The 71,900-nt window shown below is 40.6% G+C and overlaps 4 protein-coding genes across 4 annotated transcripts; 1 reads left to right on the top strand and 3 right to left on the bottom strand.

Annotated features, from left to right (window-relative positions):
• Positions 1–15,741: 15,741 nt before the first annotated feature.
• Positions 15,742–17,998, bottom strand: gdf3 (growth differentiation factor 3). The gene is made up of 2 exons (XM_061089274.1): positions 17,701–17,998; positions 15,742–16,595 (listed from the first exon to the last, which is right to left on the bottom strand). The coding sequence occupies exons 1-2, from the start codon at positions 17,996–17,998 to the stop codon at positions 15,742–15,744; spliced, it is 1,152 nt and encodes a 383-aa protein (XP_060945257.1).
• Positions 17,999–21,128: 3,130 nt separating this feature from the next.
• trappc10 (trafficking protein particle complex subunit 10) lies at positions 21,129–40,771 on the bottom strand. Its single transcript, XM_061088641.1, has 23 exons — positions 40,618–40,771; positions 37,280–37,361; positions 36,566–36,701; positions 33,418–33,617; positions 33,117–33,312; positions 32,803–32,914; positions 32,401–32,648; positions 32,042–32,188; positions 31,686–31,800; positions 30,441–30,517; positions 30,131–30,222; positions 29,368–29,508; positions 28,949–29,058; positions 28,181–28,698; positions 27,921–28,062; positions 26,815–26,973; positions 26,009–26,238; positions 25,638–25,738; positions 25,298–25,421; positions 24,630–24,794; positions 24,305–24,485; positions 23,507–23,701; positions 21,129–22,878 (listed from the first exon to the last, which is right to left on the bottom strand). The coding sequence occupies exons 1-23, from the start codon at positions 40,676–40,678 to the stop codon at positions 22,631–22,633; spliced, it is 3,780 nt and encodes a 1,259-aa protein (XP_060944624.1). The 5' UTR covers positions 40,679–40,771; the 3' UTR covers positions 21,129–22,630.
• A 2,901-nt stretch (positions 40,772–43,672) lies between these two features.
• cnga4 (cyclic nucleotide gated channel subunit alpha 4) lies at positions 43,673–47,269 on the bottom strand. The gene is made up of 7 exons (XM_061088796.1): positions 47,124–47,269; positions 46,524–46,625; positions 46,333–46,439; positions 45,573–46,156; positions 45,221–45,466; positions 44,979–45,144; positions 43,673–44,475 (listed from the first exon to the last, which is right to left on the bottom strand). Exons 1-7 carry the CDS (start codon positions 47,267–47,269, stop codon positions 43,673–43,675), a joined length of 2,154 nt encoding a protein of 717 aa, XP_060944779.1.
• A 2,447-nt stretch (positions 47,270–49,716) lies between these two features.
• fhip1b (FHF complex subunit HOOK interacting protein 1B) lies at positions 49,717–70,723 on the top strand. Its single transcript, XM_061088794.1, has 12 exons — positions 49,717–50,009; positions 53,956–54,417; positions 56,095–56,499; positions 56,881–57,111; positions 59,084–59,329; positions 60,612–60,779; positions 61,510–61,589; positions 61,703–61,872; positions 62,586–63,980; positions 64,454–64,632; positions 65,172–65,334; positions 65,745–70,723. The coding sequence occupies exons 2-12, from the start codon at positions 54,289–54,291 to the stop codon at positions 66,047–66,049; spliced, it is 3,471 nt and encodes a 1,156-aa protein (XP_060944777.1). The 5' UTR covers positions 49,717–50,009; positions 53,956–54,288; the 3' UTR covers positions 66,050–70,723.
• The last annotated feature ends 1,177 nt before the right edge of the window (positions 70,724–71,900 follow it).

Genomic DNA, 71,900 nt, shown 5'->3' with positions numbered 1-71,900 from the left:
ACAAACATGATTGACTGACATGACTTTTCTGGTATGACTTTCAGGTAATGGTAATATCAGCGGTGACAGGAGATATTTCAGTGAGTTGAGGAGAACAGAGGGTATTTCTGGACTTTGGAACGAAGTGTAGAGGTGGTTTGAAGGTTAGCGGATTAGAGGAGGAAATAGGTTGACAGCGGTGGTGGGATAGGAGGATAGGGGAAAAGTAAGCAGGAAGAAGAGGGAAAAGATTTAGTTGGGGTGAAAGAAACAGATGGAGCAGAGAGAAGAGGATTTGAGGTGAGATGGGAAGGAGGGAGAGATGATTCAACTCAGCGAGGAGTGCAATGAAGAGGAGAGTAAAAAAAGCTGAATATTTGTTCTTTTATATATTTCTATGACCTTCTCATCTTGACCTTGTTTGTCCTGAGATTTTTTTTTTTACTTTAGTCCTTGGCTCTAATGACACTAGACACAAAAATAAATACCATTTGTTCAGACCAAATTTTTACTGACTTCTTCCAGGGTTAATGGGATATAAACAGTCTCCTCATCATACACTTTGAGTAAAGAGGAAGGACATCCACTCCTCTTTTACAAAAATATAGCAAATGCCATCTTGCTCATTTGATTTCAGAGTCTGTGCAGTAGTGATCGAACATCAGCGAGATAATAACCCAAAAGGACACACACCATCTTTGAAGCAGATATATTTGACATGCACTTTGACCTTTTTTATTTTACCCGTGTCCCTTGTGCTAACATGTTGGAAGCGGCGTTTATGGCCTTTACTTTGGCCAGCCACCAGGGGCCCAATTTGGGGGCCCTGTGTCCATCATCATCATTTCCAGATTACAACTGTCCCTTCAAGTAGATCGCAAAGGCCAAACCGAATTGAGGTGGTCTGGTCACCTGTTCGAGTCCCAAGCTTGTCCCACTCTTCGTCACTGGCATACAAAGAATCTTGGGACAGGTTGGATCAACAAGGATTCACCCATTCATTAATCAGGAATGGAAGGATGCATTTGTCAGCCTTGTTTGAAGGAGACTTTGAAATGGGACAACCTGGTCGCGATACTTTGACGCAATCACTCTTCAAATGCAGCCTATGAGGGATGTTTCAGCAAATACGACCAGATAACAGACTTGGAGAATAAACTACGGTGAACATGAAGATGTGACTGAAACACTGAAGATTCAAAAACAGCAGCAGGTAAATACATCAGGAGCAAAGGGGGACACTATAATGTTCCTCCATTCCTTCATGGAAAAACTGAAATATCATCATGTTATCATCAGGTTTTCTACATAGTTTTCATTTGGTTATGATTTAATGGCTCTTCTTTTCATTATCATTTTGTTGCACCTTCCTCTTCTGTGATGTTTTAATGGCATCTGACTGGAGATTTAGTCGCTCCATCTGCTTATCTTAACGAACCAACTCCTGAATTTACAATAGCAGTGTAGTGGATGAAAAAAAGCAAATTTACTTTTTGCATTTTCTTTTTCAGGTTTTCTCAAAATGTGTTTTCAAGTTTGAGATGCATTCAAGAGAAAACCCAATTTTCTTAATTTCATCTGTTCCCTCCTCATCCTTGTTATCTAATCACTTCCCCTCTTCGCTCCTCTTGTCTTCTTCTCAGCCTTGTTCTGGATTTCCTCTCCCTCTATTTTCCTCCCTCTTCTCTCTAATTCACATTTACCCTGCCTTTTCTCCTCTCCCCTCATCTCCTCTCCCCTCAGCATGTTTATTGATGACCTTCTATTCTCTGTGCCCGGGCAGACAGGAAACACAGACCCCTGCAAAGAGTGAACACTATCACAACCCCTCGGGCAAGTGACCAGGTGAGTGACTCTATGTGTGTGTGTGTGTGTGTGTGTGTGTGTGTGTGTGTGTGTGTGTGTGTGTGTGTGTGTGTGTGTGTGTGTGTGTGTGTGTGTGTGTGTGGTTACGGTGGTTGCACTGACGGAGGTAAAAAGGTAATAGGAAAAAATAGGAAAAAGAGGAAAAGAGGAAAAGAATCAATTTTTTCCAGAAGGATGAGGTTTTCTGTCTGTGTGTATGTGTGTGTGTGTGTGTATAGAGGAACAGTGGACTCCTGCTACCTCCAGCCCTGCAGGCCTCTCAGAATAAATGGATTTTCTTTTTCTATTCTCGGACGCACTGGACCTTATTTCCTTTTCATTCTCCTCTCTCTTTCAATCTGTCTCCATCTCTGTTCTCCCCGAGCTAGGAGAACATGCTCACAGATGCTCCAGCCCTCACTCTCTGCTCTGTTATCTCACAGAGCACCATTAATAGTCTTTAATTGAATCTAATAATACTGCTCGGGTTACAGTAGACTATGAAATGGAGCTGGAACAAAAGCAAAGATCACTCCAACCCAAAACCGAAGCTCAAATAAATCAAATTAACAACAAAAGGAAAGACACAGAATATTAACAATCTGGCAAAATAATAAGATATCTGTATAAATAATATCAAATAATCATTATCATGTTGTCTAGGACACAGTATATTAGGGCCTGATACTAAATCCACCTAACAAAAGAAAGGTGTTGTTATCATCAGCTTAACCACATATTTGATAACTTGACTGATAATACTGCATAAAGCATCAGTATTGTTGCCATGGTTACCAGCAGAATACATCTTCAACACTGCTTTAAACACAGTGATGAAACTGCGCAATGAAGATGACGTTTCACCTTTTTTTCATACATTCACTATCTATACTGCTTCTTATACCGGGTCGCAGGTGAAAGCTGAAATCATTGAATAGGTCACCACACAGAAAGACCCAGGCAGAGCTGGAACGGTTTTTCTGGCATGAAATAACCAATTGAAGCGAAATAAACATATTCATTTTAAAGGGCTCGATTTTGCAGCACTTTAGTTGACTGTAAGCAGTAAGTGGTGCTCTTTGTTGTTTAAATACTAGTCCTCCATCAAAATAATTATTGGTAACACAAAGCTGCTGAGCTTGCGTTTATGTAAGCTTTGTCCTTAAACATTCACACTTTTCCTCTGAGGCACAGCTGCTGCGGAAAATCCTGCCCCCGAATTTGACTCGTTCAATTCTAGTGTAGGCGTCTACAGGAGCTGTCCATCTGCTTTGGCTCTCAGAGGCTCTCAAAGCTGGAATCACATCTATAGTGAGATGGAGGCCGAGACTCTTGACACTGTCCAGAGACGGTCCATCTCCAGGAGATCTCCATGGTGATAACCGCATCATGTTACATCTTATAGCAGAGAGGGAAGCTGTGAAAGGAGGGGGAGGACTGGAGGGAGGCAGAGATTTGGTTTCTGCAACATGCACAAAAAGACATCAAATATGGAGTCAAGAAGCACAATCCTGCACACACACACATATATATATATTTGGGGTAGAAAACAACCCTACATGAGTTCAACATGAAAATGTGTTTACTTTGCATCTAACTGCGATGCAATTTAAAAGTAATGAATGGAACATTTTCCTGTTACATATTACAATAATTAAGTCATAACATGAAGTGAATAAAGTTTAATATTGTGAAGTAATAATTTTAAGATGAGGTGTGATTTTAAAAAGGGAGAGATATCTGATGATCAGCCCTTTGCAAATGAGGAGCATATTGTTAAGTTCTACTTTTGTTTAAGTTTCACAAATACCAATATACATCATATTTTGGCTCATTAGCAACACATTATCATGAGTATTAGGACTTTGAAAAGATTGTGCAAGTAACTTTGTCTATTCTGAAGGATATATGTAATATCACAACTTCATTCACACAATCATTACCTGTAATGATTGAAAGTCTTTTAATATTACAACTTTATCCTTAATTACCAATAAAGTCTCTCTATCATGCTCCTAATAATCTAGTTTATAAACATTATTTTCTTCAGTACAATGAAATTGAAAATGGATATTATTTAAAAGATTTAATGATGTTCTTTGAAGTGAAACTTCAGAAATAAGTGGAGCTATCTCATACTGTTACTGTGGGATTGAGGTTGTTGAATATTGCTGAAGGACCGTGTTCGACATTTATTCAGAGAAGCAGACTATGATGATGAAATTACGAAATGACCCTAAATGATGATTAAGGAAAGTACTGAATGCAAATTGTCAACGGGAACAGAAAGAAAAAGAAAAGTCAGTCAAATAAACGAAGAAGCAAATGATCCTGAAAGCCTGATTAGTGCATATCATTAGTCTCCTGCTAGGCCGGTATATCAAGGAGTTTCATTAATTTTAATGAGATTGTTTTTAATTATATGAGAACGACGCCTTCAGCAGATTTCAGTGGAGTATATCAGACTGGTTAAGAAGAATCAGTTAAATGTTTAGGTGTTATGGCCAAAGCTTCAGTTTATAGTGGAAAGGAAAGAAGACAAAGGACAACATGAAAAGAAACAGGTTGTTTGTTGTTGTTCCGTTTAATCGATCATGTTCCTTCCACAAATTAAGTAAACTAATTGCTGACTCACGAGTGGTCAGACACTGGGCTGAGAACAGAGAAGTGTACTCATGTGTGAATATATTCTAGTAATAGACGAACACTGGACAGCCCCCTGCATAAATGTGGTGCAGGGTGCTTCTGAACAACGGCTTTGTCAATAGTCCCTGGAGATAAAAAAAATGGTAAAAGACAAAATGCTTTCTCCTCCTCGGGGAGTGGACAGGTGATCATCGCCTGCTGCCATTTTTCACCGACCTACAAACCAGACGCACCTCGGGCCTTATGACATAGGGTTTTTTTCTGAGCGTCTATTTTCAATCTCCAAGGAGAAATTAATCACTTCTTGGTGTGTACGCCTACTCTGTGTGGGTGTGGGTTTGCGTGTGCGCGTGTCCTAATTCATAATAAGCTGTGTGCACACTTTAATGACAAAGATGTGTGTTCATGTATGTAAATGTGTGTGAGTGTGTGCGTATGTGCTTGCTTGCATGTGTGTGTGTGTGTGTGTTGGCCAAGTTAATATTCAGTTTGTGGAACAAATGCTAATTTAATCAATATGCTGTAAATCCGACTGGTTGCTGTTCTGAAAGTCCCAGTGGGGGAAGAAAACACCACACACACACACACACACACACACACACACACACACACACACACACACACACACACACACACACACACACTAACTCCTCTATCAGATCTATATATAGGTTTCCCCTTCTTCAGTACCTGTTGTATCTCTGGTGTAGTGTGTGATGATGTGAGCAGGTTTCCTGGCAGCAACTGCCCTCCGTCACCTCAGACTCCTACTCAAACTAAAGTCTTATTCAAGCAGTTTGTTCTCAAGAGGAGTTTGTGATTTTAATATTTAACTTGCTGATTGCTGATTTAATCCTGGAATTTTCTCGCATTGTTCCAGCAGTGATTCAGAGGCTCCAAAACATTTAAAATGAGGAATTGCATAATTGACATCCCAGATTTGAAGGACTCAATAAGTGTTTTAATGTGTTTTTGCCCACTGAATAAAAAATGCAGCTACATTTGAAAAATACAATGAAAATTTAGTTTTTCTGTTTAGTTTTTTTTTTTTGTATGTATCCTATATTTTTCCTACCATTTCAGACATCTACTAGTTTACATGGATGTCATTGGTTTCAATGGTTTTCATTGCTGTACATTGATGGGAATAATTGATAAGAAAACCAATTTCATTCATAATCAGTCTGTTTACTGTGATTGTCATCGTTTGCAAGTAATACCTAAATTTCCTCTTGATTTGAAAGGTGCATGACTCTATACCATTCAACACTGATAAAACTACGGCAGGCACGACGTTCATTGTGAAACATCATACAATCAATCTTCTAATCTATAGTTATTCCAGAATTCTGTCTGTATGTTTCTCACATAGGTCAAGAACTGTTCATCTTGTCCCTTTCACAGTGTATTGTTAAGTGCCCAAGAAATTGAAAATTTCGCATTTGATGCGATTTGGAGTAGTGATAAATTAAATATTAAACTTGTATATTAATAAATAAAGCAGACGACCAGCTCTATGTGGTGGCTGGGACTCATCAATGGAAGTGATGTTGTCGATCAAGGGTTCTGTGGACCTGGTCCCACAGCAGGTCTTTACTTGCCGCAGCTCAATTACTGCAAGTCACTTCTACAGTTCCAGACAGAAGGCTGCAACCAGCATCACAACAGGCCAAGTAAACAATGCTATAAAAATGCATGGAGGCCAATGGCTACCTGGAACGACAGGACTCCAGATAATGAGCTGCAGAAATGTAAAATTTACACAAATTGCAAATTAAGCAAATGGGCGTCAGAGCAGACTTTCCACTTCCTGCGCCTCACTGAACAGAAAATGTTCTTCATAAATATGGCACCTTAACCCGCAGAGGGTCATTGACCACACACTCTTGATGTGGCTTAATATCGGACACTGATGTTAGATGCTCATTAAAATCATATTTGTGTAAGAATTAATGGGAAAGCACTGAACTGTCCGACTGTGAAGCAGTGAGCACTTTTAATTATATACTCCAACTGCCAACTGCAAACCCTCACACACACATACACCTGGACACACACACACACACAGATGTAAGCTGAAGGGTCAGGGGTAATGGTGTCAACTCTCTGTGTGTGCGTGTGTGTGTGTGTGTCCAGGTGTGTGTGTCAGTGTGTGTGTGTGTGTTGGTGGAACCTGCTGTCACCTCATTACAGGACACCGCCAGCCACAACTCACGCTGACATCCAGGGGCCATTCACTGAGCATTTTATTTTACCACCAGGAGATCTCCTAAATGGCACCAAAAACTTCTCAGCTAAGAGTTTTTCCTCTTAAGTCCCATTCACAAAGCTGCTGGGAGCCACTCTAACTGAGGGATGGAGAGAACTAATAAAGACAGTGCAATAAAAAATATATGTTTCTTATCCTGTTATCCTGCTGTATCTGTTCTGTCTCTCAGTGAAACAGATACACAGTCTGCTGCACTCATCACTCCGGGGCATATACATGCATGTATTATACATTCAAATGTGCTCCATCATTAAAGCTGCCCTTGACCTTTTTAGCTGGAGTCCACCTAAGTTGAACTGAATGCGTAATCAGTTTGCAAATTAATCCAGAGGTGATTCCATAGAAATTATTTAAATTTAAATGTTAGAGCTTTTGATGTGATTGAACCAGATAAGAGATAAGAGGAGGATACAAGGATCACAACATCCCAAAGTGGTTTGATCAAATCCTGCACAAAACAACACCTCTCATGAGTCATACACAAAGCTTAGCTTCAACTTGCACCAACTGAAAGACTGAAGGTAGCGTGCCTTAACGCTCAGTCCACGAAGCCAGTTCAATCTTCTACTAAGTCCTCTACGGCTGATAATGTCTTCGCTCACTGAGCAGAAGGTCATTCACCCAGGACACAGTCTAATGAAAGTCTCCTTATGTTGTCCAAACGTGGTCCCAGGAAGAAAAGAATGTCCACATTAACTGAATAAAAGAAGAATCTTTCTTAAACAGAAACCTGTCTTGCTTAACTTAAAACTGTATACATTAATATAAAACAATAGATAGAAAGCAGAACATCCATCCTGAAATAGTGCATATTGTGTCTTCCACTATCTTCTACTTATACTTACTTATCTTCCACTATCTTCTCCGCGAGCAACAGTACCTCCTCGACCAATGGGATGAGCGTATTCTGTATCATTGTTCTCGTGTGTGAATATGCTGTCAGCTCATTGATCCCAGAGCAGGACATTGCCTGGGAACAAGTTTACCGTAAATGTTCATACAAAGCGCCCTGTTATTCATTCTCCATTGGCATTTTACTGAACATTTTTTAAATCTCACAGAGTAATACGGGACAAAGTGCGTCCCTTTTCAGCTTGGGTGATCAGGGTGATTTTGTTTCTAAATACGGGATGATTTTTGTTTTTCCAGGGACGGTTGGCAACCCTACTCACCCAGGACACAGTTGAATGAAAGTCTCCTTACGTTGTCCAAACGTGGTCCCAGGAAGAAAAGAACGTCCACATTCGGTCTTCAGACGATGAAGAAGAACAGCGGTGGGTCTCTCTCAGAGCCAGAGGTGCAGCCGTGCTTTCCTGGTCAAACAATGACCTTCAGAGGCCATACGTACATCGTTAGCACTACGCTAGCAGAGATGCTAACCCACGGCTACGCAGCAGCTCAAAGAGTCGTTCTTAGCTCCTTAAACACGAAGAGAAAAAACACTTACCAGCCTTAGGCTATTATGTAAATTAGTCAGGCTGATTTAGTGACATAACTTTTAATATCTGGCTTACTTTCTTAGCTGGTGGCTACGTTAGCACCAAGCTACCAGAGATGTTAGCCTATCTGATGGCTACACAGCAGATGGACAGAGTTGTGCTTAGAAACCAAAGAAACTCTAAAACTGTCGAAAACTTTGGTTAATTTAGTGTCAGAAACATTCATATTTAGCTTATTGTGTGACAGCTAGCTACTTAGCAGAACACAGCGAGCACACTACTCACACCTCCTCTTTCCATTAGTCCCGCCCCACAACCAATCAGCTTCTTATAAGTGGAGGGACTCTCTGAACGAACCAATCAGATAAAGGAAACATGCCGGTCTGATTGTCACATTTCCTGTATTTCTCATGTAGCAATGGTAGGATTTCTACTGTTATGTATATATCTGAACTCTGGCGATTTTATACTATTCTTACTATTCTACTATTTTCACTTTTACTGACTCTTTCATGTTCATAGTATTTTCACCTACTATGCATCCAACTGCAGAGTAGACGATCTTCTTCCTCACACAGTGTGGCCAGTGTACATGAATGGTCATGTGATGTCTGATCACAGGTTTGTTATGGAGATTTCTTCTGAAACTGAACTAAAACTGTGCAGACAAGCTGCAGAGAACCAGTGTGGATGAAGCTCCTCTCTCTAAAACACTACAAACTCAATGAGGCTACAAAGCTGTGAAAAAGTGCAGAGTCGTTAATCCTCTGTGGTTTCATCACCACGAGTGGTTCCCACACATAACACAGTCATTTGATTAATTGGTTATTATGGTAAAAAAAAAACGTAATTTGTGATGCTTTAAACAATATTAATTATCCCACACTCTTGTGGGGATTTTGGTGGCACAGTGACATCATCCCCAGTGTAACATCTGGCTGAGTGTGGTGACGATGGTTCCTACATGTTCCAACATGCAAACACGTGTACGCGTGTGACCGAAGGTGTAGGTTAGCATGTTAATGACAGAGCGGCTTGTGTTACCAGGCAGGATACACAGTGATTCCATTACCATTGATTAGGTGACAGAGTGTGTGGGCCAAATGTATGTCAGTGTGACATAGACTGTAAAAGGATTAGACACATGGAAGCCAAGAAGTGTGTGTGTGTGTGTGTGTGTGTGTGTGTGTGTGTGTGTGTGTGTGTGTGTGTGTGTGTGTGTGTGTGTGTGTGTGTGTGTGTGTGTGTGTGTGTGTGTGTGTGTGTGTGTGTGTGAGTGTGTTGACAGAACATTAGTCAGAGTGCTTGTCGTATTATACGGTGTATTACAGTACTCACTGTGGACCTGAGTGGAACGATGAGTGTGTATGTGTGTTTGGGATAAATTAAGTGCTTCAATGTCATCTTTGCCACTCATATGATCGTCTGCTCGTATTAAAACTTGCTCACAGTAAAATGTAGCTCTTCAGTAACATTGACTTTCCACTGCTGGAGGCCACAACGACTTTTACACATCAAATTCACTGTTCGGGTTTTGGATTTTGAGCATTTTAACTGTTCCCACTTGTTATTTATTCAAGCAACAACACCTGAGGCTGCAGATGATTCAAATGATGAGCAGATCTTTTCTGTCAACTTATGATGTTGTGTTTTGTGAATACTTGTTTGCTAATTGTAAAATACACATAAACTGACATATCAGCACCATTTTTCAGTATTTTTGTTTGTAAGCCACAAGCATTTTAACTACCTAAATGCATTATGTTTTTTGTGCAATTAAATAAACCCACATCAAATACTGTATTACACAGTATTAACCTTTCAGTTGATATTTGACAGAGCAACATTTGCTGAAAACAGATGCCTGTTGTGCTGCAGGAGTCAACTACACAATAAATCAAAAGAGCCTAAAAAGCTCTGAGGAGCTAAGGGAGGAAAGTCACTGTTGTTTTACTCATCAGTGATTCGCCATAAAAATACCTATTATTGCAGCTTTAAGTCTTTAAATATTTTATTACATATTTTTGATATATATATGGGGAGATAGTTATAGAGTAAAATTTGTGCTGTATGATGTGTAATAAGATGAATGTTTGGATGTTGAATGATTGTCCGTAATGCATTGGAGGCTGTGTTTTTACGCCATTTTTAAATAGTTTTTTGAAAGTAATATGTATTATTTTGAGATGATGACTTGAATCAGCCAAACCATCTTTGCAGGCAGTCTACCAGTTGGAATGAGCCGCTTGTTTGGCCTGTGGTGACTGGTTGCAGTTTTCTTTCTGAACCTGTACAAGTGACCTGCAGTAATTGAGCCGCAGTAAAGAGCTCCAGCAGCACTCAGTCCAGAACCCTGGAGCTGCACCACCGCTGCTGCACAAAGAGCTGCTCACCTGTTTATTTAAAGTTCAGTACGCAGAACCTAAACTGGAGGATTTAAAATGTGTTAATATTGAGAGGAATTCAACATTGCACCTCCTTGGCCCCTCAACAATACACATGCAGAGTGTGAAGCAGGTATGTGAGACACAGACAGACAGACTTCTGGCATTATTCGATGTATTATTAGATAGATATGAGGTTTGGTATGTTGAGTGTTTACCTAAACCTTAAAGTTGGAGCCTTACACAGACACATACACACAAATAGTCTACACACAGACTCACACATATCACTACTGATGGTCTCTGCAGTGGTCAGCTCAGACACACACACACACACAAACACACACACACACACACACACACACACACACACACACACACAGCAGCAGCAGCAGCAGGAAACAGGACTGGACTGAAGCCACATTGCCCCCTGCTGGTTGATAGAAGAACATTTCCTCCCTGTCAAGATTCAGATCCTTTGGTTAAATAACAGCAGCTCCACTCAATCCTCTGTTCCACTACATCCTCTACTCAAGTAAAATTAAACAAGCGTTTTAATTAAAATGTTGTCAGGTGTCATAGCAGCTCTGCTCATTGTGAAGAATGGATCTTTTGAGGCTGTTAAATTATGTAGAAAGAGAGGAACAGCATTATCTTGTAGATGAGCTAAGTCTGAATGCTTCTTCTAACCGTTTCCTATTTCTAAATGAATTTATGAAACTCACTTGTTTTTACTGTTTAAATCTGTGAAATACAAGTATAGGAAACTGTAGTCCAATACAAAATCTAATATTTCCCTCTGAAATTTAATTAAAATAAATTATCAAAAGAAAAATGAATGATAAATATCAACAGTAAAGTATAAAAAGTAAATTGTTGAGTTATTTCATATCATGTACTAGAGCATTTTGCTTGCAATCTTTCGCTAGTCTACACATCCTCTTCACGAGGCTACTGGATTTGCTTTTCTTGAAAAGAGTGTGTTCATGTAACCCGATCATTTTTCGATGTACATATGTTGATCAGTCCCATTCAGCACCAATAACATGACCGATGGTCCAGTACTGACGTTGGAGTTTCAGTTCAGATCAGGAACTCTTACGACAAAGTCACAAACATTATTGTCAAGAATATAAGTGTATGCTTTATCGTTGAATGGAGACGGATGGAGGGACTGGAGACAGAAATCCGGATGGACAGAATGTGCCACATCCATTCAGGAGGGCTGAGTCATGCGCAGCCTCTGGTACTGATTACTGGTATTGATTATTAATTTGACTGTTATTGAGCTCAAACTGCAGCTGAAGGAGAGGAGAGAGAGAGAGAGAGAGAGAGAGAGAGAGAGAGAGAGAGAGAGAGAGAGAGAGAGAGAGAGAGAGAGAGAGAGAGAGAGAGAGAAGCTATTATTCATTGTGTCAGATAACATCTACACTATGGTTATGGACCCAGTCAATGCATAGAGCAAAGCTACAACTCAACAAACGTGTGTGAGTATGTGTGAGTATGTGTGAGAATGTGTGTGTGTGTGTGTGTGTGTGTGTGTGTGTGTGTGTGTGTGTGTGTGTGTGTGTGTGTGTGTGTGTGTGTGTGTGAGTGTGTGTGCATACACTCATTTAGTCCACGTGTCGAACAAACATTTTTGTTTTAAGAAAAAATATAGAGATATCACCAGATCAACCTTGTTAAGTTTCATGGTTGTTCAGGCTAAATGTGAAGGGACTGCACCGAATTCATCTTGACGGGGAACATCTAACAGTTGTTTACTCAAAACCAAAAAATGTCAACCTCATGGTGGCGCTAGAAGTCGAGTCAAGGGACAGCAGAGACACCAGGATTCATCCCCAGGGGACCGTGGATAACTGTGCCAATCTCAGACTCGTAACTTTTTCCCCAAAACCAGCATCTTATAGGCTAACTCTGGTTTTCTGAGAGTGCTGCAGCCCAAGACCTGACTTACAGAAAACCACCAATGGAAACTTTAATACATTTACTGTGTCATAGTGAAGATTAATTTGGGAGGAGGGGGAGACTTTTACTTTTAGAGACAGGAGAGAAAACACCAGTGTGAGTGTGACTGTAGGAGATAAAGCTGGTGTCGTTGGCCCCAGAGGTTTAAGTGGAAACGACTTTGTCTTTGACAGCAAAGTTCTGTGGAAGAGCCTGAGGCCTCCTCCTCTTTTTACTGCCCCACTCCTTCGCTCGCTGCTTCATCTTCTGCTCCGGCTCAGTGTTAGGACGCATCAGACAGTCGACCTGTGGGACAGAGAAAACTGGCAGAGCTGTTCAGAGGAAGGGATTAAGAGAAAGATGTAAACAAATAAAAATAAAAACCTAATGAGAGAGGAAACACATCACTGCTTTCAGATCAAGGGTCTTTTAATAATTAGAGTTGTTTGAAGTTATTTTAATCTGTGACCAATATAGTTGTATTGGGCAGTTTTAAAAATAATACATATCATTAGATGAAAAAAAATATATATGATCAAATTAAAGTTATGATAATGTGAGTTATTTATAATTTATCACTTTAACTACATGTTGGATTTTCTGCTTAAATTCTGTTCAAACGTTTAATGCGTTATCAAAACAAATGAGAATCGTAACAAACTTGACCCAGACTTCACAATAAAAGAGGCAACTTTAACTTTTAAGATAACTTCAGGGCTCCTACGGTCATGTAAAACCTGGAAAAGTCATGAAATTGTTAAATGTTTATCAGGCCTGGAAAAGTGCTTGACAAAAATTAAATCCCTAAAGTTTTGGAGAAGTCATGGAAATTTGTTATATTCATATTGTCATGTCGTTCATTTATGCTGAGTTTTAAATAATTCATATGCTTTTAAAAGAAATACGCTCAAAATATAAGCAGGCATCATACTAATTGAAAAGTCCGGTGGGGGATCAGGCGGGATGATGCACTATGCCAGGGAAGTGTAGATTTAACCAATGCTGGCTACAAATTGAAGTACATATGGGTTACAACAGACAAAGACCTCAATCAAACTATTGCATCATTCATTTGTGTAACTTAAGGTATACTGTATGCTTTGAAATGTTCAGAGTTAGCTTAAATACTACATTTTGTCATTTTTTCATGTATACACCAAGATTTCACAAAATGTTTGGTCATATAAATTTGGTTTATTAAGCTATTGAAAAGTCATGGAAATCCATTGGTCAAAATGTGTATGAACCCTGTAACTTGAAATGTAGCTTAATTTACAGGTAGGTAATAAAAGGATATCTTCCTGAGTTAAAGTAAGAACATTTATGTCAGTATTTGAGTCATTTAAGACTGTTTGGAAGAAGATATGACCCTCAGAAGGGCGCAGACCTCTGTGAAGCTGGGGAGTAATTTCTGGGGGTAATCAAAGGAGTTGTTACCCCACCAATAATATAAACCGGCCAGTATAACCCCCCCCCCCCCCTCAAAAATGATACTTCACACTGAATAAATAATTAGTTATAAAAACCTGATTTGGTTTTCATTATTCAATTTAAATTGAAGCAGCAACAAACAATAACTTTTTTATACCCTAATTTTATGATACTTTGGCTGGTAGCTAGTTGGTGTTATCTATAAGTGTGAGGTATAAAGAGGTATTATTTCTATGAAATATCAAGCAATTATTCACTGATAAATTATTTTAGGAACTATGCAAAGTATTTGACCATGTCATTGAATCTCAATCCCCTCAATGTTCAACCCATTTTTCATCAAGAACCATGAATTATTCCCTGAGAAATGGGTGAATATGTCAAATTAATGCCTCTTACAATGTTATAGAAAGTGAAGCAAGTATTGATCTTCTCCGTTGTCTGTATCCATACCAAAATGTAATTCTTTCTTGGTCCATGTCTCACCCAAGTTTTATCGAAATCCGTTCTATATTTTATCACCAAAACGTCTGTGAACATTAAAGGAGCCGAAAAACGTCTCACTGTGGCTCCTCTTCTCTGCATCTTCACACCCCGAACTCTCGCCACGTCTCTCTCCCACTAATTACTACAACCTGTCAGCCTCTCCCGGTTGCTGTGGCGACCGGCCGTCGTCATGGCAACCCCAGTGGTCTGACTGGCTCTGTGAGGGAGGGGATGTAAGGGGGGGGGGGGGGGGGGTCTTATCATGCAGGAAGGTGAGATAAGAGAGTTAATTTCTTATAGAGCAGATAAAAAGAGGAGCTGGTCTCAGTCAGTGGAACATTTATATCACAGGGAAACGCTGGTGAAGCTCAAAAGGCAAAAACTTTATCCAACATACGAGTGAATCATCTTTCACAGCTGTGAATCTTTGTATCGACGTTTAAACTGTTGCAGGAGGAATTTAAATGGTTGCATTAAGAATTTAGGACAGCGAAAATGATTTATATTCACTTGAAATACGAATCCTTTTCCCTCGACTATACAAAGCTGTGATAGAAGTTAAATGACAGGACGGGAGTCACAAAACTGCTATTTGCTTTTCTTTCATTATGTCACTGTACATTTAATATCTTTGGGTTTTGGGACTGTTCAGACAAAATGCCGCATTAGATCTCTTTGGCAAGGCACTGTTTTCTATTACATTACAAACTAAATGAGTCAATAACATAATCCAGATAATCAAAACAACAAAAAGATGTCATTCTACAGTAAGATGTTTCCAGACATGCTCATCTCAATCTAACGCGATTGTTCATAGCAGAAGGGTTCTGGCCCCAAAATCTTGTCCCTCGCCTACAAATCCTGCACATTTACATGCAGAATATGTTCATAGAAACTATTAATTCCAATAAAGCTACATCTGCCCCAGCAGTTTATTAAAAAGAAAACATCACATTAAGAGTGTTTGTTTCCCTTTCGAGCGAAGCAGCTGTTTGTGTGTCAACCAGATACAAGAATAAATTCTGAAGCAAATCCTGTGTTGATTAATAAGAAAGTTCCACACAAATTAATGATGAAATTGTATGTTGTAATTTTATTGACACAATATTTTTTAAATCGTTCAAACCTTCCCTGAGAACAAACATATTAAATCTTACACTCTTTAAAACCAACTAGGACGTCACATGATACATTGAAGGCAGGATCTGAACAATCATCAAACTGATATAACAGAAAGAATTCAACATTAAAAACCTGCACAGGAAAACAACAGAAGAACGTTTCAATTTCAGGAGCCCAATCAGAAGTGTCTCGTTCATCGACAGCCACACTCGTCCACCACCATGTCCTGGTAGTGCCGCAGCACCACGTTGTCGTTGTTGTCGTAATAGAGCATGGAGATGGGCGAGAGGCGGATGGGCACGCAGCAGGGCTGAGGCGTGCCCTGCGGGTCCAGGGAGTGCACCAGCGTCTGCAGGATGGCGTGGTTGGTGCCGTTCAGGCTCTCGCTGAGCGGGAACGGACACTCGCCGTGGCAGTAGTTGGCCATGTAGCCCTGCGGAGCGATGATCCAGTCCTGCCAGCCCACGTCCTTGAAGTCGATGTAGAGGCGCCGGGCCTTGCACACGTTGCTGGGGGTCACCGGGAGGTGGATGGCGCTTCTCCGCTGCCTGGAGCGACACTGCTGGGGGTTGAGGGACACGGCGACCAGTGAGGCCTGGATCAGCGGCAGGATGAGGGCTGGTTCCAGTGGGAGCGAGTTGCCGGGGTGGAACGGGAGAAGATCCTGTGGCTCTGCGCTGAGGGGAAGCAGCTCCAACACCAAACCGTAGTTGCGACCCGGTTTGCGCCAGTTCTCTGCCAGCGAGGTGAGGTCCAGAGTGAGGGAGGTGGGTTCCGGCTGCAGCTGGACGGACTGGGACAGCAGGAGTCTGCGGTTGGCCTGCGGGTCGGCTCCTCTCAACGTGGCTCGCATGACTTTGTACAGAGACACGCCGAGGGCCCGGGGAGCCTGCAGGAGGTCAGCAGATCTGAAGGGTTTCCAGTGGAAGTTGACCTCCAGCTGAGCCAGAGACAGCAGCTCCACAGGCTGCAGGACGGACATGTTGAAATAAAGCTGCTTCTCCACACAGGCCTGACAGCTGCTGCTCCACCCTGACACCAGCCTGCCTGCAACACATCAGCCAGATCAGTCTTTACAAGAGCTGCCCTTTGTTTCAGGACTTTATTCAGGTTTTTACATGAATAACAATGAAGAGTTTGTCCAGTTTGACTGATTTATTATAACTTTTTCTGAATTTACTGTTTAAATGCACAGAACTTATTGATTAAAATATATTTCTTATTTAAGTCACTTACAAAACAAATTTACATTAAGTTAAGGTTTTGTGTGAGTTGGATTGTTTGATCTGCCTTATATAACATAAACAGTATTCTGTAACTCATTGTGTTCTCATTAGTTTTGAGGCTTGTCGGCCTCAAAGTGTGACGTTACTTTACTTTTGATTGGCTCTGCCTGAACACTATACGGCCAGTCACATGAACAGTTCAAAATGTGTCCTGGGTGGAGATGAAGATGGCTCATTTACCTAACTCTAATTTTGTATCGTGTACATCTTTTTGTTTGCACGAGCTGTTCCAAATGAATTGCCCCGAGTGGGATTAATACATTGTTTGAATTGAATTAGGTCATCATCACAGATTTTTAACTAACTCCTGTTTTCAAAGTAGAGAAAACAATGATTTTCTCTGTTGCCACCCATTTAACCTCTGAAATAGTCAATCCTGCCCCACTATCGATTCATTTAAACCTAATTTAAAGTCCTGCCTCTTAAATCCTGATTCTGTTTGATGATTCTGCCATTTTTATCTTGTTTACTTTTATCTTAACTTCTGTGTCTTGAACTTTATTTTCCTCTAGCTTTGTTTTGGATTCTATCATTGCTCTACTACACATTCCTTTTTATCCACACTTGATTATTTTAAAGCACTTTGGCTTAACTCCGGTTGATTTTTAATCTGAGCTGGGTAAAAAAACAATTCCAATAATCACATCAATATCACACGCACACACACAGTACCTCAGATTTGAAACGACACATTCTCAATCTCAGGAGCAAAAATCTTTCTTTAAACTTAGAGAAATAATAAGGGGACATTTATTGTGATGGGCTGATATAATGATGTTTATCTTAATATAATTGTTGGCCATATCTTCCAGCCCCTGACTAATCTGTGTCCCCATGAGAAAACTTTAAACCAGTAACTTTATTACCTTGGTCCTGCACATATCGGATGATGTTGCCGCGGACTCCGTACTCCGACACCGTGCAGGGCTCGCTCTCCTGGCTGCGGAGCTTCTCGGACCTGCGGAACATCCTCCACAGCGCGGAGGGGACGTGGCTCCGGGCCGGCGGCGGCTGCAGGTGGGTCCCCGCGGCCCGGGGGGGCCCGGAGAGCCCGAGGGAGCTGAGGAAGATCCGCTCCTGGCTCTTCATCTCCTCCACGTGTGAGAGATCCCACACATCCAGGAAACACAGCGCAAGCAGCAGAGGAGTCAGGTCAGGCCTCATGTCTGGTGTCACTGCTGCTGGTTCCTCACCTGCTCCAGATCATCCAGATCCACGCTCCACGTTTGTTTTTACGCGTGAAACCTCCCGGTGTGCAGCTGCATAGTTAAGTTAATGAGGAGGTGAGAGGGTGGCAGACAGGCGGAGATAAGGTGAGGGGGGCGGGGACCTGTGGAGATTGATATCAGAACTTCAAATATACTGTCTCAACCACAAAATCAGTGTCTGAAGTCTGAACTAAAAAAAAATAGATTCTTAGTAAAAACATAGCCTACTGTCTGAACTACAAACATATTGACTGAACAACAACAAAAATGTCTGAACAACAAACATACTGTCTGAACTACAAAACACTTTGAACTACCAACATACTGTCTGAACTACAAAATCAGTGTCTGAACCAAAAAAAAAGTCTAAGTACAAACATTCTGTCTGAATTACAAAAACAAATGTCTGAACAACAATCATACTGTCTGAATTACAAAAGTACTGTCTGAAGTACAAAAACACTGTCTGAACCTACAATTATTAAGTCTGAACTACAAAAGACTGTCTGAAATACAGTTATACAGTCTGAACTACAAAACACTTTGAACTACAAACATACTGTTTGCTGCCTGAATTCTCCTTTCACCAGCTTCGAGAAATGTTCTACAACAGGCAGACTGGGAGGATAAGTCGTTGCAGCCAGGTTATCAAAGTTCTGTGGAAGGTACGTTGATGCACGATGTTCAAACTTATTCTGCAGTAAAGATTTATTACGTCAAATCTAATCCTGGATGCATATGAACAGCAATGAATATGTTCAAGCTTATAGTTTTAGTGATCAGGTGATGTTTTAGACTGAAAATAAAAAATGTGAATCATATAAGTGCTGTATTCCACCATAAGCTTTGTAGCATTAGTTGTGTCAAATTATGTCAAACTAATTTTTTTGTCATGTTATTTTTTTGTCAGCTTTTGAAAATCACCTGTGCAAATACATAAATCGCTATATAAAGCGTCCATTTACTATTCAATGCTCACAGCTTTGTTTTTGGGGTGTTTTACACTACAAACACAAACACCACAACATGCTATAAAATCAGTGTCTGAACAAAAAAAGTCTAAGTACAAACATACTGTCTAAATTACAAAAACATATGTCTGAAGAACAAACATACTGTCTGAAGTACAAAAATACTGTCTGAGCCTACAATTATTAAGTCTGAACTACAAAAGACTGTCTGAAATACAGTTATACAGTCTGAACTACAAAACACTTTGAACTACAAACATACTGTTCGAACTATAAAATCAGTGTCTGAACAACAAACATACTGTCTGAATTACAAAAGTACTGTCTGAAGTACAAAAATACTGTCTGAACCTACAATTATTAAGTCTGTACTACAAAATACTGTCTGAACTACAATACACACTGTCAGAACGAAGTATTACTGACAGTGATACCCTAACCTCGATGTGTGTGTGTGTGGCGTCTCAGCAGTGCGATGAAAACCTCGGTTTAGAGGAGCTCTTATAACCCTGTATGTACTCCTGTAGTGAGGTTACGACACCATCTAGTGTCCATCGGAGGTACTTCTTTAGCAGCGTGTCTACTGTGTTTCATAAATAATACATCTTTTCAAAGTCCTTGTGAATAAAGTAGCATGTTCCAACATGTTTTTAATCTGTGAACGACGACAGCAGCCTCAGTGTGGATGAGTTTGTGTGAGCAGTTTCAAAGAAAGAGTAAGAAAAAAACACAACCTTTATCCTTTTAATGATGTTATGACCTCAGGTTTTTTTCTTCCATCCTACCTGGGAGATCATGAACTTAAACATTAAGAGGAAATGCTTTGAGATCATATTAGGGATGGCTGCCACTTTCCATCAGCACACAGGAACAGATCGATCGTGGTGCAACAGTACCAATCACTGACCCAGCTCGGCCTCTTTAACGTCCAACAGTATTAATCTTTATGAGACGTCCTTGTTTGATCTTGTTGCTGTTTAATGATGTGTACAGTTTGCATGGTGGGTGCCGCTCTGTTGTTTGTTTCATGGGTCGTGGTTTGTGGGCGTGAATGTGAACGTGCAGGGTTGGGAAACTGAATTTCTCCTTCCAGGACAAACTGGAATAGCAACTGTGAGTCAGACCTCAGAGCTCACTAATGCTCCATGGGCTGGGCTGAGGAATCTTTGACCATCCTCAAACATTATATCTGTACACCATTAGGAGAATAGAGCCTATCTCATTCCACACATACTCTCTTCTCTCTCTCAGCACTTCCAAAGGTCGGGTTATAGATAAAGGGCCAACTAGCAGTACATAGTAGCCTCTACACTCATGGACTTCCATATCTAACTCAGATTCCCCAGACAGAGAGGCACCAAACTCCAACTCTTTTTTGTATTTCACCAGGAATGTATATTTAGACTTAACTATCCAATAGGATGTGAACACCTACATGTAACAGAGTGATAGAGACTCTAGCCACTCATTGATGTGCTTTTGGAATGGGTGACGCAAAGTGAGTGAGGGGATGCCATGGGAAACATCTTCAGACTTGGGGGTGACAATTGCTCCTGTTACTCCGTTACATTTGTATATTGTTGCACCTTCTGTTCTCCTTGATGCATCAAGTCTACATTAAAACCTTTTGCATAAGACATCAGCAGCTGCCTGAGTTCTCCTTTCACCAGCTCCCAGAAATGTTCTATAACAGGCTGACTGGGAGGAAAAGTCGGTGCAGCCAGGTTATCAAAGTTCTGTGGAAGGTGCATTGATGCACGCTATTCAAACTTATTCTGCAGTAAAGATTTATTACGTCAAATCTAATCCTGGATGCATATGAACAGCCATGAATATGTTCAAGCTTATAATTTTAGTGATCAGCTGATGTTTTAGACTGAAAATAAAAAATGTGAATCGTATAAGCGCTGTATTCAACCATAAGCTTTGTAGAATTAGTTGTGTCAAATTATGTCAAACTAATTGTTTTTTGTCATGTTATTATTGTCCCAGCTTTTGAAAATCACCTGCGCAAATACATAAATCGCTATATAAAGCGTCCAAAGCGTTACTATTCAATGCTCACAGCTTTGTTTTTGGGGTTTTACACTACAAACACAAACACCACACATTCAGTCAGTTCCAAGATTTGTTTTAATATAGTCGGCAATCAAAGATGATCTTGATTTGAATCATTATTTACAGATCAGTATGTACAGTGGTCAAACCGAGAGCACAAGGCTGTAGTTACACTGTGTGTGTGTGTAGGAGGTGGGGACAGAAGTAGCTGACATTCATCCTTTCAAATAAATGAATGAATAAATCTAAAAAACAAAAACTTATGTCACTCATTCATTCGACGGCTAACGGTATGTGTGCATAGCTCAGACAAGGATTTGGCGACGCACACACACACACAAACAAACAAACGCACAAACACCACTCACACAGAATAAATATACACACACAGTATATAAACAATCCACTGATAGTTAAGACAACTGATAGACAATAATGTGCACGATGATTCTTATCTCATCTTATCTCATCTGATCTGAGCCCACCAACACACACTCATACAGACACACACAGACCTTCACACATACACTAAACTACAGCTGAACATATACTCACACACACACAACACACTGTTAGATTCCGCTCGAGCCTCTCAGGTCGTCACTGGGTTTATATTTGAGATTTCATTTCTGTGCTGATGTTTTCATCCGATTCTGACTAACTACGATTTTGCTTTAAATAAATAGATATAAAGTTATTAATCTCATTTCATCGAGCTGCACCCAGAGCTGTGATGTGATTATTAGAGGGAGGAAGTGAGATCCCATCACAAGTAGTCACAGGAAACTCATCCAGGACACATTTTTAATTCCAGGTGTGAACAAACAAATTTAGAGTTGACCACTTGTGATCTTTATCATATTTCATGTGCAGGGAAAATTACTGTAGGCTAATCTGGCTGATATTATGAATTAAATTGTTCTTCACTATACACCAGTGGGTATGTTTCCTGTGAGTACTGTGGATATGTTGTCTCCTCAGGTTTGTTAACCTGCCTGGTTTTGACTGGTATCATGTCTGAATTGAAAGCCAGCAGCTTAATTAGGTGACTTCTCAAATATGAAAGCGGTGACAGGCTGACAGGCTCAGCGACAGCACGTACAGCTGGAAACACTCAGTCAAAGTTACAGCACTTGAACAGCTGATCGAGGGCACACACATCTAGGGCTTTGGTGCATCATGGGACAATCAGGAGTGTTATTCTTCAGTTTGAAGGAGCACAGAAGTCGCCGATCTGATCGATCAGTCCATATATATATTTATATCTTTATAACTATAAATCCATCCAATGACCTATGTACAAAGTATGGCAAAGAAAATCTTCATTTTAAGTTATCAGCAGATGTCATTGGCTCTCCACTGTCTTGTCCATTATGTCTCCAGTGTTGTGAATGGTTCATGCTTGGGGGAGGGCAGGAGTCCGTACCGGCAAACCTGCAGAGGTCTCCGGCATGGACTCATGGACCAGATATTCCCCAGAGCAAAAGCTCAGCAGAGTCCATCCAGGGCCTCGGCTCAGTCCTGTAAGAGGAGGACGGGGAGTCTTCTCGCCACCAGGGTCATGTGGCGTTGACCTCCATGATGTGGTCGTCGCTGGAGGGCAGCACCAGGACCTGCCGTGCGTGGCTGTGGTTGAAGGCCTGTCCGGGGCCGAAGGGCTCCAGCCGTGGCATGGCCACGCCTTTCTGCTGCTGGTCGGCACTGCCCACAGAATGGACGCTGCCCCGGCTCCGGATGCTCGCTGTGTCTCCCTGGTCGTCCAGCGTCTTGTCCAGCAGGGACAGACTATCGTTCTCCACGCAGCTGTCTGAGGAGGGAAACAAATAAACTATTCAGCGTCCAAAGGATGAGAAAAAGAATCGACAAAAAGTCCAGAGAACATAATTTTCTTGATTAAAGTTCTATATTTGGTTGTCTGTTTTCTTTTTAATTAGTGATATTAATGATAAATTAAATGAAAAAACTGTAAAATATACCGAGCAACGTTTTTAAAATGTTACCAAATTATTTTTGTTAAGGCAATATATACTCCTTTTATTGGGCCTTAAAACAAACCCTAGCAAACTAAATTTAAGTTCAAATGTGTTATCTCGAGAGGTTAAATAGTTCTATGTTGCTGATGCAGCAGGTGAATGTAAAATGTCTTTACAAAAACACAATCCTCAGTGTTACTGAAAACCTCGTGCCGCTTTACATTTTTCAGCTTCATCTAAACTCAGTGGGCTCATCATGTTCAGTATGTTAACAACTTGTTATTCAGTCTCACAACAACTCCTCCTTAATAAGTAATACTGTCACATCTGTGATACCACCTGCTGCTAGTGGATCATCAGCTGTCGGAGACTGAACATGCTGCTTGAATGTCTTTAAGTGATTTTCCATCTACTGTTTTCCAGTATCTAATGAGCTGTGGTTCTATACTCAGAGTGTCTTACCAGGGTCTGGCTGAATGGCCACAGCTGCAGTGTGGGGCAGGTACTTAAGCACTTTGATTTTGGGGAAGGGCAGATGTCCAGCGAACAGAGGCATCACCTCGATCTGCACCTTGTGGGTGGCATCTGCTGTCATGGGCATCGACACCATCCCTGAACTCTTCCCACACACTGCCCAGTTACTGCTGCTGTCAGCCACTGTGAACACACACACACACACACAAGATATAGTCACAAAGAACCGATGTTTTGTTTGTTTCAGTCTCTATGTGCCAAAAGCAAACAATCCCTAAGGTCCGATTTTTTACATCGACATCAACTTTTTTACTGAGAAATTAACAAATAGGTCTCACAATGTCAAGGTGAGCGATGAAATAATTCCTGGATCTGTTCTCCTCGAGGGGGGGGGAATGAGCTGTCGCTGCGTTTTTAGTAAACAGCTGACATCGCAAAAACACAGATTTTTTTCTTTCAATTTTGTCTTCAATAATTTATGAGTTTTTACAACAAGACTATTAACTGAGCAATTTTTTTAATCATGGGAAAAGGTGTACTCAACTGTGATCATCGAAATTGTTGTTGATGTTTGACGTTGATTAATCAGTGAAACAAACTAACTCAGCATAAATCTCCTATTTTGGGTCATTTGACAAATTTTTTTGCAAAAAGTAGTTCACATTTCTAATGAGTCGCATGAGCACAAATGTTAAGCAACCCCAAAACATCAAAACCCTTGTGTTTGAAACACTGTCCATGCTACTGGATATAAAGCTCAGATGATGCGTTCTTCTCCAGACTTACCTTCATACATGAGTTTGGTGGTTTTGAGTCCATCAGTGTCTGTCTTGCTCTCCTCTGTAATCTCCCCCTCTGCAGGTTCAGTCAGTCGTGTTATAGACACCTCCAGTCCACAGAGGAGGCCAGAACGACAGTACTGTTCACCAGCAGGGGGCAGGATCTCAGCTCTCACACTGTACAACGTCTGACAATATCAAAGAGTGGTTATTTACAGTGGCACAGTCACTGGTTGTGGCAATAAACTCAAAACAGACATGTTTGGTTTCCCTGTCCGTGTTAACATAAAAACATAAACATAATCAGAGCCATTAGAGCAAAGAAAACTTACAGTGACTCTCTCGAGCTGAAACTGGTAATGGAAAGGTTTGAGGGAGGAGACTTCCTGGTTGGTTAAAGAGAAGTTGGCAGAGAAAACACACTGGAGACAGGAGGGCAGGTCATCCTTCCACTTCACCTCCCACAAGCAGAACAAACTGTGCTTACTGCACAAAAGCTGCACACAGAAACACACCAGATAACATGAATTAATAGTAAATGTAGTTTTTACAATGTTGCATTTTGACAATCAGACAAAAAAAACTAATACCAAAACTCTGAAAAACTGTAAAATATCTTCCTTATGTATAACTGTCGTCACATGGTAAAGAAAATGGTTGACAGATTAATTTGGATATCATTATACTGTACTTGATAATTGCACATCAGACAAGATGCCTCAAAAGTACCTTGACACTTTAAAGTTCACTTTCCTACGGATATCTGAGCTCCTCCCACTTCCTCTACTGCTCAGCCCCACTCAGGAAACAAGGACACATTTTGGCTGCTGATAAACATGATCCTTCTTCCATTACCCAGACTTCATTATCATGAATTGGGGACTCTCTATTATTACAATATTAACCATCAAATATTTTACAAAACCTAAACCCTTTTTCACAGACTTACAAATCTATTTATTGAAGTATTTTCTTCTCAGTGACATTTGTTTTGGCTCACCTGTTGTGCTTTAGTGGTCAGGGACTGTAGCTCCAGGGACTCATGCTGCTTCTCCGTCAGCTTTACTTCTGCCAGCGTGAAGTTCGCGTCTGACACATTCTGCACACACACCTGGATGTACTTCCTGTTGAATCAGGGCAAAAGGTCACAGACCAGACATGAGACTGTGGCATCTAAGAGAGACAATTAATTCCCATGGATTCTTATTGTTGGTTTAACGATACAGAAAAGTACCATTTAATGAACAAGGGAAACATTTTAGTAGCGTCATGATTTCTCAAATGTTGAGATCACAAAATCAAATCCATAAGTCAATGTGATTCCTGAATTGGAGACATACCTGTTTCCAGCAGAAAGCAGTGAGTGTTTGGTCTTGAAGGGGATGTAGAAGGTGAGGGCGAGCAGCGTGGAGTAAATTGACCAGGGACAGTCGATAGACATCTGTGAACACAGCAAAAACTTTACCATCAATCTTTTAACTCATCATGGTACAAAACAGCTAACTGTCCCACAAACAAGGTAACATTTATCTGACTGATAATGGGTACGCTAGTCTCAGAAAATCCTAACTTCTAAAAACTAATGTCACTTATAGTTTTGCTCTGAAAAAAACAAACAAACACACAATAAATCCTTCCATCACCATCTACCCCACATAATTAGAAATATGTCCCACACTCTTAGCGTGTGTATTTTTTCTGTAGGCCTCACCCTCTGGTCGATGGCGGTCATGGGCGTGTCAGGATGACTGTAGCTGCGTGGTCGATGGCGGACCTCCCCATTGGTCAGCCTCTCGTTGGCAGGCCGGTCTAATCCGGACGGGATGATGCACAGGACCTCCAGCTGGAACTCCAGGGTGTGGTAGGGAGGGGTCGGGGGCAGGCTGATGCTGGTCACCTTCTCAGACGACTGGATGGAGAGGACGCTTTCACTCAGCAACTCTGAACACCGGACGACGACAGAAAGAGAAGTCATGAAAACTTTAAAGCAGCATGTGTGTAAGTTACAGCTTTTAACAAAACAAATAAGAGCTGGTTTTTGAACTGGTTCCATACCAAACAAACCCAGTTAACAATTCTATTAGTTTTGAGGAGAACCATTGTAACAGAGTACTTCATTAAAAGAGAGCGTTGCCAGCTGTACAATGGCGCTCTTTCCAAATAATGTTTCCACACTTTGCACTTGGCAACCTACTAGCTGTTAATAACTTTCTCCAGGAAATCAATCTCATAAACATTTTGTAAGGAACATGGCTACCTTGGGGTGATATAGAGAAAACTAGTTAAAATTGGTATATTAGTGCTGGAAAAAAACAGATTTCAGGCAGATTTCAAACCCGTGAAAAACAAAGAATTCAGGCAGGATGAGAAGAAGCAGAAAAATATATTTAAACGAAAAACCACTACTCTCAAACAATAATTAAATCCAAGGCTCAACAAAACAAAAAATGAAGTATCAAAGACGACCTCTTTAGATTAATGTAATTGTCAGATTGAAATAAAGTGAAATTAACTGACCGCCCGCAGGGTTGCTGATGCGGGCGGAGCAGCTGCTGGAGGGCAGGATGGGCATGGTGTCTGTGTTGCTGAGCTGCAGAGCGTCCCCTTTCTTCACAGTGTAGTGACCCGTCAACAGAGTGAACTTCACCATCTGAGGCAGGCCAGCCAACAGCGGCTCTGAAAACAGATAAACAGCGACAGTTAGGCTCGCTCAAACACACATGCTTCACACTAACATGAATGTCAAACATTAAAACATCAAACATCAAACATCAAACATCAAATATCAAATATCAATGAAGGCTCATGTATTTGTGCACGCATTCTGAAAGCTTTAAGACATTGATGAAAGGGACAAAATGGAGCGCACTGGAAATCATGGGGGGGCAAAGCAACCAATTACTTTAGCGAGAGAGCCATAAGACACAGGTCAACGATGGCGAAACCTTTTCAGACACTTTGTGATTTGGTATGAAACTACAGACGTTTCTAAGACGTTTCTTTGCCCAGGCACAGGGACAAACAACACACCCACTTATGCCTCTTTCTTAAGACGTACATGAACAATACATCCTTCACTGTTGCTTGCTGCTTTCAGAAACCTTCGATTCTGCGCTGTCCTCTAGTGGATGTATTAACAACCATGCTAAAGGAAAAGGACGCATGGCAGTGTCATTGTTTAAACGGAGTCTCTGTTCTTGTACATAAAGGCATCATAAATAAGACTCAATATTGTAGAAGCACAATTGATCTCAGCTTGTATTTAATTTATCTTAAAATCTAAATGTAGTGCTCAATTGTTGGAAAATCATCAGATTATTTTAGATTTAAAATCTACCCCTGAATAATTATGTAAATATAGGAATACAAGCTTCTGCTTGACACAGTCACATTAACGAACACGCTCAAACTAAGCAGCCTGAGGGCTTGTGTTGGATTTAGTTTGCCAGCTTCTTGTTTAGTTTATTCAATAAAATAAATCCAAACTAAAGAGAATAGCTCGTATTTAAAGAATGCAAGTGATTTAATAAGACAATTATTTTAAAGTCTGAGAACTGTGACCAGCATCACAACCTTAAGTATCAATCAGTAAAAATCACACATCATATAAAATTAAATCTGACCTGAGAGTGGCTCCACAGTGAGCTGTGGCTCCTGAGAATACACTTCATACTGGACTGATGGGTAGATGTGAGGCAGCACAAACTGCACCTGACCCACTGTGGCACACAGCTGACGCAATGTGTAAGTCCCCGGCTGCCCACTCTACAAGGAAGAAAAGAGAGAAGTACAAGGGGACATAGCAAAAGGTGTGAGGTGAGAAGAATAAAGGATAGCAGACAAGCGAACTTGAGAAAGGAGGAAAAACAAAAAGGTCTCTTACTGGTGCTGTGAAGGTAATTTTGTTATTCCCAGGTTCTAATGTTACATCCTGCACTTTCAGCATCTGTGCTCCTTCCTTCATGGCAACAGCAGGACTGACACAGTTGGGCGTGTCTGGTGGCGAGCTGCTTTCATGACGACGCATGATCAGGTGAGTGTTTTTACACACCACTCCTGTAGAATTGAGGGAATTGTCTGACGGACTTCTGTCGTGAATCTCATCCAGTTCTAAAGCAGGACCCGAGCCCGAGGAGGAGGGGGGGCCTGCTGACGAGCTGCCTTGGGTAAACTCTACTGTCCCTGGGTTTGTTTGTCTCTGCAAAGCCTTCAACCTTCCGTGATCCAAGTCAAAGTGAATGCTAGCAGCTACTTGTTGTATGTTCACGGACACGGGCATCAAACATCTCAGAGTGAGCTCCACCTGCAGGACGGCTCCAGAGTGCACGGACGCAGTCGCTGGGTGGAACTGAAGCCGTGTGAGTTGAGAAAACACGCCCATGCTGAGGGTAACTTTTTGGGCTGCGAAGGAAGAAAATGACATAAACGTGAAACAATTATTTCCAATTGTTCAATGTTTTGTTTGGATTCACCAGTAACAGTTTCCTCTTAATTATACTGTGAAGCAAGTTTTATTATGATTAGCTGGAGTTTAATATACCTTACATACTGATGTAGATCAGTGGTTAAACTGATCAGATAACAACCACATAACCCGCTCAAAAGGAGTGATTATAGAAAATATACATGGTGGTCTTTTCCTGATACTTACAGTCATCGCCAGACTTGGCAGCAAAGGTCAAAATTTCCTGACATGAGTGCGTCCTCTCCTCTGTGGTCAGATTTGCGTCACCCGCCAACAAGGCACTAGTCTGCAGGTAGCTGTGGTGAGTCGTTAAGAAAAAGAAAAGTAATACGGTGCTTTCGCGCAAGGAGCAAGAATCAATCACAAACTTTGAGGCTAAAATGGATTCTTTTGTTATTTTCCCAAAGATGTAGGACAACAACAAGTATGAACAGTGTCCAGCAACATAACCCTGATTAAAATATGACAGCGTCTTTCTCTTATAGAAGTAAAGGCACAAAGAACCATTTTGTCATAGATGACATAACTTCCTCTGCTCCACTGGAAAGTTGACATATTGAAACAGTGACAGGGGACCTCTGTGACCCTGGTGCTTTAAAAGATACTCTTCAGTTCTGCCCAGCAGTTTCTGACACGCCGCGATCTGTTTTCTGGTGTGAGTGACAGGGAGGCTCCACCCCTCTGATACATATGACTTCAGAGCTTCCTGTAAGAAGTTTTCTGCTTTCTCAGGGTCCCCCTTCCTCCTAATACACACACAAACAAAATCATCAACTTGGGGTTTTAAGGCAACAGGAAAATACAAGATCTGTTCTTAAAAATACATTTCTAATGCTTTTTAAAGCCCTCTAAAGCTATACAAACACATAGATTACAGCTAGTGACAGTAAGTGAATTTAGATCACATATTTGTAAAATTAAATTTTAACACCATAAATACTTCTAACGGAAGTATTGTTACATATTTCCAATGGTTTTGAACTCTTGTCTTTTCTGAAACCTGACCGTGAAAGCAGAAAAATAATATGCGCAATAATCTGATATAATAAAATGCAATAATCTGCATTTGGCTGGGGTTCTAAATCAGTAGATACTAGGATCTGTAATTACAGAAAGTAATTCTTGCTTCTAAAAAATATTTTGTGCTTAGGGATCTGTTCAATCTATAGTACAGTTAATCCTGTCACTGCATAAGGAGTTTGACTTCTGAGAAATGTGTTTGAAACGTTGCTGTCAACTGGACTTTTATGGCTTCACATAAACTGTCTAATTCTACGCCTCCCTGGGACTGCGTGGGTGTTCAGTTAGCAAGAATAACTGAAAACACCCTTATGGCCTGTTTGAACATGCAGCTTTAACCTTCCTTACATGTAAAACTCGGCCAGGCTTTTCCCCACCAGTCTGGCAGACCGTAGCCGCCCAATGGCCCTGTACATCTCCATAGCCGCATGTGAGAGTTCCTGATGCAAGAAGTGGCCAACAAGATGGGAGTGGAGGCAGAGGGGGAGGGAGACAGGGACGAGAGAGGAGAAATATAATCAGATGAAATGCTTGAAGTTTTCAGGACGTTACGTCAGACAAATGTGGACTTAAAAACTGGTACAGGAATTCAGGGAATGGGTTTAATGCCAAGCTTTGAAAACTCCTGAAATAAAACAGTGGTGAGGATTTGACTTACAAGATAGTGTCTTTCAAAGGCCTCCACAGATGACAAAGCCTCTTTTAGCTTTTTGTAAGGGCTCTGCAAACTGTTGACTGAGGAGGAAAAACAGAAAAGACTTAGAAACGAGGAGCACACAGTTTATAATTGTCCTTCAAATAAGAGTCAGGCTTTTTCATTACACTTGGTCTAACAAGCTCAGACTTCTTTCGGACAGGAGGCAATTCAAACCCTAAAGGCATGGACACACTGCAATGAATAACCAAATAATCAGACTGCTGTGTTGCTTCGTGTCCTCTGTTAAAAGCTGCACTGGAACGGTTGACAGCCGAAATGTATATTCAGGCTGCACCAGCATTAGATGAAATATAGATACCCTTGAGTCACATGTATGTGCCAAGAGACATCAAAATACATAAAGCGAAAATACAACAGGAGAAAAACAACAGTTTGCAATGTTTGGGATTGGAGTAAGTAAGGACTGCCATATTTCAACAAGTTAAATAAAAAGGAACGAAATATAAGACCAATGCAAGTACGAGAAGAGAAAAGCGAAGAATAACTGGAGATAAGGTGAATAGCAGAACCCTCAAAATGCTATGTTATCTTGCAAAATACAGTCTTTGCCACAGTGAAGCGGAGTGTACAGCAAAAATATTGATGTGTTTGTAAACACAGTTATCAGTTCCACGTTGGTCTTAATTGTAGTTTTACGACATCATATCTGTATTGTTGAGCAAGTACAACAACACATGCAAGCATGTCACCAAAACAATAGGAAAATACAATTTTTAATCACACCAAAAGAACCAAATTTAAAAAGTTAACATAATTCAGACAAACCTAAACATATTTCGACCTACTACATTAAAGCCTCAAATTCAGATTACTGAAGTCTATTAGACTATCTAAGACCTCCTAAGATCTCTCTAAAATCCTGCAGATGACAAGATGAAAATTTGGAAGTGGCATTTTATTAACTAATGCTCATCTCCTTGTGGAGAAAAAAATGAAGACGATTATTCATTTAATGGGTGCAAAGGCCTAAGTCATCTAAAGTGCTGCTGATGATGGCTGAGTAAGGCCAGTGGATCAGGATACATTTCAACTACAGGCAGCAGACGAGCATCAACTGTTACCATGGTGCATAAGGGCCATAAATTAAAACCTCTGTGTTAATGTCAAAAATGGGAAAAGGTCAAAGCTGGAGGCCCCTGTAAACTCGCATTTAGATTTTCAAAACTCACACAATTACAAACTCACCAGTCTCAGGTCTCTCATCTCCCAGTCCAGCCAGCAGATCTACAGTCCTGTTCAGGTCCTCAGATGTGGGTCCCTTCTCTGACACCAGGCCACAGTGTTCCCCCAGAGACTTCAGCTGATGAAGGCAGACAGGAAAAAGGAAGAATTTTATTTGAAATATAAATCAACTTTACAGAAAATTATTTTAAACCAAATATTTACTGCTTGATATTCAAATTTTTATTGATTAATTAAAAACTTGGTTTTGTTTAAAACCCCCCAAAAATGTTAATGCACTGCTGCAGATCAGAAAATGATGTGCAAATTATTTCTTATTAACAGCATGATTGAGACAAGCAACATCGTTATTTCCATACCTTGTCAGTTGCATAAGCCCACAGCCCGACAGTATGGGAGCAGTTTGATGCTAACTGGACCTCATCACAACAACCCTCGATCCTGTGCAAAACCTCCAAGCAGCTGAGGAACACCCAGCAGTCCAGCGCCCCCTCCAGCACCGAAACCTGAATGAGAAAATGAGTTACACATTCAGTTCAATCAGTGCCGTCCATTTAAGTAAGAACATTACATTATTTGTGTTTGACCTCCACCAGTCTAATAATTTCCGAACATTCCCTCAATCAAACCATTTGAGGTCTTGCATACTACATACTTATTTTCCACAAATTCAAATTCTACTTTCATACAAACTGAACTTGTAGGGGTGTCTGTTTACCTCGAGCAGGCGTAGCTCCTGGACACAGTTGTGCAGCAGCTCCAGTGCTCTTTGGGTGACCTCCCAGGGCCTCTGGAGGAAGATGAGTAAGGTGCACTGGCGGGAGAACAGGTAGCTCCTCAGATCCAACAGGCTGGCCTCCCCTCGCTGGATCCCGTCCCTCTTCTCCATGTCGATGGGCCGCCGAAGCAGCAAGCCGCTCCAGTTGGTTACTGGGGCGCAGAACGAGCCGAGCCAGTTAGCTGTATCTGTGGATAGAAACACACCAGTAAGAACAAAACCATAACCAACATTTTTTTATAGCGTTAACAGATAATGCATACAAAACTAGCTATTTAGCTTATTTTACTGTATAGGATTGCCATATTGCAAATGTCTATTGTACAGGTACTAGAAGCATACCTCCAGCTCCAAAGTTCAGGACATACTGGGTAAAAAGAGCATCAAGTTCATCATACTGGACCAAGGCATCTTCAAACTGCTGCAGCATCTCGAAAACAAAGGCAAGCTCCTCCTACACAGTGACACAAACACACACAAACATGAGACACAGCCGCAATCGGAAATTTAAATATCAGGGTTGGTTTCTAAGTTTAATGTTTATCTGTAGTTTTAGAAAAGGGCCAGACAAGTTTTTATGTTATTTCAGTAATAACACAACCTCGTCTACACTTTCCTTGCTTATAAAAAACTATATGTGCTTCTTTTTTGCTTACCTGGACCATGAAGTATTCACAAAAGCTCCAGCCGGGCTGGGTGCGTTTTTCTCGGAGCGTCCGCATGTCGTCTTCAAATCGACCCAGGTTCTTGGTGAAGGACATCAGGAGGAGAGTTCGCAGCTTGAGTAATAAGGAATTCCAGGATTCCTGAGATCGAGACGAGTCTTTCAGAGGATCCGATAGCACCACGCACCTGCACCAAAGAACAAGACGCCTTGTTTACTCTGGGACATCAATGTAGGTACAAAACAACCATCTTTTACTGTTACTGTGGCAGAAGCAGAAGGATTCTCCTCACCTGTCATTCTGTTTGTTGCAAAAATCACTTCGGATCTTGTCCACAATGGAAGCGCGAGGCAGAATGTTGGTCTTGTTCTTCTTCTTAGTATCGTTGGTCTCCACGACGATGATGACCCAGTCTACTGAGCCGTGGCCCCGCAAGCTGTTCTGCCAGCGCATCACGTCCTCCTTCACTGTGCCCTTATATGCCTCCGTATCCTACAACAAAACAAAGTGCCTTTAATATTAAGACCATGTGAGGAAAGTAACAGCCCTATGGGATAAGTGTGATCTAAATAAATCAGATAATGGTGGTGGACCACGATCGAGGTGGCAGCTGATGAGGGATCTTAATTGGAGGCAGTGGACAATGACTGGACTATAGTGGCATCCGATCTTGATGGTGGATCATAATCTTTCTGGCTGCTGACCAGAGACTAGGACTGCTGCAGGACTGCTTGACATATAGTATTGAAGTAATCCTTCAAAATGTTTACCCTCATCAAAGCTGCTAAAAACTTTAAATCCTGATGATGTTTTCCTACACTTGACATCTATTGCACTTCTGTCCGTCCTGGGAGAGAGATCCCATGTGTCTCTCTCTGAGGTTTCTACGTATTTTTACCCTGTTAAAAGTGTTTTTAGTAGTTTTTCCTTACTCTTGTTGAGGGTTAAGGACAGAGGATGTCACACCATGTTAAAGCCCTATGAGACAAATTGTGATTTGTGAAGAAGGGCTATACAAATACATTGATTGATGGATTGATTGAAAATAGCATCATTAAAAATAGCATCATTCAATCATTCTTCTGCAGTAAAAATTATTGATTAATGTATTAATTATCCTTGTTTATAAATTATTTATACACCAATGATTTTAGTTACACTGGCTCATTATTTTTGTCTGACTGTCGTTAACATGGGTGCCAGTGCCTCCCACACTTGGCTGATTGTGGATTGATCCAAAAGCTAAACTGAACTATTTCAGCAGTAAGATAACAGCCGGTAATTTATTTCAATACAAATACAGATGTTAAGTGTGACTCGTTGGTGCAGTGTGGTTTTACAGCCTGTTCAGGTTTGGACATTGTTTACAGCGCTGCCCAACTGTCCACACCACCTGTGATGATGTCATGCTGTGTGCACAGGGTTTGCTGCTCCGTGTGAAAAAAAGACAAGGATTTGACAGCTCTGCCTGTCCACAATATTCAGTCTGCTTTTAATGTTAACAGAGTATGGGTGCATTGACTGACATCTCTTTAACTCTAAATGTGTCTATAAAACTCTTCCAGCAGAACACCTTGTACCTTTTTACACCCAACATACCTCTATATTAACACCCTCCCCTTAAAAACAAAAAAAACGTAACTGCTGTGACTGTGTCATCACTGCTTGTGCAACTGAGTAATGAAATGCTCAACTACACATCCTACATTGTTTCCATCGCACAACAACAAACAGCCTCACTACTCCCACACTAGAGGCATAATCCTTAGGAAATGTCATGAGTCACGGGTCGATATCAGCATTTCCTAACCAGCTGCTCTGTCAGCAGCAAAAGGTTCCTTTTTCCTGTTCTTGTTTTTCTCCACTATGCTGTCCCGAAGCAAGTCGAGCAGAGTAGATGTCGAGTTAGCAAACAAAAGGTAAATCTTTAACTAAACTAAGCTCTAAAAAATACTAAACACACACAATAGGCATTATATAAAGACATTTTCAAAGTCAACAGAGTTATGCCAACATTATCTGAACTCAGTGAACTTGCATATCCCTCGATACAACCTTGAGTGTTGATGTATTCGCATTATAAGCTAGCTGTGACCTATTTTTGCCCAGACAGGATAACTGCAAGACCTATTCTATTCTTAGAGAGTCGACAAGCAGTCGTTACCCAGTCCTGCAAAGACATGGACTCAACAAACTGAATCAATATTCTGTTTCTCCAAATTCCTTAACAACATTAAGAAACAAGCTTTGACTCAATCTCTAATTGTCAGCACTTATGGATTTGACCATGCTTTTATGATGCCCTACAACTCAAAAGGATCAGTGTGTAAAATGTACACAGACAAGTCAATGTGTTCCAGAGAAAGAGACAGCGGTGCAGAGAGCTGATCACTCTACAATGATGCAACAGCACAAAACTTCATGAAAAACTTTTGTTTTAGCATGAGAAGTCGACCACCATCGTCTTGATAATTAAACATGACACACAAGTTCAAATGCAGCAAGAGAGTGACGCCGGGTTTACACCGGACGCTGAAGCGACGCGTAAGCGACGCGTAAGCGACGCGTAAGCGCAGCGCCATGCCTTAAATAACAGCTGACTCCCATCCACTCCCATGTTAATCCCTTGTGCCGGTCCCACCAGAGGCTGAAGTGCAGCGCTGCACCAAAACTGCCTCGCAGCGTGCAGCGATCGTTTCGGCGTCGAGTCTATTTTTTGCGCTTGACGCGAGCGTATGGCTCCAGGAAACACACTGAAGAATGATTTTAAACGATATTGATGACATATTTTATATTTTATACCAATTTTACCGATCACATTATTAAATGTCCCCCTCTGCCCCCACTACAGCCACACAAGCAGTCATAAAGATAAAAAGAGAGAGGGGGGGGGTCTACGTACTCTCCCCATAGGCTTGAGTGGAGAATACGTAATTTACCCACGACACCAGACATTGAACGGAGCAAACAGCGGAGAAGTTCTTGAAGATGGATGACATTAAATTAATAATTGAAGTGGAAAAGTACAGTGAGCTGTATGATCCTCCGCACATGTTGTATAAGGACAACATTAAAAAGGACAAATGCTGGGACGCCTTTGCAGTTAATGACAAATATCAGCTGTATGTGTGATTACGGAGAGGAATCGCAGGATGACTGCCACGGAGTTAAGGGTGTCCGGTATGACCAGCCAAGCGCCGGCGCGCTAGGGATTAGCGCTTACGCGTCGCTTCGGCGTCCTGTGTAAACCCGGCGTGAGCCTGCTGGCAGTGAAATCTCACGTTAAGTATCTCACTCAGAGCTTCACACTGAATAGACACACGTCTTTTCTGGTTAAATGTCAGGTGGCATCACTAACACCGGAGCTGTCAACAGTTTATTACCAAGTGGGAACATTTCCACACCATGGAATCCCTAGTGTGTGCTGCAAAAGTACTCACACAGCAGTCGGTCCAGTAGATGTGGAGGAAGGGGAAGGTGAGGAGAGCCTTGTTGCCCTCCTTGGGGAGGAGTTCCTCTTTAAATTGGACAAAATTAGCTTCAAGGTGGATCATTTTTGGTGCACGGCCATACGTCCTGTAAAGAAAGGCAATCAGAGATTTACACATATAATCAGCACTGGTATCCTTTTAATCGACACTCACAAGTATTAATCTTAAATAGAATAACACAGCAAACGTCATGTTAAAAGCCTTACACACTTTACTTCTCATTTCAACTCGTAAAATTCAAGGTGATGTAATATCTCTTCCTCCACTTCCATTCAGCCGTAATAGAAAACATCCTTACATAATACACAACAGAATAACAGAGAGGATGAGAGTAAGTCATACAAAATCCCAGAACTCCCCCCACACACTATCAAATCTCTATATCAGAGCAAAAAGGGAAGAAAGGGGAGTGAGACACGTTTCTGCCCAAGTAAATTTTGATTATTTATTTTTCCACAACCACACATTTAAACTCTTACAGTTTAAGAACCAAACGATGCTTGCCTTTTAAAATAAAAGCTTTATGCATCTGATGTATTGTGGTAATTATAGTGAAATATATAAGAGGGTAAAAACTAATTTTAGACCTTTAAATTTACAAGCTTCAAAATTATATTGAATACCATTTAAGTCCCATGATGCATTCAGTAGAGCAGTACTCACCTCCTCCATTCCATTGGCTCCCTAGGAAGTTGTTGGGCCAATGACGTATAGAGAGACGTAAACAAGCCCTGGTCTCCAGCACCTGGGATGGGAGGGGGAGGACAACCAAGGTTTCAAAATTAGGTCAACTGCAGAAATCAAATAGCTCAAGGTGAAACTGAAATCTAATATTTACTCAATCTCATATATTCATGATGAGACCTGAACTAAAGATTTGGAGTTTTGTAACCTTAATGAGTCTCTAAATCTCCACATTTCACTACTTGAGGTTTGCGTAACAAAGAGACAAAATATATTTTGGGCCAAAACAAATGCACACATATTTAGAAAGTGCTTGTATTTGTAATCATGAAATAATTGAAGTGATAGGAACGCACCACAAGTGCAAATGCAAAACCCCAGTAAAAATTGGTACAGAGAGAACTTATTATGCTCATGTTTTCAAATTCCACATAGATGACGTTCCACAGCAGAAGTGAGCATAGAGGAAATGATTATATTATGTTGCATTAATGAGCAAATAAACCATATCAGGAAATGTGTTCAGCAGAATTATCAAGAACAAACTGAAGTTAAGGGGATTTCTGAAGACAGAGTATAAAAGAACACTTATACTGTTTGTCACAGACATTAAAACACGAGGTGAGGCAGAGATCCAATTTTCATTTTAGATAATGTACTGTAGTAAAGGTTTATACAGACAGTGACCACTTATGGGTCACTGTCCTGTTGTGCTCTTTGCCTTTATCTGCTCTCTCATGTTTAAAAGCCTGTCAAATGTACATAATCTGGTATCTTGAATGAGTAAACTTCTTTTACCACACAACGAGGTATACAACAGTTTTTGCAACATAGACTCTCGCCTCTTTCCGACAAAAGTCAAAGACACTTTGCTGAAATTTCTGCTTCCCTTTTTGTTGTTGGTAATTTTGCAATGAATAACTTGACCTTTTTCAAATTTACTTGTTTTGTCATTTACAGCAGGCTCCAGACCAATTAAATAGATAACACTGAAAGCAGCGCATCATGATCAGCAGAACAATTTCCACTGTAACACAGAACAACAATATTATAGTAATGTTTACCCGAACTACACAATTGATCACTCATTTTTAAAACAGAAACTTCAGGTCCATTTCAAAACCATTGGATATTAGCTCTCGATTGCAATTGATTCCTAAGTTCCTGCACATGCTTTGAGACACAAGAGTCAGTCGGTCTAAAGTGCCAAATGCAGCATCTTTTGGAGGTTGATCCAAACATCCCCAAGCCTCAGGACCAGTCCCCCACCTGGTCTCCTGATACGATCTTCACTGTAGCTCAACAATGAAGTGACTCCAATTTCACATCTGGTGCTTCATTTCAGAAATGTTCAAACCGTCATTCCTTGTAACCCTAAGCGTTTTGATAAAAAGTGGATTACAGGAGTGAGTTACCTACTCCAGATACACCAGAACTGGGTCACCACATACAATGAAGGAACCAAGTCAAAATAATCCCTTTTCGTAAGAACCACCCAAGGGTAAACAGGAACACTGCTCTGCCACTGTTCAGCCAGTGTGGATGTAAACACCTTCAGACATCCTGCAAGATGAAAGTCAACACTCAAACTTCACAGTAAATTCTTTTTTAATCCAGTGTGGTGAAGCCGAGACCAAACACCTCCCGGTGCTGACAGTCTGACTGCACTGTGAATCAATTAGTATAGTTGCTCATTGTATAAACATAACAACAATTCTAACGACCTTCTGGCTTTTCAATTTAGTCGGGAGCCAAAACAACAGGTGTGAAAGGTGCCTCACACACCACAGTCCAGAACAATGAACCAAAATGTAATCCAACCAAAAGAGGTGGTCTCGGTCAGGATCAAAGAGAACCACGGTCTGTTTCCTTTTTTAATTGTTTGGATTTTCGGGCTAATTGCAGGAAGGTGGGACAGAATTAAACAATAGAAGAAAAAGAAGCAGCAGCGGCTCTCAGGATTACTCGTAGGACATCCATTTTTCTGATAGTAATGATATCGCAGTGGCAAGGAAATTAACAATCAGTTCATTAATTTCTCTATTTAAAATGGAGACACAACTTTTCCATGCACTTTGTTTTAATAAGTTAGCAAATACAATGGCTACACTGACAACAGGCCACCTTCACACGCATACCTGTCAACAGCTAATCCAAATATAGGCCGACACAGCCCACATAGGTGATGACGACAGGACGTATGCATCTAATAAAAAATTCCATGCCTCTTGCCCAACGTCGGCTGGGACTGGCTCCAGCCCTCCCAGCACCCTCAATGGATAAGTGCTAGAGATCATATGGATGGAGGGTTTCCAAGATCTGCAACCCAGCTCTCACAGAACACTGTTCAATGCATGCAACAACAGGCATCTGCTGGCTTACACAGTGAAACAAATAACAAACACTGCCAAATGTAAAATGTCACGTCAGTTTCATTACATATTCTGATTTGCAGGTGCCCTTTCCTATCTCAGCCTCGGGTTGCATCTCCTCTCAGAGTCTAAGATATTCAGTTATCTATTGTAGAAACGCATTTGAAAAGCTGGAGCCAGAGGATGCTTCAATGATCAGTGTGGTAACAGATAATAATGAATAAGTTTAGGAAAGTAAGAGTTGTTTGTTTTCCCACCATATTCCACAGATGTCACAGTGGTGACTTCAGGTGCACACACTCTCAGGAAACACATGTGACTTTGACTCTACACAATCTAATGATGGTGTCGCAGCCATGTTTATGATTTCCTTTAATATTCCGACTTGCCTGCACCGGACCTCTCAGGTCCAGTCTGACCTAAAAAAAAAGGAGCAGGCTGCGGCGGGAGGTGAAGCTGTCACCCGGCTCCTAAAATAACCCCTCCACCGAGACGCTTCCAAGGAGTCTGTGAATGGGAAACCGACCCCACCGTCCAGGCATCATGTGGCGACTAGTGTCTGTGCTGCTGAGCCAAAGAAGCGGTGGCTGTCCAGAGGGGAACAAGGTGAAGTCCTTCCCCAAAAACCTGCAGCGACTGGCCGTGACGTTACATCGTTAGCTCGGCCTGTTAATCAATGTAGCCACAAGCTAGCTGACGGCGACACCGCTTCCCATGCTAACACTTAGCACAGACAGCTTTACAGCGTTGAAGTATGAAAATATCACATCTCTGGAAAGCACAAATTAAACCTTCGTTCCCAACAGACACACACATGCGGTGCTTTCAAGCTGGTTAATATGAGTGTGCCTGCTAGCTTAGCTAAAACAAGCTAATGACACTAGCTAGCAGGCTAACTGTCACAGAGAAAATAAGAGTGAACGTTTGTTTCTGTTCAACACTCACATGTCACGATCGGCTTGTTTTCCATAGTATAGATGATGGGTTTTTCCTCTTGACTCTCCATATGTGTCAGCGGTGGGACCCCATGGAGATGACATACAAACACAGCTTTATTATTAGTAAGTGCTTATGTGAGCACTTGTGTTCAATCGATGGGGCCCGTGTCCCAACTGCACTTCCGGGAAGTACGTCAACTGTGCGTCATTAAAGGGCCGACCTGTGCTTTTTCTTCTGAAGGGCACTTGCATTGGAAGTATTCAGATGCTTTACTCGAGTAAAAGTACAAATACTTGATTACTTATTACATCGTAAAAAAAAACAAAAAAACATTATAATACAGCAAATACCCAATAACAAGTTAAGTACAATTATATTTATATATATATATACAAACAGGTAAAAGTCTCACACTGTTCAGTCCTGCATTCAAACGTTACCTAAGTACTTTAAACACAGAGCACAAGTAAAAGAGTAATTATCAATCCGATGGAAATACACAATTACAAGTAAAAGTACAATTATCAGACTATAAAATTCCAAATAACTGCTTTAGCCCAATCACCACACGATACACAATACAATAAAAGTGTTAATACCACACCGTCCAAAATACTTATTTACTTGTAACAATCACTAATAAGTTAAAACACTTAAGTCCTGCACTCAAAATACTCCTTAAGTAAAATGTGTGTAAAACAGTGTAAAAATAGTCAAGTAAAAGTGTAATTGTCACCCTGTAAAAATACTCAATTACAAGTGGGAGTACAATTACAAGGCTATGCAAATAGTCATACATAGCATTAAACACAGGGACATTAATAAGGACAAATAATTACAGATTCATAAATCTGTTTAAAAACGATTTAACTCTTGCAGGGTTCAAGACCCTACCCCGGGGTCTGAGCTTTAGTGCTGGTCCGAGCACAGTGAGGCTTCATTGTCTAAATGCATGGTTCTGCTTACTTTCTTCTGACATGGGGAAAGTCCGCCCTTCATTGCATTTTTGAGAAGGGAAGAAACGTAGAACAATAAACAAATCTCCAACTTTGAAAATGTGGTTAAGGATTTAAGTGCACTGCTGTAAATATTAAGGATTACCTGCTCACTATTTTGACCTCCTCTTGGCAGGGACAACTTGAGGAATAATCAAAGCCGGCTTTGTTAAGAATATCCTCACTATAGAAGCAACAATATGCAAAACAGCCTACAAGTTTTGATGACGTGTTACTCTATGTTTTGTGCATTGTTATTTCTGAAGACATGTGGTGTCACTTAGAAATGTCCTTAAACCAGTTTTAAAACATGGGATTTAGTTGAACAACTATAAGAGAGGAGCATTGCAGAGTGAGACCACTTCTCTCAGAGACCTGAAAAAGAGGAATTTGAAGCAGATGTGAAGTCTCATCAGAGAACATCTTCTCCCAGGTCATCCAGATAACCTCCAGAAGTAAATGGCTTGGATCAATTTATCATCAAAAGTGCCCGGTCTCGTTGGTTCATCAATATGCTACACTTTTATATCCTTACAGTCACTCAGCCTGTACAGTGAGTATTGTTCTGATACAGTCTATGTGAATGTCTCTTCACAATAATCGGATGATCAAAGCAAAAACATTTTTTAGGAAGCTTTTATTTCCCAACAATCAGATATTCGTGTTTTATGTTTCAAGTTCAAATTTGCATTTCGTTATTTTGGCCTACAGAATTTCAGAGGTTAAAATATGGTAACATTCCAGTGTAGGAAAATAAAGCATGGACTAGTAGTTTCTCAGCATCCTTTTGAGAAAAGACTTTCCTCAAAGGTCTGTGGATTCTGGTAAATTGAATACACATGTAGGCAAGACAGTCTTCTCGCAGGTCAGCTTCCTGCAAGTTGGTTCGGTGTTTTAAACTGGAACCTGATAATTTATGGAAAAATCTGTTTTTCTCATGAAGACCACAGTGTCACGTGAGACATAAAGGAAATGGATCTGGGTGCATTAAGAAAATGACCAAAAAGAAAATATTTTATTCCACATTATATCTTCACGACTTTCTGAGATCAGCAGGTCTTTCCTTTCTCTCTTTGTTGTTCCAGACGACACACATGGAGACCACATGTAACATTTTAAAGTAAAACATTTAATTTATATGAAGTCAATTAGGTTCGGGAAGGGGACCGCGCCTCGACCACTCCTCTAATTTCCCATCAACCCTTCTTATAGTAGTCAACCCATCCTGCCCCGTTTACCTCAGATCTCTCGACCCACCCACCCTTCCATTCATCCTTTCATCCTCCCCTACCTACATCCCCATCCCTACCTACATCCCTTTCAAATAAATCTGGCGCATATTTCTCTCGGGGCTCTACCTAGGTCCTGGGGGGTCTGACACCTGCTTGGGCGGAAAAGGTTCTGAGATGGAACCCCTACAGTGAGTCTCCATCCACCTAGTTCATTGCATATCCTCCCCAGCCTGACAGAGACGTCCTTCATTTATATTCATCCTTGCCCTTCACATCTATTTATCCATCCTCAAAATCGAATACAGCCGGGATTTTAATGATAAATTAAATAATTAAGTAATATGTACTTTGGTTATCAGTAAAGTTTGTGGTGGGTTGTGTATGGATGTGTGACCATGTTGAGATTTAACTAAACCAAATACCTAAACAACCCAATTCTAACCAAACCAACCATCCAACCCAGGGAGGAGAGATTGAATACTGATGCACCTTTAGTTGCGTTTTCTCAAGGGTAAATGTGTCATCTGACTCAAGGATTAGACCTTTGCTCAGGAATGTGACTGTGGAGGAGATTTGTTAAATAGTTTTGTTGCGTGCAGATTGTTTTACCTTCAGTTAAAATACTTTTGGGGGGTTTGTGTACTGACATCGTCTCTCATTTCTGATTCCAATCTTGCACAGTTTCTCTGCACTAGGGTGCAATGATGCCATCTATGGGTACAGGTTATACTGCAAAAATATGTTGAGGTTTTCAACATTTCTATTCATAGAAATCAAACAACAATACATATTTAAATTTCATTCTCCTTTTCAGTTGTTTTGATTTTATTTTTTCTACTCTTCATCTTTCGGCCCCTTTCCTCTTTTTTCTTTTACAGCCTTTTCTTTCCCCACTTCAGATTCTCTTTCTCTACTTTTATCCTCTTTCTCCTCTTCAGGTCTGATCTCAGCTCCATCTCCTTTCCCAGGTCTATCATCTCCTTTTTCTCTGGTTTTGTCTCCATCGTCGTGTTTTCTCTTTTCCTTGTCATCTGGGTGCTTCAGCCCTGATTTATCTCCCTCAACTAGCCTCTCTACATCTTCTTTTGCGCTTTTTGTGCTCTCTCCGTCTCCCTCCTTGGTCACTTCATTGCTATCTTCTGTCTGTTTCTGATTTTTCACCTTTGGATGTGAACCCTCCTCTTCCTCACCTTCTGCCTCTTCTCGCTCCCACTCAACCTCCTCTCCCACCCCTTCACCTCTTCCCTCTGCTGTTTCTGCCTCTACCCCATCTTCTGGCAGCTGAGTCTCCAGCGCTGCCACCTCCCTCTCCAATTGCTCAACCCTGGCCTGCATCTTTCGGCTGCTCGACTCTAGTTCCATCATCAGTCGAGCTAGTTTGGTTTGCAACACCTCCAAGATGCTCTCCAGCCTTTTTATCTTGGTTTCCACTTTCTCTTCCTCCTGCTGCTCTCCCTCCCCACTCTCCACCAACATGCCCATCTTGGTGAGGATCTGTCTTCCTTTCTCCTCCAAGTGATGTTTGGCTGCAGGGAACTCAGATAACACCTTAGTAAGATCTTCTTTAGACAAGCTAAACAGGTCAGAGTAGCCGATGCTTCGGATGTTGGCAGTGCGACGGTTGCCTGACTTGTTACCTAAAAGGAAATTGCAGTTGTCTTTAATCACCGAGGTTAATAGTAGTAATATTTAGGTATTCTTATCTAACAGTTGTTTCTATAGTTGCTCACAATGCTGTTTTTGTTAGCTATTTGGTAAACAGTAGCTGATTGATCTAAATAAATAGATACAAATTAATGAAAAAATTTGAACAAAGTCTGATTCAATTGTTACTTATGCAACAAATAAGCTAACTAGATTGTGCTGTAGCAAATCAAACACATAGTCAATCATAGTCAACAGTCCCCAGTCCTGACCAGTCTAAGCACCAGTCTTGATACTTTATACACTTGATTTGTACTCAATATAATTACATAGACCAAAAACACTAAATAAATATGTCCCGTCTCTCATTATCAAATCATGTTTATCTGCTTGAAGCATTTTAATTATTGTGATATTCTGCATTTGTAGCACTATTATAGGTCTGTTTAACTCCTACATTAATTAATAATTGTACAAGAAATTGTACTTGACTTACCTTTGATGTTGAGGATACTAATTTCACCGAAAAAATTCCCGTCAGTCAGCACAGCGAACTCGGTGACCCCATCATCTGCTACAACTGCAAGTTTTCCCTCTCTGATGATGTACATCTCATGGCCCACGTCTCCTTTTCTGCAGACATATTCTCCTGGACTGAACACCTGCGCAAGAGAGGCATTATAAAAGTATATATCCCAGAACAATTATTTTCTACGCTAGAGCCATGTTTTCCCTGACCTGAGGTGTTAGCTTAAGCACCAGCTCCTCCAGCAGACTTTTCTCACAACTCTTGAAGATGGTGACTTTGGAAAGCGTGGAGAGGTGAACGCTGACAGCGATCTCTGTCCTCAGGTGCACAGGCAGCTGCTCTAGGATTTCATTCTCTCGCATGATCTTCTTGTTGATGTGCAGATGCTGGTACCAGTTGTCGATACGCTGACGAAGTTCCTTGCTAATGTGATGGCTACGTAGGTATGCCTTCACCTGAAATTAAATTGTGTTATTCATCAATCATCCATCTCCAATTTATAAAAAAATGTTTGGGTCATATAATAAAACAAGACTGTCAGAAAAAAATGGAACAACTTACCAGCTCATGGTTTGGGAAAAATACATTATCACGGTCTCGTAGGCTTGAGATAACATTACCAACGTTGCCAACAATGGATGCAAATACCAGCACAGCAATGAGCAGGTCTGCAATCATAAAGCAGTACTCCTCTTCCCTTTTTGGCAGGGGAGTGTCTCCTACTGTGGTGAAAATCTGGGCAGAGAACCAAAAGCAGTAAAAGTACTGACGGCGCATGGAGGCAAACTCTGGATTGGAGATGTTTGGGTAGACCCAACGGTCACTTCCGAAACCAATGTAGTTGGAAAGTGCAAAGTAGAGACAGGCATTCCAGTGGATCAATACAAATATGTAGCTCATGAGCTTGGTGATGCGAAAGGTGTTGGGGTAGGAGGTTCTTGTCTCCATGCGATCCAAGGCCTCGTTGAGTCGTGGCATGCGCAGAAGGCGGTTGATCCTCACCATTGGTGTTTGGATGCCAAAGAGAAAGTAGAGAAGGTCTGTGGGCAGGACGGAAATCAAGTCCCTCAAGAAATGTTTTGAGTGCAGGTACCGCTTCTTCAGTTGATTTAGATCTATTATCAGGATACCCTGATCCAAGTAACCTAGAGTGGGGAGATCAAGACTTAGTAAGGCCAACAGCACACTTCATACACTCATACACTGGACCTACCTTTTCAAAGTCTAGATTGGCTCTAACTCTTCAAGAATACTAAATTTACCTGATCTCTATTTAAAGTTCTGTTATATTTCAAATATCCAATTAAAAATTAATATTTACCTGTGTGAACAGTGATGATCATGTCAACAATATACATGAGGTCTGACAGATAGTCCAGTGTAAGCCACACAGGCAGGTAGCTCATTGCAATTCCCGTGAAGCATGTTCTGAGAAAGCCGAAAGACTGAGTTTGAACAAATTATAGGCAAAATGCAAAGATATATGATATATACCACATCCCATGCTTTTACCTCAAAATAATGATCACCCAGTTGTAGAGAATAGGGAAGATCATGACCTGTAGCCAGACGTAATAAAACTTTTCTGCCGGATCAACCGCCAACTCTCTCCAACTGCAAAGAAAAAGAAAAGAGAAGGAAGAGCACTTAGAGAAGAGAACTTTGAGGTGACAATCTGTCACACCCAAGGAAAATGTACATATTGAGATACAGAATATATACAGATATAGAATGTTTCATTACTCACATCACAATAAATTATTTAAATTGAGCAAAAATTGCAAATACAATCATGAAACCCTGTGTATATTTTGTTTTAATATATAGAATACCTTGGTGGAATGAATATCAACAAAGATTAGTTCTGAGCATTTGTTTTACCTGATAAAGCCATATCGCAATATCAATGTTATACTGTGGTAACAATGAAGATATTCATTTTCACATATACTGTCATGTAATTTGTGATATGTAGTAAAAGCCTATGGTTATACAATTGATGAAATGTTCTAGTTATGGAAAAGGGAAGCGTTCAAATAGATTGAATTAGTGGGGACATTTATTTAAAGTTAATACTGTTCGGTGTTTTAAAAAATTTACATTTTTACTCACTTAACTTTCAACTCCAGAGCGATGCTAGGTTTCCCTTCATCTTTGGCTCCATCTTCTCCTTCCTCGTTCACTTTCTTCTCTTGATGCCACCGGACGAGTCTAAGCCATTTGTTACCGCTAACATTAACATCACCTGTTTTCTCCATTCTCCAAAGTTTAGCATTAGACTAACACATGCTTCTAGATGAGGATGAATGAAACTCTTGATCTTGTTCCCTCCTGCATGAGTGTTGCACTTTCTTGGACAATAATTCAAACAACCAAGATGAAATGCATAAGGCAGCACTGTGTGGTTCACCTAACAACAAACCAGGTCTACATGCACACTGCCTGGTGATGCTGGTCACTATGGAAGGAAAGCACAACAGATGTCGTGTGTCCTTTGGGAGTTCTTCCCTCCCCTATAACACCAGAGAGGTCCTCCTCTGCACATCCCAGAGGGGTTCGTACATTAAGTATCATTCATCCGTTGTTGTTAAAGTCACACAATGAAAAATAAATCCTGTGTAGTCTAGTCCCAATTTGAGTCCCAATTGAGTTGTCATCTCCACATTTATTTTTCTTTGAGAGAGGAGGAGTGCAGTATTGTGTGTTTTTGAGTGAGCTGCATCTTGCTAGCTGGTTCCTATGACTCTTCATACTAAGCAATGCTATAGGCTAATTGTTTTTAAACTATTGGTGCTGTCAATACCTCCATTAGCACATCATTCTTTACAGTGACAGCTTTGTAGTAGTAGTTGTAGGTGGCAAGACTTTCATCTTATTCTTGACTAATTTTGACCTTTTATAATTCGTATGCTCTTGGGTTTGACTGTTGTATGTATCATTCTATCTATCCCTCCATCATCCATCCCTCTCACTCTCTAACCATTCTCTCTCTCTCTCTCTCTCTCTCTCTCTCTCGCTCTCGCTCTCTCTCTCTCTCTATCCTAGGTGTAGTTGAGTCATTTCAAATCAAACAAAAACAGGAAATAATCTGTCTTTTTTTGGCCAAATATTCTAGTTGTTCCCATAATATACCCCCATAATGTGCTCAATTCATTATTTGGCAAGCTTGAGCCCAAATGACTTTTTAAATATTTTAATGAAAATAAACATTAAAATCGTTATTTAGTCAACAGAAACTGTATCATGGAGAACATGAATAAACACTTACACTTTTGTTTGACAAGGTCTTGAGTCTATTCACCAGGGCTTTTTGAAAATATGAATTTTGCCCTGGATAATGGATATTCTGGGAGATGCTTTCACCAATGATAAAGTTTGTAAACATAACATAAATCCAACTTACACTGAATTTGGATTTATTCAACATCTTTATGTAAGACTTAAGTTCACCCAATATTTAAAAGATTGGATGTCGGGGCTACCAGACCCTTGGATGACACCACAGGAGCTTTTTTTTTTTTTTTACGTTTGAAGTATGAGTCACCATTTACTTCAACTGTATTGGATTTGGCTGCAATTGTTAACCCCTGAAACTGCAAAAGTATTTTGTGGAATGAAACGCTTCACCCACCCCTCAATCGGCATAGCGGTGAGTAGATAATGAGTGCATTTGCAATTTTCGGTGACTATCCCTTTAATAACACATCTTTATATCAAAATAATCCATACTCCATGAAATCATTGTTTTATTCATATGAGTTTAGCTTGTGATAACATTAGTTAATGAATGTTAATTAACACACAAAGTAAGCATATTGTCAAACTGTTCCAATAAACCATACCAACATTGTTCCGTCAAGTATAACACAGTTGACATTTATTTCCTTTTAGGACCTTGTGCTAACTGCTAGCTGCTAACATGTCATCACTTATCTAGTGTTTTTATACAAGCTCTCTGCACTTTTGTAAATATATTACTTAAAGCAATTACACAAGAACATGTTGATAGCACAGTTGACTGGCAATTAATTCGCTCTAGGGGCAAACAATAATATTGATGAAATATTGAAGAGGATGAGTAGAAATATACCTCAGTGTATTCAACATTCCCCACAGAAAGGAAGTGGCGTCTTATGGTGCTGGACGTTTGACTTTGAAGCGAACCATTTCTGATTCATAGTGGTTTGGTCAATTGACATACATTTCTCGAAGACACACACAAAGTGTCTAATTTAATGTAAATGCATAATAAAAACAGTTTTTGATAAACCTTTGTCATGTTTTTATGATTATTTTACACAAGTATGATGCCAAAAAATGTGTATCCTACGGGTCTATGTGAAGAGACTTCACATAGAGAATTTGGTATTTACCAAATCTGACAGCACAAAAACTGCAAATTCCAGTATAATATACATGTTTTCTGTAATAAGTAATGGAACCTGTTTGTTTTTTTTTTCGTAATACATGAAAGAGAAATGTGCCCAAATATTAATTTACTCGTTGCTTGAAGTGAATGTTTAGAAAAATTGACAAATACAACCCACGGATATTAAAGGTACCCCTAATTATAGAACGAGTGGAAGTGGGTCACGGTGGTAGCGGCTCACCTCCGGCTCCTGACGCCGCTCGCACAGCTCCGTGGAGCCGCGGTGTGGAGGCGTGGCTCGGGCCGTGTAGGCGGAGTCAAAGCAAGATGGCTGCGGGAGAGAGGAGAGAGTCTGAGGAATCATCTGATGGGATGTTTATCTGTCGCTAACAGGATGCACGGCAGCCCGAGAGAGGCACTGGTTCATTCGTCAGCTGCCCCGGCTCAGTGCGGTCGAACCCAGCGGTTGTCCCCGGGTCCTTGTGTCGCTGCTCGCCCCTTCACTGCTCTGACATTGTGGAATTCGTTAGCAGCTAGCCGCTAGCCTCCGAGCAGCGCTAACTCGCTAGCAGGCAGCTAGCAGGTTCCTGTGGACACCTCGTAGCGCCAGACAGATACAAACAACCAAGGTGAGTGACTCCTGCACCAACCAGCGTTAGACACCTCCAGCTGGACACACAGACATGGCTGACGTCCCAGAGCCGGCTCATCATATGTGTAGTATCCACCACCAGCCTGCTACATCATCTCGCCATTGAAATGCATTGATTGTTGTTTTCAGGCGTAGCCCAACGTAAGCGGCTAATATGAGATCTAGTGCAGGGCGATGACTGAGGGATGGCATGTGAAGAGCTAATGCTACCGAGGCGGTGTAAACAAACTGGGTTTTTTGAAGAAGGTCGTGATGTTTGATGGCTGCACAGCTCTCTGTCTGTCAGACTGAGGGGGGGGGGGGACCCACAACACTGCAGTGACTGATGACTGTGTGTGGACGCTGGAGTCTTTATATAAGTGGATATTGTTTTTCCAGGAGTTCATATGAAGTTCTAGTCAATCTCTTTACATGTGTCAGAAATCAGAATCAGAATCAGAAAATATTTTTGGCCAAGTATGTTTACACCTACTTGGAATTTGGTCTGGTTATTGGTGCATACAATGAACATAGAAAAATAAAAACACAATAAATAGACCACACATAAGAAAAACAATAATAATAATTTAAAAAAACAATATATATTTACTCACTATTTACTTCTTATTTACTCACTTTTTCTAATATTTATAAAAGGTAGCATTTATTTAGACAAATATATCTATATAAAAATATATAAAAGATATAAGAAGTGAAGTAAAAGGTGAAATGCACAATGCAAAAAGCAAAACAGTGAACAGTGTCAAATTGCAATATGCAATGTAATACAGTATAATATACATAATTTTATATGTGTTAATTGTTAAAACACAGACATTTTAATAAAATACAATCACATAGAGAAGATCCGTTAGTTTTGATCAACAGCAAATGTCTTAGGTCACACTACATTGAGTGCATTGTACTGAAACTGACTATAGTAATACACTTTATTTGTATGGCACTGTTCATACAAGACATGCAGCTCAAAGTGTTTGATATACGATGTAAATAAACATGAAAACATGTTTAAATGTAATTCAAATAAGAAGAGAGCATATTTAAGGAGACAGTAGAACACGTTAAAATGACATTTGAAATAATCGGGAAACTAAAAAGAAAATTGAAATTGAAATGCATAGAAACAAAGGAGGGTTTTTATTTATATTTTTTTAGAGGTATAATATCTCTTCTTTCAGGCAGTCCTGGTAAAGATAGACAATATTAAAGTAAAAAGGGTTCAAATATAAATCAAGCATTGAGAGGGAAAGATTAAAACCAAGGAACATATTTAGAGACACGTGTTGTCGTGTTGAGACATTGTGTGTTTGTTTGTCAGCAGGATTACTTAAACAACTAGGTGGATTGATCTGACTTTTTTCCACTTTCCTTAACCACTGTAGGTTTATCATAAATATAAAATCAAGTTTATCAGAACTCGTCCTTTTTCTTCTGCTTCATACAAACTCAACAACTATGTGGGGGTTAGGTTTTTTCACAGATCACCAAAAACTTAAAACTACGGAAAGCATTAAATGCTTGTTCAGACTGTGTAGCAGTGTTTCCACTTGATAGTACAGTGTCAAGCTGACGAGAATCCCTGCCAGACCAAGAAACAAGTCAATATGACACCAATGAAATAATGAGGGGTCAAAATTTCCATATCATGATGGAATCTGTCTTCAAAACCTCTTAAAAAGAGAACATTTGCACAGCTAAAAGTTTTCCCAATAAAAGGGAGATAAAGTAGATGATGATTCAAGCTCAGGTCACACAGCTATAAAGTTTTTGCAAAAAAACATTTCTGAGAGTGAAAGTTACAGGGGAAACACTGATCCAGTATTTTTTTTCACTTATTCTTTGATTGCATGTTTCCAGATTCAGTTGGACTGAAGGTTAACTTTCTTTTCGCCTCAGTCAGTCTCACAGCCTTGAAAGATGAACAGATAATGAACAGATATCGAACCTGAGTGCAAAAATAACATGTTTCTGTTGAGTATGATGTTGTCTTTTAACGTCTCCCCTGTAGGCCTGGTTTGGATGATGCATTGTTAACCTCCTCAGAAAACAAAGTTGTAAAGTAATTTCTTAAGCGACGACAACCTTTGAACGTTAGGTGAGGAACTTATTGTCAATGTGAATGCAGTGACGGAGGTAGTTTTCAGTACAAGAGGTTGATTAAACACTGTGTTTAATCACCACTTTTATCATGGTGATTTCGAAATAAGTGAAGAAGCAAGTTTCAGTGCTGTGGTTCACAACCGGTTAAAAGCTGATCTGGGACATAGATGTGATCAATGTGGTTCAACTGTGAAAAAAACACATCAGATGTAGAAATGTGAGAAATTTGGCAAAATTTGCAGAGACTTAAGAGCTGCGGTGCCTGTTTTAATTTGTGTGCACACCTGGTGGATTTCAGTTTGTGCGCATTGCTGGAAAACACAAAAGCATTTGGACAAACTTCCCGTGTGTCTGAACTTCAGAGGCAGCATTTCTTGGCCTGTAGACTTTGTGCTATGAGCTTTTACGGTCGGAGTAAGCTGTGTTTGGATCACTAACCTTTGACAAACTCAGAGGCAGCCTTCCCTGGAGTGGAATGTGTTGTTGAACTTTGAACTTATTTTATGGCTGTTTGAAGGAGGCTGTGTGTGAACTCAAATAAAGCCCATTTTGAATATCCATATGTGGGACAGCTCTCATTACTGGCTGATATGTGTTTAAGTTAATCAAATGTATGAATCATTGATTGTGTTTTCAGTGAGATTTATTTGAAGGCTCATTCTTATATATCTGTTTTGACTCTTTGTTGGTTAAGCTCTAAGTTCATTTAGTGCTTTTGAAAGACTGAATCTTCTCTGAATAATGAATGAAAAATGAATATTTTTACCCAATGTCAGCCCGTGAATCACTTTGATAGTGTTGTTTGTCCTACAGCTGCTGTATAAGAAATCCAGTGAAGAAAAGCACTTGATTGATTTTGGGAGGTCGGACCAGATGTCATCAAATGTGTCATGACTTCAGTTCACATGATGCAGTGATAAATAATAACAAGTACATGAGGAATGTAACCTTAAAGGACCAGTGTATAGGATTTTTTAATCGGAAGAAATGTAATAGAATATTAATTCTCATGTTATATGATTTTATTAAGATACATTTACATTTATTTGTCCCAAACACATGCAGAGACATGCACAGGCACACTCATAATACAAGGAGGGAAATTTAACCTCTGCTTTTAACCCATCTGGTGCAGGACACACAGAGCAGTGGGCAGCCATGTACGGCGCCCGGGGAGCAGATGTTGGGGGAGTAAGGTGCCTTGCTCAGGGGCACTAGACAGGGTAGGGAGAATCCTCTTGGATTTTTGGACAGATCAATCCAGGTTCGTCTTTTTGTTGTTTCTCCGTGAAGTCGAACCAGAGACGAACCAGAGACCTTTTCTGCCCATAGTCCAAGTTTCTGCCACTAGTCCACCTAAGCTAAGGATCTTTGTGTTGTGTTAACTTGGAATGAGCCATACATATCTACGTTGATGGTTGTCTCCACATGTTGCACTGTGATGTTTCTACAGTAGCCCACAAGGAGCAGTTTATGTTTTCCTAATTGCAAAAAGGGGAATTTTTTTTTTTTTGGTTGCAATCTGCTACAATACTGACACATTTATTTATTTCCACTTTTGTTGTGGCGCTGTCATGCTGATGCTTTTAAATATTCAATATATATATATAAATGTATAAGTTCTCTTTCACAATAATGGATTCAAATTTTTTTCGCATTCATGTGCCGAATTGTCTTGTTTTTGTTTAGAGCCTGACTGATATGGTGATTTGGGAGCCAATGCCTATACTGATTAAAATGTAATCTTTTTTTATAGAAGGCTCGGAATTGTTGGGAAATATAAAGTTTGCATGTTGATGTTTTGGTTTTGTTTGTCTACACAGAGTGCCCGTCCTGACCGGCTATGGAGTGGTGTTGGCTTCAGACTGGATGACAGGGTCTACAGGGAGGACAGGGTCACACAGTTTCTAAAGCAGCAGCGGGCTTCTCTTGGACGTACACTGACTGGCAGTGACAGCCCATACAGTTGACCTCCTTTGCCACCTACTCTCTGGAAACACTTTTCCTCCCCTTTATCCTCCACCTCCCCTTCTTATTCTTCCTCCTCAGCCATCTTTTCCCTCTCCTCTCTCCTAATTTCTTTTATACTTCGACTTTTTACTGAACCCCTTCTTTGAGTTTGTGGGACTTTTGACCTGCTGTCCGCTGGCTCCATTATGAGCTGGCTGAGCAGGTTGAACCCGCGGGGCTCCGGGAGTCGGTCTGGCCGGAGCGCCGCCCCCTCCAGCCCCTGCACCGCAGACCCAGAGACCTGCCTCATGGTGTTTGAGAACCACTGGAGACAGGTGAGCTGGAGACAATCTTCATCTCTTGATTTTTAATCAAAATACAGTTTTTATTGCATTAATTACCCTGTTTACAAACTGGATATTAGTGTTGATGAAAAACGTTTTATTGGCTAACTTACTATTTGAGATGTGAAGGAAGCATATCTGTTGTACTTTGCTGCGCCATAAAGCGTATACGACAACCACACACACCATCAAAAGTCCCAAATTGTACAATATTATGCAAACCACTTGTTCACACGGCAGAAGGTGGTTTGAAACTAGAATGGAACTCAGTAGAGCACATCCCTGTGTCAAGGCCTTACTATCAAGCCAGTTGCACACACTCATAGATATCAGTTTAATAAATTATTTTATTAACAAATTATATTAAGATAAAAAATGTGACACAGCTCAACATTTCCATGGGTAGAGATCAGTTAGAAATTAAATGGTCCTTCAGTGAATGATTATCTTTCAAGACACCAAGTGAAGAACTACAGACACGTTCAGCTGCTCTACTGTAACAGTGTGACTGACTCGTGCCCAATCACTGACCGAAGGTTTATAGGTTACTGAGTCTTGGCACTGTCTGACTGGTCAGTTTGCTCTGAGACAATAAAAGATGTGTGAAGGATTCTTATAAGTCTGCAGTGGGTGGATCTTGTTATGTGGAAGCCTTGGAAGTGTACAGATTCTGGCCGGATGCAGTATTTTGGCTTGATTCTCACTAATTGTTCATGGAGAAATTTGTTATAAAAGAAGCTGATAATTAGCAAAACATACATGAGTTAAGAGGAGGGAAGACTTTAACACTTTTTTTTTGAAAAGTGTTAAAGTCTGTGTCCTGATTATTAGATTGAATAAATTATGTTCTTAATTTGGGCTCTAGCTTTCAGCTCATATGTTAACCATACCCTTCAAGCTGCTAAAACCCAAAGAAGAACATCTCTTATCTTCACAGGCTGTTGGCAGATCTGCAGATTCATCGTGCTGACTAGAGCAGCTTGTTATGTGCTGATAACACCCTGGCTTCTCTATTTGTTTAATTGTTACACACTTATTACACAACTTTGTTTCATTCTATCTTGAAAAAATATATTGCAGTGTTATTGATATGTTCCTTTCTGTCAACACCTTTTTATAATTCAGTGAATAACATAAAGGTAATTAGGTACATTATTAAATGCTGATTAAGTACCTTATGTTATATTTACACATTAAAAGCTTTTTTCATAGCATACATTCTGTCTTGTCATGGCAGCAACGGCACACTTGTTACTCATGCCATAATGGATGCTATGTTTTTTTTTAATCTTTATTTAATCAGCCAGTCTCATTGAGTTTTCTTTAATTGCCCCAGTATTAAGTGTTGGCTGTGTCCTGAATCATTCCCTTGTTCTCTCATTCACCACTCCCAATATTGATTTTGGACACAGCCACTATGGGAGTGAGCCTCAGACAATGCCAGGACCTTGACAAGATCTGCCAAATGACATTCAGCCACTCTTAGGTGTATTTAATCATATGCTTTACCTACTGTGACATTACCCCACTTAATCAACATTTATTACCCCAGTTGAAATATAATTAAATGCTTGTCAGAAGCCACACATTTTATTTTGTAACTCTTCATTAGAAGACAGTGATGTTAAGAGTTAAACATTACACTAAAAACACTTGTCCTATACTCAGCTCTCTTGGGTGCTGGAGCAGCACGAGCCTTCATCGTCCAGCGACGACCTGATAGCAGTGAGGAATCACACAGACCAGATGTTGTGTCTGCTGGCAGAGGAGAGGCCGGCTGAGAGCGCAGAGGGCGGCCCCAGTGTTCTACCCATGGGCCCCATACTGGAGCTGGTGGTCACTGAGAATATTCTGGAAGGCCTGGTTCAGTGGCACCTCCGCCGCGGCTTGGATCCCGACAGCCAGGGGGCGCTGCTCAAGCTCTTTGAGATGCTCATCGGCCAGTCCCAGCAGCCTCTGCTACAGCACACAGCCGTTCTCCACCCCTTGCTGAGGCTGATGGGAGCTTGTGCTGACCCAGATCTTGGTTGTCCTCCAGTGCTGGAGAACAGCCTGGTACTTCTGCTCAACCAGGTAAACTCACCACCAGATAACATCAGGCTCTATCTCAATTTCGAGGCCTCTTCCTTCGTCGGCTGCATTCGTAGACCAATTGTGTCACAGTGGCGTGAATAGACCAGTCACGTTGAGCAGTCTTTCATAGAGGTAATGGTGGCATAAAGCGAGGCGAAAACCTGGTCCTCTGGAGGATGCGGCCGTCGAATTGAGACACAGCTACAGTCTTAACCTGCTTTCAGAAATGCACTGAACTCTGGGGGATTTCCCGGGGGGGCTGTTTGCCTAACTTATGTCAGTCTGATTAAGATGGAGTCCCATATTTTTCATCTGGATATCATTTTTCATATGTCATATTGTGTATATATTTTTTACTACAACTCAATTAATCCTGACCAGGTGTGCGTGACCATGGCCCGGCAACCAGTGGTTCTAGAGATGTTGTTCCGTGCAGCACCAGCCCAGCAGGGCTCCACCAACCTGCTGATCTTCTCCCTCCTCGTGCCGTTCATCCACCGCGACGGAGCGATCGGACAGCAGGCCAGAGACGCGCTGTTGCTGGTCATGGCGGCATCTGCCAGCCACGAGGCCGTGGCGCGCTACATCGCAGAGAACTCCTATTTCTGCCCGGTAAGCGATGAGCTCAAATCTCATATGTTTCGTGACTGTTTTTTTGCCGCAAAGCTGCTACATTTTTTTATTTCCAGAAATGTGTGTGATTTTAATGTTTGCCCTTGTTATGACCCCACATGTGTAATTTGAGATGATAGTAATTACAGTAATTATGATAATAGGATCATTGTCCAGATGAGTGTTGACACAAATCGACAAATCTCACTTTGGCATCAATATTGTGGGATTGTTTTGGTGATAATTATTCAGATTGATGTATATCTCAGCCCCAGTGAGTTTGAGGGCGTTTCATCAATTGTTCATTCTGAGCTTTTCCGCTGAAAATGGTTGCTGTTTTGTGTCTGGTGCATGTTTATTTGAATTGTGTGTTTTTGTTGTTTTGGTCTTATTCTTTCTTTCAACCAGTACACACTGGTAGAGCCAAACAGCCTGTTGGGTGGAAATCATACTTGAATCAAAAGCCTTAGAAAGCTACTGAGGTATCAAGTATCAATAATTATTTTACTCACTACTCAAAAGAACAACAGATCTGTTTATTTGGGTTTAAAACGTGTTTTTCAAAAGGAAAAATTGTTAGTCTCCTGCCTTTTTTTCCTTTGATGCTATGATGGTTTTATCCCAATTGTGGATCAACCAACTTAAGTACTTTGTAATATTCTGAAATAACATGCTCTATTATTTAAGGTAGATTTTGACAGAAAAGAGCTATAATATGCACATGAACATGACTACAACCTGCTCTTTAATGTTGTGATAGCTGAGGACAGCTTATAATATGGAACTATGGCTTCTTTTCAGCACTGCTTTTAAGAAACAGGGCTTGTGCGTGTTTCTGAGTGTTTCTGCATGTTCACGTTCCCCTTTCTCATTCTGATGCATCAGTGATGCTGTGTGATAATGGAAGAGGAAGTCGATGACTTTACATTTTGACAAACCATCCATCCTTATCTGCATCTATCAGCTCTGCCTCAGCTCAGAGTTCTTCCTGTGAACGTCTTAAAAAATAACCACCTCAGTCAACCTCAGACATTTACATTCTATAAGATGAACACATGCATTTAAAACCCACTGTATCACCCAGACGCTGCTGATTAACAAAAGTCAATAATGTCTAAACTTCCTGAAGGAAAACCAAAATCATTTAAAATTGAAGGCTGGATGAAGTTTTTGGTGATTTAAATTTGTTCTTCTAAAACGCAAAAACACTATTTTTATGTATATTTGTGAAGTGTGGATCATTATAAAGGGAGACCAGTGAGCCATGTTGATCTTTGTTGTTGTAGTTTCCCACAGTTGCCATTAGATGTCATATTTGTCTCATTGCACTTTAAATTGTGTATTTACTGAGCAGGGATGCACCACTGTTAACCAAAGAACTTCACTCTGATTATGACTGTGCGAGATGAAGGTGTGTGTGCATCTTGATGTCACGACCTTCGATTGTAAATCCCACCAAAATGAGCTTTGTTCCACCATTGTTTCATAATGACCCCAATCTTTTTTTACACTTCTTATACTTAAATATTAGAGCTAAAACTTTGTGTTTTGCAATCTTGCTGACATTAAAATAGCCTAAGTTTAAAGCTCAGTGTGAATTTCAGGCCTTGAAAAAGTCTTAAATATGTAAAAAAGATTCTGTATTAGGTCTTAAATATGTTTTTGTTCCTTTCTCAACCCTACAAATAGCAGCACACTGAAATAAAACTACAAACATGACCAACATTGAACAGACTCTAAACACCTCAGCCCTAATTTATCTCAGTACATAGTACAAGTAATTCAAGGACTCGGATATTCATTCATATCCTTCGTACTTTACATAGCTCTTAACTTAATTCCTCATGTTCTAAAAAATTGTGATTATATAACTTATATAAGTTATTGTGCTCATATATCATACACATATTCTGCTCGACTGTGGCTATTGAGAATAACCAGTCCCATCTAATGCCTCTCTGTCTCTCTTCAGGTGTTAGCAACAGGCCTCAGCGCTCTCTACTCCTCTCTGCCCAGAAAAATTGAGGTTCGGGGAGACGACTGGCACGCCCTGAGGCGGGAGGACTGGATCGGTGTGTCGTCACTCGTGCTGTTCATGAACTCGCTGGAGTTCTGCAACGCTGTGGTGCAAGTCGCTCACCCCCTGGTCCGCTCCCAGCTCCTGGACTACCTCCACAATGGCTTCCTTGTACCTGTCATGGGCCCCGCCCTTCATAAGGTAGATAATAAGATCACAGTTGTAGACCACTTGTCGGCAGCAGTTTGAAGTATTTTTTATTAGTGCTGTCAAACGATTAAAATATTTAATCGCGATTAATCGCATTTATGTCATAGTTAACTCGCGATTAATCGCAATTAATTGCAAATTAATCTATTCTAAATGTCCCTTCATTTATTTTTTTTCCATAATTTTACTTTTGTTTTAATGTTCTTATCAACATGGAAGAGTGGATTGGCTTGCTTTATGCTAATGTTTTATTTTATTGAAAAACAACATTGCCAAACAGGGCAGTACAAAATAAAATTATAAAGTGCACATTTCAGGTAAACAAGGACTCAGCCTATAGTGCAGTTAAACCATGGCTTAATATTTTATTTTTTTCAAGTTTGCTGTGAACATAGCAGTCAGTCCTCTTATTTCAGAAAAAATGAACCGTAACATTTAGGTTTCCAATAAAAGGTTAGCCTACTACTTCTTTGCTTTCAGCCAGCTACTCAAACAGACAAGCAACAAAATAACAAACAAACAAAATACACAGGCAAGTGTCGGCCTACTTTGAAATAAATTAAACACAGAACTTTGTAGGGCTATATTGAGTCCCCATATTTGTGTAAAATGTATGAAATAAGAAGTACCCTATTTTGAAATAAATAAAAACATATAGCTGCAGCCTAACAGTGTAACGGACTGGGTTTATGTTTATGTTTGGTTTTGACGTATGTTCAGTAAAATACTGTGTTGAAGGAGCGTTCTGATATCCTGAGGGTCAGTGAAGGGGTCGGGGTGGGACATGTGACTGTTTGGACCATTGAGGAAGTGAAGTGTTGTTGATGTGTGCGAGTGACGGAGTAAAAGCGAGAAGTGCACATGTTCGTGTAGAGGATAATACAAGTTACTAAACCACGAATGAAGTTCCTTTTCCTGTGTAAGCGGGGACTCTACAACAGCTTAAAAATATATATTTTAGTTGGCGAAATATTAAAACAAAAAGCGAGGGCAGGTTAGACTGGAGGCGAACACAGATACTGAAGCTGCAGCTCTGCGTTAATCTCGCGTTAAAAAAAATGACGGCGTTAAAATGGGTTTGCGTTAACGCCGTTAATAACGCGTTTAACTGACAGCACTAATTTTTATGTTAAAAGAAAACTCTTCCCAAGGATTTATGATGCTTTGAGGCACTACAAACTATCTGCATGGATAAATGCAACTCAGGGTTTGTGGGAGGATTGTTATGGATTAATCAAATCACAAGCAATTTATGTGAATGTTTTTTTTCCAGTCGTCGGTGGATGAGATGATTGCCAGCACCGCCTACCTTGACCTATTCCTGCGTAGTGTGACAGAGACTTCCCTCCTCAAAACCTTCCTGCGCTTCATCCTGCTGCATTGCCACGACAACGACACCATCCTGGACACATTGCTCACACGCATCAGCAGCAATTCAAGGGTCCGTATTTATAAATTGTGTGGGTGTGTGTGTGTGTGGGTGGTGAGTGGGCTGTGAACAGAAATTAATTGAAAATGACTGCATCAGAATACCGAGGGATTTTTTTTTTATGACAATAGAAAATGTCCTCAAGTCTGCTGCATCTATTGACTGCCTCGCTGCTCATTGTGTGTATTTTGTAAAGACATCAAGAATGAATTGTGCACATAAATCGTCAGGTTCATACTTTCTGATCCCTCAAAATAATCACATTCTGTTCTCGGAATCATCATACTGTAGTGTTTCAGAAAAAGAAAAGGAAACTTTATTGGGGCGTAATTTGCATGATACCATTACCCTGTGGCAACCCGACTGACGACAGGAACCGCACTTACATTCAAAGTAGTTTTTTATTACTGTAGCAAATAATTAATGTATTCTCTCTCAGAGATCCTGCGATGGTGGCTCAGTATTCTGAATATGTTGTAACGTTATTTGAACGCTCCAAAAACTTGTGAGCTAGCTGTCGAAAAAATTACCAGTACAAGATTGTAAGATAGGAAAAATATGTTTATTTATCCATTGTCGTTTGTAAATGGTTTAGGTCATAATTTTAAAACGGGAACTTAAATTACAGCAGGTGGGAACCAGTTTATTAAGAATACCTTCCTTCCTGCTGGTTAAAGTATTATGACATGACTGTCTGAATAATAACAGTTTTCTAACCATTTTTCTAATATGTGTGATGCAGCTGTGCATGGTCTCACTGAGCCTCTTCAGGACTCTGCTCTCTCTGCACTGTGAAGACATCATGCTGCAGCTTGTTCTCAGGTGTGTTTGCACATCTCAGCATCTCTTCCCTCGGCTCATTTAATATGCAAAACACAGAGTGGGTTGTAAATATTGCTCTGCATACTCAGTGGTTTGTGTGGGTGTGTTCTTAGGTATCTACTGCCCTGTACCCATGTCATGCTGAGTCAGCGTCGGGCCATCAGGGAGACAGACATTTATGGAAAGTCAGCAGACAAGTTCCTGTCGCTGATCCCTGAGTGCTGTCGGCTGGATGCAGCGCCCTCTGCTGAGCGGGACGAGGACAATGCCTTCTGGGGAAAAGGTAAAAACAAACACCAGTGGAAAGGGAATAACTGCGTTGAACAGCTGTGGTTGAAAACATGAAGACAACAATTACGTCTGTGAAAACTCAAAACATAGTGATTCATATAATTTTCATTTATTTTAGTCTGTTTAGGCTTTTTGAGATATACAAAAAAATAGAAAAGCTAGTAAACTTGCCTACTGAGCCCTGTAGGTCTCAGGATTAATATCGTAATGTGCAAAATATTTTATTTGTATAGAGAAGGTCGTTGTTTGTACAAAGGTAGCAGCTGTCTTTTTAGTTTGTTATGTTTAGTGATACTACACTAGGTTTTTCTTCCATTTTTGGATGATATGTACTGTGCACATAACTGTGTAGCCTTCAACAAAGAATAATCTAGAGGAGCTGCTGTGATTTAATCTTTTTAATGAGCCATATCTGTCAGCCATTTAACATTTGCCTAAGTGTTTAGAGTATTTGGTAAAGTTGTGTTCATTTCATTTATGTGAACATATGAAGTTTATCAAGGGTATAAAATATTAATAAAAGGTTTTTTCTGTCATGACAACAGCTGAGCTCTGTAGAAATTTCTTGTAACGGATACAACTTTGGTGCAAGCTCACTAACACTGTTCATTGTTAGCCTTGTAAAGTTGTTTTTTATATGAGCTTATCTTACCCGTGATGTTAGAACGTAACCATCTTTTTTTCCTGTATTTTTGTATCATACAGTGCTGAACAGTCCAAGTACAGAGTCTCCTGCCCCACCAAGACCCAGCACCCCATCCCGCTTAGCCTTCTTCATCCGCCAACAGAGCAGTGGAGGAGGATCAGGGGGAGGAGGTCCCTCTACACCTTCCAGCATGGAGCCGCTGCAGTCGGGTCCTGCCAGCTCTCACCCTTTATCCCCTGACAGCCCAATGCACCAGCTGCAGACACACACAGAGAGTCTTGACTGGGACTCGGGTTACCTGGAGTACCTCAAAGACGCCCGACGAGGCATCGAGCTCTGTTCCTGGGCCTGCCGAGACTGGTCAGCCCCCTATGATGGAGAAAACCCCTCCCCAATCACAGCCCCTCCACCCCCACCTCCCCCTACCTCCAACCCCTCCATGGTCATGTTGCCTGAGCACTTCGCTTTTCATCAGGGAGGAAGCACTAACACCCCTCCCGTCCAACAGAGGGCAGCCATTGTGGCCGCCGCACGGTCTGAGTGGAGCAGTTCGGAGCGGGACAGCGGAGAGTGGGACATTACGATCGGCAAAAACAGCTGCATCAGCCTCACGCCTCGCTCCAAGAAACGCAGCCTGCAGAGGGAGGAGCTGTTGCCGAAACCTGTACCTCCTCTCGTCCCATCTTCCTCGTCTTCAGCCACCTCTCTAACAACTTCCCATGCCGTCTCGTCTCCAGCTCCTCACATTCCCACCTCAGCTATCACTGTTAGCTACCAGGCCATGTATAACGGAACAATGGGACAGGGGGACGGATGCTCAGACAGTCGAGATAGAGGTCTGGAGGTAAAGAAAGTGAAGAGAGATTTAGGGGAGCAAGAGTATTTGGATGAAAATTCAAATCAAAATGGATCCCTCGTCACACGTCCCTCACAAAGCTGCACCAGTCTCCCACAATCCATTTTTAACAGCAGTGACATCAGTGATGAAAAATCATGCCCTAACCAGATTCCCTCACAGAGCTCAATTTCCCAACCAACGTCTGACACCAAACTGCTGACCAGCGACACCTCAAACCCGCACAGTGAAACCTCAGATCTTCCAGAAGCCAACCAGACACAGCAGTCTGTCGAGAGTCTCATTGAGGAGCTGCTAGAGCAGTCCCCAGGGGACCCCCAGCTCCCTCCAGACACCAATGGTCAGGGCATCAGCATCGAAGCCTTCACACAGGAACTGAGAGAGCTGGAGGACAGGGTGAAGGAACGCTGCAGAGCAGCCTGTCTGCAGGAGGAAACGAACAGAGAGTCCCTGACAGCTGAGCGCCCGGAGGAGGAACAGCAGCCGTCCTCGGCCATGGAGGCAAAGCTGATCAGTGACACAAAAGTAGAGGGCAGTGTGGTGGGCCTTTATAGTCCTGCCAGACCATTAAACCAGCCGGCCTCACAGCCATACACAGGTGAGACTCACATCGCGTATGTTTTCCAGGACATTTTTGGATTTGGTTATAGTTTCATGATTTTAGTTTATCTTAACAGTCTTTACATTAGTGCTTACAAACTGATGTACTGTATAATCTACCACACTGATCACCAGGCACAAGTGCTGATCCTTTCGGATTGCTGAAATACTAAATACAGGATACAAACCTAATTCGGTCGCTGAAAGGCCAAGTTAGTTTTTTCTATTTATTTTGTGAAGGATACTGGACAAAGTGTTCATTAACAAGTATATATCTTTTGATACAGTTTTCCATTAAGTCCACAGCTCACACGGGACATGTTAAATTCTAAAGAAGTTGGATTGTCCCCATTTAACCCTGACAAGCTGTAAAAGCACTACCTCAGCTTTTCCCTACTGACTTCAGTCACATGCAGTTCAACACAATTTCTCCACTTTCATCCAATGATGTATTCATCTTTGTCTCTGCAGGTCCATTTATGGTGGTTCTGTTTGCCAAGCTGGAAAACATGCTCCAAAACTCACTGTATGTCAACATCCTGCTCACGGGCATCGTGGCTCAGCTGGCCTGCTACCCTCAGCCCCTCCTGCGGTCCTTCCTTCTCAACACCAATATGGTCTTCCAGCCCAGTGTCAAGTCACTGATCCAGGTATACTGCACACTTCAACACCTATAATGCCCTTATTTGAACCGCACTGCATTTCATGGAGATAATAGTTTCTGTACTTGCTCTTGAAGTGATGACAGTTCTTAGGTTCCTGTTTGTAAGTGTAGTTTTCCTGCCCACATCACTTCTGTGCAAGCTCCAGGCCCACAGTCATATTTGCATAGAGTTTCATCCATATTCTATTCTTAGAAACTGTAAATGGTTACCGAGTACTGGACTGGACATACACTGTATATTAAGATGGACATACACTGTATATTAAGATGGACAACATGTCAGCTCTCAGAAAAGTGAAGCCAAATTAGCTCTATCGCCTACTGACTGGCTGCAGTATAGATCAAAAACCTTTTCTTCTTCATGTTAGCAGATGGGACATGGACCAAGAACTGTTTTCATCTCTGCCAGAATCTGTAAAGTCAGAAATGAGACATTCAGATATAGTGATCAATTTTAAAAAAACTAAACCGCTGTTCAGTAAACATCATTCAAAACTCTGAAGCTTTATGCCTGATCCACTTTAGGTTCTCGGTTCTGTGAAGAATCGTATCGAGGCGTTTGCAGCTTCCCATGAGGACTTCCCTGCCATGCTGAGGAAAGCCCAGCAGTACCTGGTGGCACGAGGCAAAGTGGACTGGACCGACTCGCCTGCAGCCGTTCCCCCCCTGCGCCGCTCGGATTCATTAGGTGAGAATAGAAACCAGGGAAACTGAACTTACTTATAAAAGCACCCTTTTCACATGTATATTTTTGTGGCTCAGTTAATTATTAAGGTCTTAAAATGTGAGTTGATAAGCTTTTCTGGAATCAGGCCCGGTAAGTCCAAGGGTGAAGCCGAACTTTAGGTCAGTTAAAAGATGTTAGAATATCTTATAAGTCACTAAAACCAATGTTTATCTACAATATTTTGCAATTAAACTGAACTCGGCGTGTTTCAGTTCAGTGAGTGCAACTATAAAGTAAAGCGATTGATATTTGTTTGTGTTTCTGAAAACTGCAAAATGGCTTGGACTACAAACAGAAATAAATCCCACCTGTGACCGCAGAGGTCGCTGTTGAAAAGGGTTCCTAGTGTTGCTTTAATGTGTTGTTTTCAGTGAAGAGTCGTAAGCCATCTCTCGGAGACCTGATCCTTCGTCACACCAACAGCCCGACTCGGGCCCGGAACGCCGCTCAGCTGGCCCTGGCACACGTACGGGATGGCAGCCAATCACTGACCAGCGCACTGTTCCGGGGCAGTGGAGGGTCATCAGGCCTGGAGAAGCAAGCCGAGGCACTGCGAGTGAAGAACGCCGTCTACTGCGCCGTCATCTTCTGTGAGTTCCTCAAGGAGCTGGCTGCCCTGGCTCAGGAGCACGCCGTCACCCTGCCCTTCCCCCAGAGCCAGGAGGTGGAGGAATAGACGGTAAACACAGACTCCTGAAATCTAGCTCTTAGCCTCCATTTCTTTTTGTCTAGGCTGTAAAATGAGAGTTGTATAGGATTCACCCATCACCAGAGGACATACTGGAGCACTGAGACTGTTCAGTCACTGATGAGGTCGTCTGCAATGTCACAGAGGAAAACAGTGGCAAATTTTTTACCAAATCATTATAGGAAACCTATAGGACTAGAAGTACTGTCCTCATCTGTAAACGAATGATAGTGTGCATATCATGTATTATATTTACATTCTATACACACAAAAATCTCTTGGGATTTGGGAGCTTGTACATACACATACCGTGTCGTGGTATAAAAGCCTCAGATAAAGAAATAGGTGCACATACTGGTGCTAGTCAGTGCTCTATATTTTAAGATGAAAGGTGCTTTCAGGCGGCACAGAGGAGACGAGGGTTTTATCCTCAGCAAAATTATCACAAACACCAAAAAACTGAATACGTTGAAAGTTTGAGCTACACGATGAAATACAAAGTGATCCACTCAGCTTCTCCGCCTCCATCAAGGGCAGGCCAAAAGGGAACGATTGCAGAAAAAGAACATTGAAGAAGAACCTCAAGTGTCCATTTTGTTTCTAAAAGGCTCCACTGCTGCAAAGACTCAATGAACTGGAAGAGGGGAGGCGAGAGTGCCACTTTCTTTCCTGTGAATCAGCACGACCATCACAAATGTACTGGAATTTCTTTTTTAACATTTTGTTTGAAATGTGTTTTTCGTTGTACATTTGCACCATTTTCTAGACATATCAGCAACACGTGGGAGCAGTTGTGACTGTGTTTGTGAACTTGTTTTTAAAAGTGACTCCATTTTTCCGAAAGGTGGCGCTGAGTCATCAGGCCGTCGCTAAGCCATTCACCTGTTGCCATAAAAAAAGGTCAGCGGGATTGAAAAGGCAGCGCAGCTTTACCGTTCATACCTTTTTAATGTGTCATTTAGTTTTTTCAACAGACCTTAGAGTCGGGGAGAAAAAGGCAAGAAGGGAAGGATTATGTTTTTTTTCGTGATGATTTCCATTTACTTTGAACTGACAGGAAAAGGTCCTACTGAGGCATTCATGGCTTTTCTTTAAACAGATCTTTTGTCTGAGGGAAGAATTAGGCTCCATAAGAAGCTAATTTCGTGTCCTTTTTCAGGTCGAGGGTTTAATCCGCTTCAAAACGTTTTGTCTCTTCGGATGAGACAGGCCAAACTGAACATACAAGCGTTCATCTTGAAATATATCATGCTGCTATTTTTCTTTTTTTAAACACTCACACCCAGTTTGGTTTGAATTATACTTTCACTTCATCTCATTGTTAGGTACCAAGTATTAAATATGTGTAGAAGATGTGGAGGAGTCAGTGCCTGTGATGTGAGCGGCTTCTTTAATTTATTATCTTGTGTCAGAGATTGAATGAAGTTGCAGTCGAAGTGTTTAAAGATTTTACCAAGTTAAAATATCCTCCTTCAACGTTGAGGCTCGGAAATGTTGCGTGTGGGATCAAGATTATCAGGAAAAATAACCTGTCGAACGAAGCACGACACCGGTGTGAGTGCATTGTTGAATCCAACTGCCCATGGCCACGCTTTTTGTGAAGTAACTTGTTTTTTTGCACATACTCGCCATCCTCTCTCAACTTTCAGCAGCAGAGAAACTGCCTGCAAAGTCTTAATCTCTAAAACTGATTACCACATCATTTTTTTCACAGATGTCCTCTTTCTCAACAAGTCGAAGCCGCCTCGACTTGTCAAAGCCATAGCGGTGATCTTCCTGTTTGTACATGTAGTTCTTCATCACTTTTCTACACAATTTCTAGACACATTTTCTAACCCCCCCCACGTTTATTTCCATACATACCATTTGTAAGGAGTCTCTGCATGCCCGTTAAGATCAGGTTTGTGATTAAATAATGGATTAAATAGCGTAGGGTAAGTTTTCTTTGGTTTGTGCAATAGTGCCAAGCTTACGTTAGCCTCCATGCAGTAGGTTTTTTTTGTGGTTTTTAGTGAGTCATCCGGGTGCCTGCAGAGATCAACAGCGATGAACATGTTTCACACTGAATGTTTGCTCTATAATCAAATTGGTAGAGAAATCGCTTCTGTATTTTACCCGCCGCCTTCTGTCCTTCCATCTGTTCACCAAGTCTGTTGTTCATCCATGTGTTCAGAACAAGATTCATTTTCCCCTTGTTCCGGGGAAAGAAGGTCCAGAAGGTGGCGCAGTTAACAAAGTTCCCTACTTTTACACTCAAGATTTGTGTTTTCATTTCACTAACTTACTAAGAGTTATGTTAAAGTTCGGGCATATTTTAAGCATCTTGGAAAATGTCTTCAGTCACCCTGTAAGTGGTTAGAGTCAGTTGTATGTTACTCATTCACATATGTAGACACCAAGGACAATTTCTGTGACAACATTGGAATGTCGCAGACAGTTTCTTGGGACCTGGTCTTAAAAGTTATTCATGAAGCACTATTTATACGTTGAAAAGCTGCAGCTAGTAGAGCGTTGATCTCTGCCAAGGCCCAACAGTCCCCTTAGGAAAACACTTAAATCAACTGGATCTGGATGTTTTTGGGGACCCTAAACATTCTATCCGGCAATGTTAACGAAAGGGCCCCTTTGTCCAGATTTGTGACAAAATTAAATAGGTTCCTTTTTTACCTATGTCCCATCCTTTCAAATAGTTCCATGGAAATCCATTTAGTAGTTTTTGTAAAATTCTATTAACAAAATAGATCCAGATTTATTCTTAAAAAGGTGATTTTATTTTTCCCAGATGAAGTTTGGACAGGCAAACGTTTTTTGCAGAGTGACCGTGAGTTTCAGAAGTTCAATTGTCGGCATTGATCCTGTGTGAAAGCAAATCTTTCTGATTTTAGCCCATTTCCATGTCTACACTTTCCACAGTCATTTTCACTTTGAACTCTTTGTGTTTATTTATTTTTTATCATTCTCTTATTTGTCATTATAAAAAATACTAAAGACATTATTGTGAAAATGTTTGTAATGGGGTGTTTTTTCTAAAGGAGATTATTTCTACTGGGATTTGTCAGACAAGAGCAGAACGTAATATAGAAAATCTAAATTCACACAGAGAATTAACTTACTCACTGACACTGTTTTAAATTGGCATTTGACGCAATGGGGTTTAGATTATTTTTAAAGCAGCAACTATCACAGCTGGACGCTGAAGCCAAAGCAGACATTTCTTACTGCTGTTCTTCTAATGGCCACAAGAAAACAAAAAGCGTATTGTCAAGAAGTGACAGAGAAAACCAAACTAATGATGATATTTTTTAACACAATGATTTGATTAACAGGCGTCTCAGTCAGTTGCTGTTTATCGAAGACCGAAACTGCCAACATTTTTAATAAATAGATAAATAATATTTGAATTAATAAATGTAGAAACATTCATAAATTAATTGAGAAGGGAAGAAAAGCATAAATAAATAAAGGCATAAACATTTATAGCCACTTTCGTTGGAAGCCTGTTGAATTCACTTGAGAGAAAAAATCTTTCCTGTTTTTATGAATTAACGAGATAGTTAAATCATTAATTAGCTTCAGTATTTTTTTCACCCAACTGTATTCATTATTTTTCATTTATTTTTGTATATACTTTTTTATCTGCATTTATAATTTTTTCTCCATAATATAGGAAATATATTTATTTAAAATTTTGGCAGTTTAGATTTTCCATGGTAGTTTCCTTGTGTCCTCACCTCACCTACACTCAAGACTCCAAATTATCTGCTGTATAAAAATGTTGATTAAAAAGAAAAAATGTATTTCATCATGTTTTGACTGTAAACTGACAAAGTTTGTGCAGAGTGTAACACCCAAAGCTACGTTTCACAAAAAATGTCATGTCCGTTTTTTCACAGATTTACTTGAACATTACACATTTTCTGTCACTTAAGAATTTTTAAATTTTTTTATTTTGTTGCTTTTCAATTCAGAGCATTTAATTTTGAGTTGCTGTGTTGTGTTTATTCAAGGGTACATGGAAACACACTGCAAACATAAAACCAAAGTTTATAACTGTCACTTAATATAGAAGTAAAACCAACAGCGACACAACTTAAAAGCAGCGGAGCTTCATGTAGCAAAGCTGTGAGGCCCTTTAACTTTAAACGCACATATCGTTCATCTCAGCAACTCACTTTTTCGCTTCAAGTAGAAACTAGAATCTTTTCTCACTCCTGATCTCTTAGTGTCAGAAACACTTTGTGCCATGTTTTTAGAATTTTTATTATTGCTTATCATGGGATGTACTGCATCATCACTCGTTTTTCTTTCTTTCTTCGGAAAGCTTTGACTTTTCACTAATATTTCTCCCCTGTGATCTATGCAAACATGCTCTAATGTCCCCTGTTTGAATCTGAGAAGATGATGTGGACTGATTTAATATGTAAATACTGTAAAAATGGGGAAAAAAAGCAATGGGTCAGAAATGCAGAGGTGTGTGAAATAATCAACGGGTCAGAATGAAAATCACGCTAAAATAATGTAATGATGTTGAATGTTGTCAGAAATATTTTTCTATATTTTGAAATCATTAGAAAAAAGGACAAAATACAAAGTGGGATAAGCTGTCAGAAGAACACTACAAAGGGAATGTTTTTATTAATTTATAAATTCTTTGCCTAGCAATATCGCATGTGTCTGTGTCCTTTCTTTCCTGTTTTCCCCATCAACGGTTTTATTTTAATTAATTATGGGAGGTTGGAAATATAAAAATCTCCAGTAGCAGGGATAAAATTACATAAACCTACTTTTTGTGAAACAGACAAATCTAGTGACATTTAAATTTTTTCTTGGGACACCTTGAGCCTGATCCCAATAGTAAGCAAGTTAGCATGCTCACTGCAAAAATACTGAGCAGTGTTCATCTATTATTTATGTTTTTAAGGGCTGGAGCCATTGAATGTTTACCTGCTCACTGGTCTCAATTTCCAGTTTCTTAAGTTTTCTGCTTATTAAACTGCATATGCTGGTTTGAGATTCTTGGAATCTTGTTTTACTGGTGAAGTGGTGGAGAAAATATAATTAATAAATGCAGCACATTTGAATTAACAGACCAAAAGGAAATAACAGATATGGTGGGTGTTGAGGAGTCAAAGATATCTGCACTAATGAACAATTGAATTATCGATTAGTTGATCAGAAAAACAAGCTGAATATTCCTTTTTCTAGCTTTCTCAACTGTGGTGATTTGTTGATTTTTAAAATGTTATATTATGAAATGAACCACTTGCATATGAACTATTGGTTAGATGAAATAAAATGAGATTTTTCACTTTTACTTTCACATACAAAGTGATAAGAATGAATAAGTAAGAGATTAAATTGATATTACCATCATTAGCTGCAGGCCCTATAGTGTGATAATCTTAAGTAGAACTCATTACAAGATTAAAAAATATAGTAAAACAACTTCGACTTGCAAGCTGAAGTCTGTTGATCAATAAGTCCATCAACAGAAAACGAATTAGCAACAATTGTGATAATTGATTAATTAATGTTTTAAGAAGAAATGACAAACATAACAGTCTGGGAAAAAAGTTCTGATATTTTTTCAATTAAATCTTGAATTGATTAATTGAGGAAATATCCTGTATTTAAACTAATCAGGTAAATAATTGTTAGTTGCAGCTCTACTCTTCAGTCCATTATAGAAGCAGAACTGAGATCATATAGAGACTTGGCTCAAACGCACACGGTGCCTAGAAAACAATAAATGCAGAAAAAAAAGCTCATAGGTGGATAAAATTGTTGAGTTCCTTATCCATGAGCTCATATTAATACATTTCCTCAGTAGTCTGAGTTA

This window comes from Limanda limanda, chromosome 16, assembly GCF_963576545.1.
Source record: "Limanda limanda chromosome 16, fLimLim1.1, whole genome shotgun sequence".
Lineage (NCBI taxonomy): Eukaryota > Metazoa > Chordata > Actinopteri > Pleuronectiformes > Pleuronectidae > Limanda > Limanda limanda.
The sequence above is the reverse complement of the archived record's forward strand: the minus strand, read 5'-3'. Positions and strand labels throughout refer to the sequence as shown.

Excerpts from the sequence above, each read along its gene's own strand:
- trappc10 (XM_061088641.1), bottom strand. The coding sequence starts at position 40,678 with ATGGAGAGTCAAGAGGAAAAACCCATCATCTATACTATGGAAAACAAG. Across the intron at positions 29,509-30,130 it reads AGCCTGGCCGAGTTTTACAT|GAGGAAGGGGGACCCTGAGA; the intron begins GTAAGGAAGGTT and ends TGTGTGTATTAG. Across the intron at positions 25,739-26,008 it reads TGACCGCCATCGACCAGAGG|ATGTCTATCGACTGTCCCTG; the intron begins GTGAGGCCTACA and ends CTGTGTTCACAG.
- gdf3 (XM_061089274.1), bottom strand. The coding sequence starts at position 17,998 with ATGAGGCCTGACCTGACTCCTCTGCTGCTTGCGCTGTGTTTCCTGGAT. Across the intron at positions 16,596-17,700 it reads CCGATATGTGCAGGACCAAG|GCAGGCTGGTGTCAGGGTGG; the intron begins GTAATAAAGTTA and ends GATGTGTTGCAG.
- cnga4 (XM_061088796.1), bottom strand. The coding sequence starts at position 47,269 with ATGGAGAAAACAGGTGATGTTAATGTTAGCGGTAACAAATGGCTTAGA. Across the intron at positions 46,626-47,123 it reads GCTCTGGAGTTGAAAGTTAA|TTGGAGAGAGTTGGCGGTTG; the intron begins GTGAGTAAAAAT and ends TTTTCTTTGCAG. Across the intron at positions 45,467-45,572 it reads TTTTCCCAAACCATGAGCTG|GTGAAGGCATACCTACGTAG; the intron begins GTAAGTTGTTCC and ends ATTTAATTTCAG.
- fhip1b (XM_061088794.1), top strand. The coding sequence starts at position 54,289 with ATGAGCTGGCTGAGCAGGTTGAACCCGCGGGGCTCCGGGAGTCGGTCT. Across the intron at positions 54,418-56,094 it reads TTGAGAACCACTGGAGACAG|CTCTCTTGGGTGCTGGAGCA; the intron begins GTGAGCTGGAGA and ends TCCTATACTCAG. Across the intron at positions 65,335-65,744 it reads GCGCCGCTCGGATTCATTAG|TGAAGAGTCGTAAGCCATCT; the intron begins GTGAGAATAGAA and ends TGTTGTTTTCAG.